This window comes from Nycticebus coucang, unplaced genomic scaffold, assembly GCF_027406575.1.
Source record: "Nycticebus coucang isolate mNycCou1 unplaced genomic scaffold, mNycCou1.pri scaffold_43, whole genome shotgun sequence".
In the NCBI taxonomy this organism is placed as follows: domain Eukaryota; kingdom Metazoa; phylum Chordata; class Mammalia; order Primates; family Lorisidae; genus Nycticebus; species Nycticebus coucang.
Genome location: NW_026515577.1, coordinates 1,283,270 through 1,355,358, shown reverse-complemented (window position 1 = coordinate 1,355,358; position 72,089 = coordinate 1,283,270). Strand labels below are relative to the sequence as shown.

The 72,089-nt window shown below is 39.3% G+C and overlaps 1 pseudogene; it reads right to left on the bottom strand.

Moving 5' to 3' along the window:
- Nucleotides 1–44,152: 44,152 nt before the first annotated feature.
- On the bottom strand, nucleotides 44,153–44,260 carry LOC128579287 (uncharacterized; annotated as a pseudogene).
- Nucleotides 44,261–72,089: the final 27,829 nt, after the last annotated feature.

Sequence of the window (72,089 nt, the reverse complement as noted above, 5' to 3'; positions counted from 1 at the left end):
TCTTCCTCCTGTAAAACTACAGCACCACCTGATGTTTCAGCAATATATTGCAACACAAATATTTTCATTCTAAACTCGCACCCTCCCACCATATATATATACACACACACATATATACATATATATATATGCTTTCATGTACATAGGTAGATAGATAGATATAGATAGATAGATAGATATAGATATAATTAGTTTTTTATTTTGTTTATATGTTTTTTTCTTTTTTGTTTCTTTGTTTTTTTTTTCAATTTTATTTGTTACTGAGGTTGCTTATTTAGGGTTCTTTAAAGCTTTATGATATTTTGTATCAATGTGTTTTGTTTCTTGCTTGTTTGCATGGTTGGTTCTTTTCTTAATTTCTATTTTTACTTTTATGAAGAGCAAGGGCTCCTGTATATTTTGGTTACAGTATTTTAGCCTCATTTATTCTCTTTCCATGTTTCACTCAAGTACATTCTCTCTTTAGATGGTGACTTTTTTCTTTTTTCTTTTTTTTTTTTTTTTTGGCAGTTTTTGCCCAGGTCTGGGTTTGAACACACCACCTCTGAGATATGGGGCCGGCTCCCTACTCCTTTGAGCCACAGGTGCCGACCTGGACAGTGACTCTTATACCTTTCTCATTTCTCCCACAATAATTGGCTCTGCAACAGCTAAGATATACCCTTCCCCTTTCATTCCTTATTCCACTTCCCTCTTTCTCCTCTATTAGATACAATAGTATTTTTAATTTCCTTTATCTATTCTTATGTTAATATTATTTATTTTTTATTTTTTTTTCTTTCTAAGAGCTGGGGGGACACAGCTGTGGTCTGGAAGGTAGGCAACAGCAGTGAGCTGGCTCAATGGGGCCAATAGACCTTTCTACCTCTAGCCCTGGGAAGATAGTATTGGCAAGACCATGCTGCAGAATTTTTCTATTTCATTTTCATTCTTCCTTAATTTTTCCTTAGTGTTTATTGTTTTTTTCTCTTTTCCTTCCCTTCCTAATCTTGCCAGAGTAAGAGTCCCACTCAGGCAGGTAAGGACTACCTGGTTTCGAGGTACCCTCCTCCCAAGGGTCTTGTCCTCCCAAGGCCCTTGAGTTACAAGCATGGCCTTAGCACGATGCTGATCCATATCATTTCTTAGATCACTCTCAGCCTGTCTTCCTGTCTTCCTTCTCTCCTGTTCCCTAATATTTATTTTCTTTTCATTCTTCTGTTATTCCTTATTCCCTTTTTTCTTTTCTTCTTTATTTACTTATTTATTAAATCATAACTGTGTACATTAATGCATTTATGGGGGGTAATGTGCTGATTTTATATAAAATTTGGAATGCTTACATCAAACATAATGTTCACCTCACTTATTTATTGTGTGAAGGCATTTATACTCTCCTCTTAATAGTTTTGACATATACCCTTTCACTGTGCACAAGAGGTGATTCTTTCATTCATTTTTACTCTTCCTTTCTTTTTTCCCTGCTACTCCCTGCCTGCTTCTTACCTTTCACCTCAGTTTGGCCTCACACCAAGAGGTCACTTCATCACATAAACTATGAGACAAGGTAATTTAAAGCAAATGAGGAACTGAGAAGGAAAAAAGATGTGCAAAAAGGTTAACAAGAAGAAAATACACATGAGGAGGAACCAAAGGAAAATTTCAGGCACCATGAAAAAACAAAATAGAGCAACTCCTCCAAGGGAACATGAAGCAGCGTTTTACAGAAGACTCATCCTATAAGGAATTAATTGATCTGACAGAAAGGGAATTTGAAATATGGATGTTAAGGAAATAAAGGGAATGAATTTGAAAATAGAACTAAAAGTTGAACAAGAGATATGTATAATGTAGAAAATAAATGGATGAGCTTAAGGAAATGAAGGAGACAATTTCAAGGAATGTAAAGAAGCAGTATAAAGTATCAGAAATAGATTAGATCACAGACAAGAGAGAACATCAGAATTAGGTATTCTAACAGGTAGTTAGAAGAGAGAGAATGCAGAGCAGGCGCTTAGAGAACTATGAGACGCCATGAAGCATTCAAACATACAGATAATAGAAATCCCTGAAGGGAAAGAAGATTGTCCCAAAGGTATGGAAGCTCTACTAGAGATTATCAGAAATGAAAACTTTCCAAGTTTTACTAAAGATCCTGACACACTCCTTTCAGATGGATATTGAATCCTTGGTCAACTCAACTCTAACAGAGCCTCTTTAAGACACATTGTAACAAGCCTGTCCAAAGTCAAGATGAAGGAGAAAATACTGCAGGCAGCTAGGAGTAAGCACCAACTAACCTACAAGGGAAGAGCCATTAGGATGACAGCAGTATTTTCAACTGAAACTTTCTAAGTCAGAATAGCATGGTCATCTACCTTCAACATCCTTAAACAAAATGTTCAGCCCACTGTTCTCTATTTTGATAAATTTAGCTTAAAAATGGCTGGAGAAATCAAATTGTTTGTGTATATGAAAGCCCTAAGGAAATTCACCACAACAAGACCAGCTCTACAGGAAATACTTAGACCTATTCTCAATCCTGAACACCACAATAAACCACCACCAAAGCAAATACCTAGAAGCCAAAGGCCAGAGCTTAGCATCCACAATGGCACAAAGGATACATCTACACAACCAACTATTTCATAAGATGAATAGCATTGCACCACACCTATCAATACTCTCAATAAATGTCAATGGATTGAATTCCATACTGAAGAGGCACGGTCTGACTGATTAGATTTATATATATAATATAAAATAATATATATTATTATATATATATTATATATTAACAATGTATATATACTGTCTCCAGGAGACACACCTACTCCTGAAGGACAAATAAAGACTCAGGGTTAATGATGGAAACAGTGTTTCAAGGAAATGGAAATAAGAAGAAAGGAGGGCTTGCAATCTTATTCTCAGATACAAGCAGATTCAAAGAAACTTTAGTTAAGAAAGACTAAGATGGGCCCTTCATACTGGTCAAAGGAACAATATACCAAGAAGACATCTCAATTTTAAACATTTATGTATCTAATTTAAATGCTCCCAGATTAATGAAACAGACCTTGAGCGGTCTGAGCAATATGATATTCCATCATATGTTACTAGTTGTGGACTTCAACAACCCTCTGACAGAACTGGACAGATCCTCTAAACAGAAAGCAAACAAAGACACAAAGGACTTAAACATCATCGTAGATCAAATGGAATTAATAGATATATGCAGAAAACACCATCCCAAAGCAAAAGAATATACTTTTTTCTCTTGAGTTCATGGCACATACTCTAAAATAAATCAAATCCTAGGATACAAATCAAACATCAGAAAATTAAAGAATACAAATGATACCATGTCTCTTCTTAAACTATAAAGCTATAAAGGTGAAGCTCAATTCCAACAAAAATGTACATCCACACACAAAGTCTTGGAAACTAAACAACCCAACCTTCTAGTTGAGTTCAGGAAGAGATAAAAGAAGAATTTGTTAATTTCCTCAAACATAACAACAATGAAGACACAAGTTACCAAAACATGTGGGATATAGCAAAAGCAGTCCTGAGAGGAAAATTCATTGCTTTAGATGCCTACCATCTAAAAACAGACAGTGAGTGCATCAGCAGACTCAGAAAGCATCTTATGGATTTGAAAAAAGAAGAAAAATCTAAGCCCTAAGCCCACCAGAAGTAAAGAAATAGCCAAAATTGTATCACAGATTAATAAAATTGAAAAGAAAAAAACATACAAACAGTTAATAAAAAAAGGGTGGGTTTTTTGAAAAATAAATGAAATAGATAAATCTTTTGGCCAGACTAACTAGAAACAGAAAAGGAAAAACTCTAGTAACCTCAATCAGAAATGATAAAGGGGAAATAACAAGAGATGCCATCGAGGTACAAGAAAGCATCTATGAAAACTATAAGAAACTCTATGCCCAGAAATTTGACAATGTGAAGGAAATGGAGAAATACTTGGCATCACACACTCTCCCTAGACTCAGCCAGGAAGAAATAGATCTCCTGAACATACCGATTTCAACCACTGAGATAAAAGAAACAATAAAAAATATCCCAACAATGGGTGGTGCCTGTGGCTCAGTGAGTAGGGCGCCAGCCCCATATGCTGAGGGTGGCAGGTTCAAACCCAGCCCTGGCCAAACTGCAACAAAAAAATAACCAGGCGTTGTGGCGGGCACCTGAAGTCCCAGCTGCTCGGGAGGCTGAGGCAAGAGAATCGCGTAAGCCCAAGAGTTAGAGGTTGCTGTGAGACATATGACGCCACAGCACTCTACCCGAGGGTGGTACAGTGAGACTCTGTCTCTACAAAAAAATATATATATATATATGTATGTATATATATATATATATATATATATATATATATATCCCAATAAAAAAATGCCCTGGTCCGGGTGGCTTCACACCAGAATTCTATCAAACCATCAAAGAAGAGCCAATTCCCATACTGCAGAAATTATTCCAAAAAATTGATGAGGAAGGAATCTTCTCCAACATGTTCTATGAAGCAAACATCACCCTGATACCAAAACAGGGAAAGACCCAACTACAAAGGAAAACTTCAGACCAATTTTTGTAATGAATATAGATGCAAAAATTCTCAATGAAATCCTAGCCAATTCACTTCACCTTCTCATCAAAAAACTCATAATATCATGATCAATAGGCTTCATCCCAAGATGTAAAGTTTGTTTAACATATGCAAGTCCATAGAAGTAATTCACCCTATCAACAGAACCAAAAACAATGGTCACATGATCCACTTGATAGATGCAGAAAAAGTATTCAATAAAATCCAGCATCCTTTTCCAATTAGAACACTGAAGAATATAGGCATTGGCGGCACATTACTTAAGCTGATTGAAGCCATCTACGACAAACCCACAACTAATATTTTACTGAATGGAGTAAAACTGAAAGCTTTTCCACTTAGAACTGTAACCAGACAAGTTGTCCTCTATCATCCCTACTATTCAACTTAGGGCTAGAATTTCTAGCCAATAAAATCAGGCAAGAGAAGGAAATAAAGGGCTTCCAAATGGGAGAAGAGGAGGTCAAACTCTCCCTCTTTGCTGATGATATGATCTTATACTTAGAGAACCCCAAAGACTCAACCACAATACTTCTGGAAGTGATAAAAAAAAAAAAATACAGTCATGGCTTGGTGCCTGCAGCACAGTGCTTACAGCACCAGCCATGTACACTGAGGCTGGTGGGTTAAAATCCAGCCAGGGCCAGCCAAACAATCATGACATCAACAATAAAAAATAGCTGGGCATTGTTGTGGGTGCCTGTAGTCCCAGCTACTTGGGAGGCTAAGGCAAGAGAATTGGTTAAGCCCAAAGAGTTTCTGTGAGCTGTGATGCCATGACACTGTACCGACATAGTGACACTCTGTCTCAAAACAAAAACAAAAACAAAAAAAATGCAGTAATGTCTGAGGGTATAAAATCAACATCCACAAGTCAGTAGCCTTTGTATACACCAATGACAGCCAAGATGAGAAACTAATCAAGGACACAATGCCCTTCTCTGTAGCTCCAAAGGAAAATGAAATACCTAGGAATACATCTCACAAAAGACGTGAAGGACCTTGATGATGAAAACTATGAATCACGGGCGGCACCTGGGCCTCAAGGAGTAGGGCACTGGTCCCATATGCCGGAGGTGGCGGGTTCAAACCCAGCCCCGGCCAAAAACAAAACAAAAAAAAAAACTATGAATCACTAAGAAAAAGAAATAGCAAAAGATATTAACAAGTGGAAGAACATACCATGCGCAAGGCTGAGAAGAATCAACATTATCAAAATGTTTATATTTCCCAAATCAATCTACAGATTCAATGCTATCCCTACTATTTTTTCCCGGCTACTTTTATTTATTTTTTTTTCACCATTCACTGGATTTATACACCATTTGACAAATTTTCATCATACTGGTTAACATTGCCTTCCTAGCTTTTTCTTAGTTAATGTGTTAAGACATTTATATTCTACATTTAGTAAGTTTCACATGTACCCTTGTATGCACCATAGATGTGGTCCCACAAATTACTCTCACTCTGCCAATCCTCCCCCCTCCCCTCCACTCCCTTTCCCTTTTCCCCATATTCTTAGGCTGTAGTTGGGTTATAGCTTTCATATGAAAGCTATAAATTAGTTTCATAGTAGGGCTGAGTACATTGGATACTTTTTATTCCATTCTTGAGAATGGCTATCCCTATTAAAATATCAACATCATACTTTCAAGACTTGGAAAAAATAATTTTTCATTTTGTATGGAACCAGAAAAAAAACCTGTGTAGCCAAGGCAATTCTTAATAATAAAAACAAAGCTGGGGGCATCAGCTTACCAGACTTTAGGCTGTACTACAAGGCCATAGTGATCAAAACAGCATAGTATTGGCACAAAAAAACATAGACATTTGGAACCAAATAGAAAAACAGGAAATGAAACTAACATCTTACAGCCACCTAATCTTTGATAAACCACACAAGAACATACACTGGCGGAAAGAATCCCTATTTAATAAATGGTACTGGGAGAACTGGATATTCACATGTAAAAGACTGAAACATGGCCACACCTTTTTCCATTCACTAAAATTGATTCAAGATGGATAATAGACCTAGATTTAATGCACAAAATGATAAAAATCCACAAAGAAAGCACAGGGAAAATACTTGAAGATATCAGCCTGGGGAAAGACTTTATGAATAATTCTGTGGCAATTGCAACAACACCATAAATAAACAAATGGGACTTAGTTAAACTGAAAAACTTCTGTACAGTTGAGGAGACAAGAACCAAAGCAAATAAACAACCTAGACAATGGGAAATGATATTTGCATATTTTGTATCAGACAAAAGCTTGATAACGAGAATCTACAGAGAACTCAAATTAATCCACATAAAAGAGCCAACAATCCCTTATATTACTGGGCAAGAAAGATGAATAGAACCTTCTCTAAAGAAGGCAGATGAATGCCTAACAAACAGATAAAAAAATGCTCATTGTTCCTAATTTTTAGAAAAATGCAGATCAAAACCACTCGGAGATATCATCTAACCCCCTTGAGAATGGCCCACATCACAAAATCTCAAAACTGCGGATGCTGGCATGGACGTGGAGAGAAAGGAACACTTTTACCCTGCTGAAGGGACTGCAAACTAGTACACGTTTTTGGAAGGAAGTGTGGAGAATCCTCAAACAAGTCAAACTAGACCTCCCATTTGACCCTGCAGTCCCATTACTGGGTATCCACCCAGAAGAATCCTATTACCATAAGGACACTCACACTAGACTGTTTATTGCAGCTCAATTTACGATCGCCAAAATGTGAAAAGAAACTAAATGCCCAGCAACCCAGGAATGGATTAACAAACTGTGGTATATGCATACCATGGAATTTTATTCAGCCATTAAAAAAATATGGAGACTTCACATCTTTTGAATTAACCTGGATTGAAGTGGAACACATTGTTCTTAGTGAAGCATCACAAGAATGGAGAAGCAAGAATCCTCTGTACTCAATTCTGATATGAGGACAATTAATGACCTAGTACACTTTGTGGGGTGAGGAATGGGGAGAGCAGGGACAGGGAAGAAGGGAGAGGGTGGGGGGTCACAGTGTGTGACCCTCCTTTTGGGGTAGGACACAGTTATAAGGGGGAATTTGCCTAACAAATGGAATCAATGTAATCAACCTGGTTCTTTATAACCTCAATGAATCCCCAACAATAAAAAAAATTAAATAATAAAAAAAGAGCTGTTATGATACATGGAAATGAGGAAGTGAGAAGATGTAAGGTGGGATCCTCTCCCTTGGTGGTTTGAAACTGTGAGCCATGTCTTGTTGAAGACCTCTGACTCCGCAGAGCCCAGGGAGAGTCTGAGAACCCAGAGGAAAGGGCACAGTGACCGTGTGTGATCTGGCTGACCTCACCTGGAGCAGGAGGGATAGGAGAGTCGTTCCCTTGGGTAACCTGCTGGCTCCTGTTTGTGTCTCTGCAGAGTGAACATATGATATCAAGTACCCCTCCAGTGACGAGGAGGAAGACCCTGCAGGTAGGGACAACGTCTAAGCCAGGTCCCCAGGAGAAAGGGGTCCTGGGACGGGCTGGGTCACTCCTGATGCTTTGGACACTGAGGCAGGTGCATGAAATCCTAAGGGAAAATTATGTGACCTTTTTACATTGTAATGACGGGGAAATAAGAGCTAGTGTGTGTATTGGCACGGAGCATGCTGATTGTAGCTTCTTTTCTTGCTTTATCGGTGAATGGTGATCTTTCCTATCAGACTTGCTTTTTCTCATCTGCCTCTTCCAAACTTGACAGCCTTCAGCTTTCATTCGTTTGCAGCACTTGGGAAGTGTGCACGAGAGATTATGGTTCGAATGTTTGATATTGAACCTCACTGGAAAATACCTCCCAAGAAGCACCACCCTCCCCAGCACCAGCTGAGCCTGGAGCCAGGGATGGAGGGAAACAGGAAAGGTGAAGTGCCAGGCACAGGGGACCAGGGACTGTGGGGACAGTGGCTGCTCTGGAGGGACAGGATGGCACAGGTGTCCCCTCCTGGTTATACTTATAGAATTTTAACTGCTTAAGGGGCCCTGGAGATCCATAGGTCATTTCTCACTGCAGAGGTGAAGTTATGAGTCTCTGAGACAAGTCTGCAGAGACAGGAAGACTTGACTTCTGTCATTGGCTATAAAATACCAGCAGTAGCAGAGTCCACTTCTTAACGTGAAAGCTAACTCTATTTTTTCTTTTTCCAAGGCCACCAGATCATAGTTATTGCCCTGGTCCATGCCGAGGCAGGGTGCTCAGATGAAGAGGAGGAGAGCAACCTGAAAAGTAATCTAGTTCCTGTTTGCATCTCTTTTGTATTCTATTTCCCACACACCAGCTCCTCCTGGTGGCTCTTCCCCACTCCCTCTTTCCCTTTCTGACTCCCTGAAGGAACTGATCTCAAGAAAGTGCAGCTGTACAAGTGAATTAGAGACTTCTATTGTTGGTTCCAGGAAAATGAGTCACAGAGATCTAGCGATGGGGCAGTGAAGCATAGGACGTGCAGTGACATTCAGTTTAACTTTATCTTTGCCTGGATAGAAAACTTGAGGTTATTTTCTTTAAATTAATTAATCAGTTAATATCGCTGCACACAATAGTTTTAAAATATTCATGGATTGCTTAGTGATGTTTGGATAAATTTATCATTCAGGGATCCGATTGGCATAATTATCATATCCATCATCTCAAAGTTGTATCCTTTCTTTGTGTTTGGAACATTCACTAATCTCTTTCTAGCTGTTTGAAATTAACATTTGCTTTTAACTCCACTTATCTTATAGTGCTATAGAACACTGTTGATTCCTTTTATCCTACTGTAACTTTGTATCCTACAATAAATCTCACCCTATCCCCTCCCTCTCCCTACCTTTGGGAGCCTCTAGCTTCCTCTGTTCTACTTTTAACTTCTATGTGATCAGCTTTTTCTAGCTTCTTACATATGAATGAGAATATGCCGTGTCTGTCAGTTCCTAGCTTATTTCACTTTGCATCGTGTCATCGCTTCCATCCATGTTGCTGGAAAATCACATTTTTCTTCTTTTTGGATGGCTGAATACTCTTCCATTGTTTATATATCATCTTTTTTTTTAACTTGTAAAATGTATTTATTTTCTTTCATCTGATGACTCATTGTGGTTACACTCAATATTATAGTTTTTTGCTAATTACCTTTTGTTTTTAATTATAATGGGTATATAAAATTTCTACATATGTGATGCTTTGATACAGGCATGGAATCTGGATTCATCAAATCAGGTAACTGGTGTATTCATCACCTCAGGCATTTACTATTTCTTCCTGTCATTAACATTTCAATTTTACTTTTTATTGATTTTTAAGTATGCCCTACCTCATTGTTGAAGGTAGTGACTGTGTTGTGCTATCAAATACTGTTCATTTTACCTAAATACCTAACTGTATTTTTGCACCCATTAATCATTAGCACTTTGTCCCTCCACCTTCCTGGTACCCTTCCCAGCTTCTGGTAACTATAGTTCTAATCTCTGTCTTCTTTTTACTTTAGACAACTATTTTAAATTGCATGTAGAATTTATGAACACCCTGTATTTAGTTTGCACATCTGAGTGAAAACATGTGAGGTTTGTCTTTCTGTGCTTGGTTTATTTCCCTTAGTGAACTGGCCTCCTGTTTCATGCATGTTTCTACAAATGGCAGGATTTCCTGAAGGATATTCCACTGTAGATATGAACCACTATTTCCTTATCCATTCATGCATCCAACAGTATTTAATATGGTTCCAAATCTTGGCTATAGTGAGTAGTGATGCAATAAACATAGGAGTGCAGGAATCTTTTTGATATACTTGATTCCTCTCCTTTGTATATATGCCCATCAGTGGGATTGCTGAGTCAAACTTTAGTTCTATGTTTAGTATTTTGAAAATGGCCATTTTGTTCTCTATAGCTGTTGTCCTAATTTACATCCTCACCAACAGCGTATGAGTGTTCTTTCTCTTCATCCTCACTAGCAATCATTATTGCCAATCTTTTTGATAATGCAAATCAAATCTTCAACTACCTATCTCACCAAAGGCATTTTAACTTTTGTGAGATATGTAGTTGTAGATTTGATCTGCATTTCCCTGATGACTCATCATTTTGAGTGTTTGATCATATTCCTATTGACCATTTGTACCTCTTCTTTTGTGAAATGTCTATTCAGATCTTTTGCCCATTTTTATGTTTTAATGTTGGGAAATCAGTGAGAGTACGAACAGCCAGGGTTCAATTGCTTGCATCCCTCTAACAATAATGTACCACCCCCAAGGGTTGTGTCAAACACTTGGGCCCCACATCCCCCTCCCTACCTCCCTCTGCCCCCCCCATTCCCCTTCGCACATCATATACTAGCATTTATTGTCCTCATATCAGAATTGAGTGCATTGGATTCTTATCAACGCGTATCCATTCTTATGATGTTTTACTAAGAAGAATGTATTTCACCTCCACCCAAATTAATACAATAGATGTAAAGTCACCATGTTTTTTAGAGGCTGAATAGAATTCTATGGTATACATATACCACAGCTTGTTAATCAATTCCTGGATTGCTGGGAATTTCTTTTGTTTCCACATTTTGACAATTGTAAATTAAGCTGTAATAAACAGTCTAGTGCCAATGTCCTTATGAAAAAAAAATGTTTGTTTGTTTGTTTGTTTGTTTTTTTCCTTTTGGGTATATGCTTAGTAATGGGATTGCAGGATCAAAAGGGAGGTCTAGTTTGAGTTCTTTGAGGATTCTCCATACTTCCTTCCAAAAGTGTTGTATTAGTTTGCAGTCTCACCAGCAGTGTAAAAGCATTCCCTTCTCTCCACATCCACACCAGCATCTGCAGATTTGAGTCTTGGTGATGTGGGCCATTCTCATTGGGGTTAGGTCATATCTCAGGTTAGGTCACATCTTAGGTCATATCTTGATTTGCATTTCTCTGATAATTAGGGATGATGAACATATTAGCCATTCGTCTGCCTTCTTTGTAGAAGGCTCTATTCATCTCACTTGCCCATTGGCATAAAGGTTTGTTGTCTCTTTCTTTGTGGCTTAATTGGAGTTCTCTATAGCATCTAGTTATCAAGCTCATGTCCAATAGATAGTATGCAAATATCTTTTCCCATTCTGATGGTTATCTATTTGCTTTCATTGTCTCCTTACCTGTATAGAATCTATTCCATTTAATTAAGTCCCATTTGTTTATTTTTGTTGTTGCAATTGCCATGGAAGTCTTCTTCATTTTAAAGTCTTTCCCTAGGCTGCTATCTTCAAGTGTTTTCCCCACGTTTTCTTTGAGTAGTTTTACTGATGCATACCTTAGATTTAAATATTTTATCCATTTTAAATCAATTTTAATGAGTGGAGAATGGTTTGGGTCCAGTTTCAGTCTTTTACATGTGGTTATCCAGTTCTCTTAGCATTTTTTGAATAGGATTCTTTTCCCCAATGAATGTTCTTATTTGGTTTATCAAAGATCAGGTGGTTATAAGATGTTAGTTTCATCTCTTGGTTTTCTATTTGGTTCCAGATGTGTATGTCTCTATTTTTTGTGTCACCACCATGCTGTTTTGATCACCATTGCCTTGTAGTACAGCCTAAACTCTGGTAGGCTAATATCCCCAGCCTTGTTTTTATTATTCCGTGTGTCACACACAAACAGCTGCTGGGCGACTCTGACCCTCTGTGGGACATTTGGCACACACCTGCCACAGTGCACCCTGTGTGGCACCACTGATTGAATCAAGGCCATGTTGGGGTCAGCGTCCTTTGTTTCAATGAATAACAGTTTTCCACCAACAAGACTGAGCTTGAAATTCACGGTCAACACTTACCAACAGGGAAAATCTGAGATGGTGAACTAAACTTCCGGAACCTCTGTCGTCCTCCCTGGTGCACCTCACACACTTCTGAGATGATGAAACGTCACATCGCACATGTCAGGAAAATGCTACATGTCACAGTGTTTGTCAGGTTTTATTAAAGCCTCAGGTCAGGGCACAATTTACATGTCTTCGCTCTGAGTGGGAGTCTACTGCGTAATCGTCTCAAGGTTTAACAACCTGCCAAAGTGTAACGGAGAATCTAATAAGATTTTAATTCTGTCTTCTCATGTCATGAACTATTCTACTGATCCCTTCGGACTCCTCAGCCACAGCAGCTGTGTTAGCGCCACTTTGCCCCCTCTACCCAGTGAATGTAAGTGCTCATGGGTGTGGACTCTTTCACGGCCATGGTTGTAAATGACTCAAATTATGAAGTGTCAGGAAGGGGTCATTTTTTCCCAGTAAGTGTCAAAGTTTAATTACCTTTATTATGTCAACATAACCAACAGTAATTGTGCTTCTGTTCCTGAGAGCCAGGGCTACGTCACCATCTCAGACACAGATCAGGCTTCACAGACACTGGTGGAATAAGTGAATGATGAATGAATCAAGTCAGCAGTTTTCTGATTAAGTTTCATCATCAGCTGTGCTCTCATCTGAACTCCACAGGAGGTCCAAGATCCACTGGGCTGAGCCCCGTGCTTTGTTCTGAGGAAGATGAAACCTAAGTGGAGGGAGTTACCAGCCCCAATCACAAAATTACCAAGTGTCTAGGAACCGTGTCCGGCAGCTCCTTAGGCAGTGCGCCTCACCACCCCCCTCAACTCCACACACTCCCCTGTTAATCCTGGAATCTTGGGAAATTTAGCTGAAGTGAAATAGTGAGAAAAGAGACCTTGTTTCTAAAACAACTGGAAGTAGTGATGACTGTGCATTCTGAGCGCTGCACTCAGGTGCTGGGAGAAGTCCTGGTCTCACAGGGTGAAAGCTGAGCTCACTGGAGTACTGTGCACAGTCCTGGTCTAACAGAGTGAGTGCTGAGGTCCCTGGGGCACTGCTCACAGCTCTGGTCTTACAGGGTGAGCCTGAGCTCACTGGAGTACTGTGCATAGTCCTGATCTCACAGCCTGAGTGGGGAGCTCACTGGGGTGGTGTACATAGTCCTGGTGTCACAAGATGAGTGAGGAGCTTTCTGGGGTTTTGTTGCTGAGCTGAGTCACTCAGACCCAATGTTGGTATAGTTTACCCAGAGCCCTTCAAATCCCCAGACAGAGGATTCTACTCCAGAGCATTCTCTAAACACCTCCATTTAAACACATTTAATGACCTCACCTGATCATGTTTCTGTCCCAGACATTTCCAGAGGATTCTCAAAGGCAAGGAACATGCCTCAGCCTATCACCTACTGCAAATAGGTGTTCAATACATGTTTGTTACATTGTTTTTATTTTTTTTTATTTTAATAACTCTGACTCTGTTAAGAAACTACCTGTGCATATTTGCTATAGGCCAATGTTCTTACATTATCGTAGAGTAACATTTAATCATGTTTCAGTCCTGAGAGGGCCTGACTGAGATGGAGAATTTGCTTTCTTGGAGACTGACTCATGCAGCTGGAAAATCAATGCTGACAGGAAGTCTTAGTTCCTCTTCACTGAAGACTTGCCACAGTACTGCTTGAGTGGCCTCACATCATGGCAGTTAAGTTCCTCCAGGGTAAGTGGTTAAAACGTCCAAAGCAGAAGCTATAGTCCCTTTTATGACCTAGCCTTAAAAGTCATACACTGTCATTTGTATTGTGTTCTCCAGTGTCAGTTTAGCCCTGATTCCACTTGTGAGTAGCCCACATAGGACATAAACTCTAGAATGTAATTATGATTGGAGGCCATCATGGAGCTGGTTATCACATTTGACCCTCTGGTCTTTAAGGCTTCATAACCCTCTGTATGCAAAATATGCTCATCACCCTCCAAGTTCCCCAAAGTCTCATGCCATTACAGCATCAGCTTGAAATACAGAATCTCAGAACCTGAATCTGGTTCAAGTGTGGCTGAGGCTCTCCAACGGTTGTTTCTTGAGTAAGGTCCTTGAGCAGCACACACCTCTTCACCTGCAGACATGTCAACTAAAGAGAATACTTGCCTTTACCTCCCTACCCCCACCACTCACCTGCATCCTATGGTAGAGAAACTATAGGATAACTGCTAGAGACTCTCCCATTCAAACGTTGCCAAAATGGGAGGCAGACATGGCTCACCAATAATAATATAAAGAGTCTTAAATCCAACAGGATAATTGAGGGATTCATTCGGAATTTAAAAATTGAGAACTAGCTTCGAAAAGCACACTTTTTTAATTACCACCATGTCATTTCTTAATGGTCTACCTAGCTTTGCAAATTCTACGGGAGTTCTCAACCTTGAAATCCTTTGCAGCTACTTATTACTATTGCTTTTTCCTATATTACCATCCCTGGCATATTTTACAGTGGCTTCTGTTATTTGCAGACACTGGCTTCAGATTTACCTGTGTTGCATTTTAATTGTCTAGGAAGATTGTTTCAGGAAACATCTAGCATATGAGATGAGCCAAGAGAACTGGCTATAAGCCAACTCAAAAAGTGTTTGGAGAACATTCATGTGATCTCTTGATTAGCCACAGATAGCAGCTATTGCTTGATGAAATCATAGAAGTGAAACCACTTTTCATGCATTCTGCTGCTGAAGCATTTGCTTCTTTTTGCACGTTCTCTTCAGAATTCTTTATGCAACATTAATGAGGATAGTTGTTACGAAATATCTGAAGGAGGAGGTATTAGACTTGTTCTGTCTGACTGAATTAAATGGACTTATGAACAGTTGATCAGAAGTAAACATGATGGATTTTATGTAATAATTTTTCAGCAGAGTTCTCTAAGGATGGAATAAATTATCTAAGGAGGTAGATAATATCTATTTACTGGGTTTAAGCATAAGCTGGATGACAATTTGGTATGGATTGACTGATTAATTAAACAAATATTTACTAAGTGCTTTCTGCATGCCAGGCACTGTTCTCAGCACTGAGATTCAGCAGTAAACTGACTGAAATCCAGCTTAGGGGCTAAATTCTGCTGGAGAAAATATAAATTCTAGTTAGGAGAGACTAAATATAAAAAATAATATTATATATGTATAGAAGTAAGTGCAAAGCAAAGAAGCAAAGTAAAATAAGGGTGACAGAGAGAATGAGAAATATAGGAATCACTGTTTTATATCATGTGGAGAAGACATTACCCAATGAGGGAACCACTGAGCACCTGAAGAAAATGAGGCTTCAGATCAAGCAATCTGAGCAGTGGCCCCAGAGTACAAAGGCTTACAGGGCAGAGTGTGCCTGCACGCTTATCATTTCCAGCAAGAGTGAGGAGGTCAGTGTGCCTGGAGCAGAGCAAACCCAGGGAGGATGATAGCAGGTGAGAGCAAAGAGGAGGGGGGAACCTCACTGTGTGTGGCTCTGGAGGTCGTTGTGATGATTTTGGTTTTGACTTTGAGTAAGATGTGGAGCTTTGGGAGGAATTGGGAAAAAGCTTTCCATGATATGACTTCCTCATGAAGAGGATCACTCCAGCTACTGAGTTGAGTGAGAATAGCATTCAAGGGACAAAGGTAGCAGAAGACAGGTTCTGAAGCTACTACTGTGATCCAGAAAGAGAGATAGTTGGAGCTTGTAGGATGGGTGGGCATCTTGGCTTCCTAATTACAAACCCAGAGTATTTCTGATGGGTTGCCCATGGGTGTGAGAGAGAACAGTCATGGATTATACTAACGTTGATCAACTGAAAGGATAGAGTTGTCTTTTACTGAGATAGGAAGAAATTCAGGAGAAACTATTTTTTTGAGTGTGTGGTTAAATCAGGGGCTCTCTATGGAACTTGTTAAGTTTGTGAGATTTTAATTAGACCTATCAGTGAAGGTGTCTAGAAGATAGTGAGATTTACAGTCTGAGATTTTGTGGACAGACCCTTAAAATGAAACTTATAAGTCATCAGAATATTGATGGTAGTTCAGCCTGTGAGTGCCTGAGATCCCCATGAGCATGAGTGTGGAAAGAAAAGGTAAGAGGCCCAAGAGAAGCCCTGGGGATTTCAGCAGTTAGAAGTTGAGAAGGAGAGCTTTTTGAGTAAGAAGCAACAGCAGTCATACAAGTAGGAGGGTATCCTGGAAGATAAGGGAAGATGCGTTTTTTGAGAAAGAATGAGTGATAATTAAACGAAGAGTAATTAAATAAAGGAAGCTTTCATGGTGACTACTACATTTAGCAACATGGAGTTCACTGGTGATCTTGAAAGAGCAGGTTAGATGGAGCACAGGTGGCATCTAATTTAAATGGGTTCAGAACAGCAGGAAAGAAGACTAGAGACAGTGAGGAGTTTGCTTTGCAGTTGGAAGCAGGTCTTCAGCTGAGACACAGGGTGGGAAAGGAAGAGAAATTCTAGGAAAAGGGAGAGAAAAGAGTAAATAGGCAAGTGGAAGATGGAGATTGCAGAGCAGTCAGATTGCTGTTCATGGTTTTGCCCAGCCACGTTCTGCTAAGCCAGTGCAGAGTTGTGTCTTTCAGTACATGTTGTTGTTTTTCCTTGGAGGAAGCAAAAGCAGAGAAAGCTAGGAGGTGTGTAAAGACATTGATTAAAGTGAAAGCGCACAGAATATAGGATAAATAACAACAGCTCTCAGGGCACGAGACCGCTGCTGTCGCAGAGTGAAGAGATGCGTCAAATAGACTTGAGGTCAGGCAAGAATGAAGGCAAAGAATTTTTGGAATGGGAATAGAAGGGAATAAGGTAGAAATGTAGGAAGGTGGTTGTTAGACATGAACATTCCCAAAATTGTGATTAGGAAGTTTGTCAATAATTGATAATAAGATCAAGAGTTTGACTATGCAAGTGATGAGTTGAGTTAGTTTGGAGCAGAAGATTACTGGAGAAAGGGAGATTGAAAAAAACCTAAGAACAGTGTGTATTAAAGATCATTTTTCTAGACATTAATGAGTTATGGCAGGAGAAGTGTTGGGGAAAGTGATATTGAGCCAGGAGTTAAAACCTCAGGAAAGACAAGTTAGCCTAGGGGTTGGTAGAAGATAGTAACAGGACGGAGTTTTACATCGTGTATTCAGATATATGAGATTCAAAGTTAGGGGACACGATCTGGAAGCAGTAATGAGCAATGGAGAATGTGAAACCACTACCTTAAATCTAAGCCCACAGGTATGATACGGTCATACAGAGGTGGGCAGAGTGTTCTTGTATAGGGTCTGTCCCCCCTCTGGAATCTAATGGAAATGTTTGAAGAGAGGATTATATCACTCTTTGGATTATAAACAGACCTATAAACTAAGTTATTCATTCAAATGTGCACACGTATAAACACCCACCCATAACCTGCATACAGAGAGAGAAAAAATAAATAGTATAATCCCATTTTTTTCTTAGTTAAGGGAAGTTTCACTTGTATGAGAATTTGCATTTAATCACAATGTGTAGGCTTCTATACATTTACTCTGAATTCCTCACAGTAGATGATCAATAATTACTTGTTAATTGGTTGACATATGGGAAATCTAAAATCAAGGAGATAATTTAATGCTGTGGACTATCATGGGAAAAATGAGGCTAAATATGATTTTGAGAGAAAATTGCAGATTCACAGTATTGTACTCCTGGAATGGAACAAAAAATTTGCAGATCTTCTTAACATTTGGAACTTTTATACAAAGAAAATGGATCATCTTATGTGATTGGGAGTGTTTTTCTTTTCAATTGACATGGGGTGATCATTTCATTAAGAACACTGGAAGAAGGCTCCAGGCAAGGAATGGCCCTGAACAATTAGCTGCCATGGAAGAATTAATCATGATCAATATTTCCAGGACCATGGCTGTTCCATTGCAGAATTCCAAGTGACCCTGGGGTCAGTGGGAGGCAAAGTGTGTGAGAGGGAGTTCTGTGCTTCTGTGATTTTCTCTGGAGTCCACCGCCATATCTGCAGCCCCCCATGCACTACCACATACCGCTCCTCCCTGGACCATCCCCTAGCTTGGCTGGCATACACTGTAGTAAGGAGCACATCAGCCAGCGTTCTGTGAGTCTGAGATTCACTCCTAATTGGCCAGGATTTCCCAAATCCCACAGTGTCTCTTGAGATTGGCCCAGTCCTCCCAGATTACCACCCAGAATGAGGAGCCTTCTCCTGGTGGAGACTTGTCCACTACATCCCCTCATCCATAGCCCCTCCCCCTGTATCTGGAAAGGCCTTTGCCTCTTAGGCATCGTCCCCACACCTCCCCCACAACTGTGCTCTAGTCAGTGAGTTGTCCAGGTGAGCTAAGCCCAGGTGTTCTGACCCAAGATGACCAGCCACAAACTACTCCCCCCAGCCCTATTCAGTACCTTTAGAACCTGTATACACAAAGTTATCTCCTTGGATAGCAGAGAAATCCTCTGATTGATAGAGCCCAGGTTTTTCTGAATTCCTGGAGGTAATTTGGGGAACTTTTTACATCCCATGGTGTATATATTTCCACATACTAATAATATTGAGATCATTTTTTTGATGTGTAACCAGAGTAAAAACGAAACCAATCAAAAACATTTTCTTGGAATGATTGTGTTTGAGTGTGTCAAGGAGTTTGAGAGAGATTTTGATATTTCTTTATTTTCTGAGAAGTTCGGGGTCTATTGAAACTAACAGACAATAACAGAAACCTTATTCTTGTGATACTCATTTATAGACTTGTCACAATGTGTTGTGCAGCAGAGAGTGACAACATTGACAATGAAAAGATCTGTCTTTGTGTAAGCTGACATTGAGAAGATATTTATAAAAACTCAATGTCTTGAAATGTGGCATGGTGGACAATGACCACTTCTCTCTACCTTCCAATGTACATGGAAGACTAGAAATTAAAGAAATGAGTTATAGGAGAGGAAAGCACCCAAGAAAATCCAGTCAGAAAGTACACAATAATCTCGGTCCATTCTGATGACTTCTTTTGGTCAGTTTTCAAATAATTTCTCCACTTGGATTCTGTAAAAAGGCATCTGTATAGTGAAGTCCTGGTAGTAATAGTAAGTGCAGTCACCCAGCACTGTGACGTTATTCATTCCAGCTTGGGCCTGCTACATCACTGGGAGTTTGAACACAACATCCTTTCTCTCCTTGCTTCCTATTCTGTGCCATGAGAATGTTGGTTTAGAAATATAGGGCCGATCACCCGGGGAGAATCCAGGGTTATACCCTGGTTGCGTTGTAGAGGGAGGGTCTGATTCTCCTCTCCCAGTTATTGCCAGTGGCGGGCACGGTGTCTTAATTGCTTGTAAGGTGACCCATGTTTTAAAATTTTTAGCTGCCAAATCAAAAGAAAAAAAAAGAAATAGGTGAAATGATTTTAATAATATATTTTATTCAGTTCAATATATCGAGATAGTCTCATTAATAAGCAATAATATAAAAATGGCTATTAAGCAGATGTTTTCTTTTCCTTTATTTGTACTCAATCTTGAAAATCTGGCATGTGTCCATACTTACAGGGCCTCTCACTTCAAATCATCCACGTTTTAAGCACTCAGCGATGACATGGGCTAGTAGCCAATTGTAATGGACATCGGTAGACAGTGTCCAGAGTGCTTTCTGGTCTGATATTGCAGGTATCTAAGTCACTGCTTTTGGAGAGACTGCTTTGGTTTATCTTCTAAAGTATCTTCTTGCAAATAAACTATCAAGAGCTGTAATGTATGTGGAAAAGTAATGACAGTGGTGAACTGGTCTTAGTTATCTGCCAAATGTTGTTTTCAGTATTTAGGTACATTAGTCCATTCAACCACTGAAGGTGGATACTCCTTACTGTGATATCTTAAGATGGCAAACTGAGGAACAGAGATGTTAAGTAAATTGCTCAAGGTCACAACTAGAGGTGACAAGCAAAGATTTCAACCTCAGGGTGGCTCCAGAGCCTGTGCGGGGCCTTCTGAAATTCTGGATTCTGTCACATAGGATAGGGTGGGGGTGGGTATTATGCATAAGAAAGTGGCCAGACTTGTATCCCATAGTAGGAGGATCCTTGGTCATGTCACTCCTGATGGGAAAATGTGCTCTCAGCTGAGCTGACGTGACAGGGTCCCCAGGGGCTGCGTGGATGGCAGAGACTGGAAGCCACTTGGGTGCCTCTCCCCTGCTATATCCTAAGTCTCTTCACAATGAGGCAACCTGTGAGGACATAATTTCCTAGATACCCCCCTCCTTATTTGGACATTCTACTCTCCACTGAAACCAAAGTTGTAGCTTGTGGGGCCTCCCCACTCATTTTCCCTTTGTAAAAATTAAACAGCTCTACCTAGTGGAGAGGCAAAGCTTATCAGTTTAAACTTTGTGATTTGAGGGTCAATCATGATGTCTTGATGAACCTGCATCCCAGGGAATGCAGATTTTCTGTTAGGGTCACAGCCCTGCACCAGAACAGTAATATTTCCCAAAGGGAAACGTGCACACAAACTAGAAAACTGAGAGGAAATGGATAAGAGTTTGTAAACACACAACCATTCAAGCATGAAGCAGGGAGAAATGGAAATCCCAAGCACACCAATCAAAAGTCGCCAGATTGAGAGACTAAGTAAACAAATAAATAAATAATTCCCAACAACAACAACAACCGTCTCTGGACTAGATGCCTTCACAGCCACATTCCCTGAGAACTACAAGAATGAATTGACACCTATTCTACTGATACTGGCTTTTATTATTGAGAAGGAAGGAATCCTCCCCAATGAAGATAGTTTCACCTTCATATCAAAGCCAGGAAAGGACACACACAAAAGAAAACTACAGATCAATATCCCTTAGGAACACAGATGCAAAAGTCCTCAACAAATTACTAGCAAACTAAATTCAACAGCACATCAAAAAGGTAATAGACCATGACCAAGTGGGTCTTATTCCAGGGATGCAAGAATGCTTCAACATATGAAGATCAATAAATGTGATTAATTACATACATAGAATTCAGGACAAAAATGATATGATTATCTCAATACACGCAGAAAAAAACTTGATAAAATTCAGCATTCCTTCCTGATAAAAATACTCAACAAACTTTGCATAGGAAATGCATGTGTGTATACTTATTTTTAGAAATAAATAAAAGAAGTGGATCAAACATAAAAAAAACTGAGAAAAAGGGCGGCACCTGTGGCTCAGTCGGTAAGGTGCCGGCCCCATACACCGAGGGTGGCGGGTTCAAACCCGGCCCCGGCCAAACTGCAACCAAAAAATAGCAGGTGTTGTGGCAGGCGCCTGTAGTCCCAGCTACTTGGGAGGCTGAGGCAAGAGAATCGCTTAAGCCCAGGAGTTGGAGGTTGCTGTGAGCTGTGTGATGCCATGGCACTCTACCTAGGGCCATAAAGTGAAACTCTGTCTCTACAATAAAAAATAAAAAAACCTAATAAAAACTATATATGACAAGCGTACAGCCAATATGGTCATGATTAGGAAAAGTTGAAAGTATTTCTTCTTAGAACAGGAACAAGAAAAGGAAACCCACGATTTCCACTTCTATTCAAAATAGTATTTGAAGTCATAGCCAGAGTAGGCAGTCAAGAGAAATAAATAAAGGGTATCCAAATTGGGAAAGAGAAGCTCACACTATCCCTGTTTGGGATATGAAATTGTATTTAGAAAACACAAGAGAATCCACCAAAATTTCCTAGAATTAATAAATAAATTCAGTAAAATTGCAGGTTACAAAATCAATGTACATGAATTAGTAGCATGAGTAGCATTTAACTAATAACATTCAAGGTAAGAGTCAAATCGAGGACTCAATGTCATTTAAAATAGCTCCAAAGAACATAAATTACTTAGGAACATACCTTCTCCAGGAGGTGAAAGATCCCCGCAAGAACCACAAAATACTGATGACAGAAGTCATAGATGACACAAATAAATGGAGCAATCATCCCATGCTTACGGGCTGAAAGACTCAACATTGTTAAAGTGTTGGTACTGCTCAAAGTGATTTGCAGATTCAATGCAATTCCCGTTAAAATACCAATGTCATTTTTCACAGATCTAGAAAAAGTAATCCTAAACTTCATAAGGAACAAAGAGAGCCCAAATAGCCCAAACAATTTTAAGTAATCATATTACTTGACTTCAAAAGAGTCTACAAAGCTGGAGTAACAAAAACAAGTATAATGATGGAGACACAGACCAATGAAACAGAATAGAGAACTTAGAAATAAAACCACATAGCTGTGATCAAGTGATTTTTGACAAGACAGACACAAATATACACTGGACAGAGGACATCGTATTGTATTTATTATGTAAATTAAAGTCACAATGAGATTTCACCAGTACTAACAAATTGAAACTAACCAGTGGCACACAAGTGCACAGATGGAAGTAAATGTCATTGTAGGTTAAGTCGGAGGGAGGATAGGGGAGGGGAGGGGCCAAAACCTACCTGATGTGTATAATGAACCCTGTTTGGGTGATGGGCATACTTATATCCCTGACTCAAGCCATGCAAGAAAAACATTTGTACCCCTTAATATTAATATGTTGAAATTAAATAAAAATTAAAAAGTACAACTATTCTAATATTATTTAAACAAACACAGTGAGATAACACACTATCAGAATGGCCATTAATAAAAAAATCAAAAAACAAAGATGGCAGTGTGGATGCAGTGAAAAAGGAATGCTTATATACTGCTGGTGGGACTAAGTATAACCTGTATGAAAACGGTACGAAAACTTCTCAAAGAACTAAGAGTAGACATGCTTTTCGATCTAGCAACCTCACTACTGTCTGTCTACCCAAAGTTAAGGAAGTCATTATATAAAAAAGACACTTGAGGGCGGCGCCTGTGGCTCAGTCAGTGGGGCACCAGCCCCATATACCGAGGGTGGTGGGTTCAAACCTGGCCCCGGCCAAACTGCAACCAAAAAATAGCCGGGCGTTGTGGCGGGCGCCTGTAGTCCCAGCTACTCCGGAGGCTGAGGCAAGAGAATCGCTTAAACCCTGGAGTTGGAGGTTGCCGTGAGCTGTGTGAGGCCACAGCACTCTACCGAGGGCCATAAAGTGAGACTCTGTCTCTACAAAAAAAAAAAAAAAAGACACTTGACTCAAATGTTTATCACAGTACAATTCACCTTGGCAAAGGTAGGGAATTGACTTCAGTGTCGATCGACTGATGAGTGGATAAAGAAAACGTGGGACATACATGCCGTGGAGTGTTACTCAGCCACGCAGAAGAATGAAGCAATGTCTTTTGCAGCAACTTGGATGGAACTGGAGGCCATTATCCTAAGTGAAGTAGTTCAGGAAAGGAGAAACAAACAGCACATGTTCTCACTAAAAAGTGGGAGCTAAATAATGAGTACCCATGATCATAAAGTGGTATAAAGGACACACAGAGGGAGGGGGCTGAGGGATAAAAACTTACCTGCTGGGTACAATGTCCACTGTTCTGGTGATAGGCAAACTAAAAGCCTTGAGTTCAGCGTTATATGATTAATTCATCCATGTAAGGAAAACACTTGTACTTCCCTTAATATTTGAAAGTAAAAATAAATGCTTTCTTTTTAAATTCAGTCATCAATTTATTACACATACTTTGCATTATTCCTTAGCTGACCCTACCTTATGCATAGAGATCATTTTAGAAACTTTTTTATCTCTATAGTACTTGATTGGTGCCTCGTACTCAAAGTATTTATTAATTATATGCTGAATATTAATATTAATATTTATTCCATATTAAAAAGCATGTGAAAGTTCTATAGTAATATTATATTTATTATAATAATGCATTTTAACTAGAATTATATAGGGTTTAGTTTTAGATGTTCCCAAATAGATCGTATCAAGATGTTGCTGATGAGTTATTTTTGCAATGTCCCCATGTGACTTTTGAAGGGGGGATGTGGATGTCTTGATTTGGTGCAGAGTATTCTAGATTACTTTCCCTGTTTCAAATGATAATTTGTGAAGATATTCTTATCATGAACCTAGATGGATAATTTTGTGCAGTACTATATCATTTTACATACAAATTTTAATGAGCGGATGCTGTTATCATAACTGTTTCTATTTTATCAGAGTCCTCTTTTAAATAATGTTGTTACTAAGAAAATTTGCATCAACAAAATATAAAGATAGCTGAATGTATAAAAAGTTCTCAGATAGAAATACCCATCAATTAAAGGGAGCTAACCTGCTTCTTCAGTTTAGTATTGTAACTTAATTTTTATGATACATTCCCCAAAGAAGGCTCCACAATAGAATGAAAATCTCACCAAATGTCTTATATTGTGGTAAATATTTGTGCTCTTCATTCCAGAATTGCAAGGATTTTGACAGTTCTATATTTTACCTTTTCTATTGGGTTAATAAATGACGATTCTTAAATCTCATTCTCAAGTCCAAGTAAAATGTCATATTGATTCAATTTCCTATTTCTTCCTATTTTAATGTGACAATAAGTTATTTGGAATGTTGGTTCGTGGAAGCAAAACCAATTAAAGATTATACATTTTATTTGTTTCCTAAATAAGGGTTCCCATTGAGGACTCTGAGTAGATACCAATATATTTCAATTATCCTCTCTATAGCCTGTCATACTCCAACAAAAATAATTAATATAATGTATAAGAAAATAATTTGTAATCTTGTAAAAATGCCTTAGTGATAACCCTGATAAACTTTCCTAAAACTTCTGCTTCATTTTTATAAGATACATTTAAGACTGAATTTTGATGAATATTTTAGTTATCTACTACTGTGATTGGCACTGCAAGTTATATGCACATTTCTAGCTTTTAATTATTTACCAAAAATATATTTTTGTACTATTACATCCAAGACCATTACAAGTGAGCCAGTCTAATTCAACATGAGGTATCGTGAGCATTCTATCTTGACCCATGCATTTTCCCTATTGTCCTGTAGAGTGTGGGCATCAGGCAGGCAGGTGTCTTTGTTGGTTTCTTCTCTGATAAGTCCCAGGTTCCTTGATGAGGCCTGGGGTCATGACAGCCCTCAGTAGACGTTTATCAAATCAATGAATGAAGGGTGGGAGAGGCACCTGGGTGTAGCAGCCCGTATAGCTTATGGCAAGGAGGAGCGAGAGTTACTAGAAACACCCGTATAGCTAGATAATGGAACACCTTGGTGAAAAGGGCTTGGGAAAGGATTTGGCTCTCTTAACCAACAAGAGAGCTCCTGAGAGGAGAGTATGTGTGATTGGCAGTCTCTACACATGTGGTGTTAAGAGCCCCGGGATTGCGTCTATATTAGGCTGGAGGAGCAGACAGTGGGAGGTGAACTTGTCATTCTTTCACGGGCCTGCTCACTCTGACTCTGTCGCTTCTCCTGCCTGCTGAACGCCTGCACGGTGTCTCACTGCTAAAGACTGGTAAGACTTATTCTTCTAAAACTACTTCTTTCCCTCAAAGACTGTTGATCTCTCTCTCTCCCTTCTGCTAAAGCAAATAGCCCTCAGGCACCTAAAAGCAACTGTTCCTGAGATAGATAGCAAAGCAGTTCCGCCTCAGGAACCTAGATAAGCCTGGGCCAGAGACCTGGCTGGTCCCAGGCCCGACCAGTGGCAAGCAGACGTGGGCTCTCAGGGTGCACTTGTTTCCTTCTCCCTCCATATCACCCTGAATCCGAGCCATAATCCTTAAAATTTCAAATCATCCTCTCTCACCTTCTCACGAAAAATCAGATTAATATCATGTTCCTATTCTCATTTATAATGACATGTCATCCACAAAGCTGAAATAAGTGGTTATCCACCAAATCAAAATTCCACTGTTTTCATTAGTATTACACAAAAATTATTCCATTATTACTATATGAGTTCTGACAATTAAGTTGACAAACCCCTCCTAGAAAAAGTGCTACATACCTTATTGCTAACTATCACTACAGTCACCTTCAAAGTCGTCCCCTAGGGAGCTCTGAACCAATGCCATCATCAAGCCCACTTTTAAAGCACTTTTTCTAGGGTAAGTTTGTCAGCTTAATTGTCAGACCTTCTTACTATTTCTAATTTTATCAACAAATATCTGTGAAATTTGTTTCTTTTTCTCTTCTTATATAAATACCTAAATAATTTTCTTGATTTTTCCTCTTGGCCTGAAAAGCCTAAAATATCTGCCTCTTTACAGAAAATTTTTATATTTCTGGTGTAAACAACATGTCAACATCTGTGAAATGCAGGTAAAGCAAGCCTTAGAGGAGTGTTATCACTTTAAACACTTATATTAGAAAGAAACGTTCTAGAAAAATGAATTCATCTTAAAAAGTTCAAAAAAGAAGATAAAAGTATGACCATTAATAGCAAAATGATGGAAGTGTCAGAATTTAGGATCAAATGCAGTGGTCAAAACTAGGGGTGAAATAAAAAATTTATGCCCACACAATGTGGATAATGGAGCTGTAATGCATACTCTAATTACTAAGGGCCAATTCCTAAGAATGCAGAAGCAATATATGAAAAAAATAACTTAGAATTGAAATTCTAGGTGATTTAAAAAATTTGACATGTAATTTTACATGTTATATTTCAATATACACATCCAATATGTAATGATCAAATTAAGGATACCTGTCACCTCACACATTTATTATTTATTTATGATGGGAATATTTAAAATCCTCACCTACTAGCTATTTTGAAATATTTACTGAATTGTTAACTGTGGTTGCTAGTGCTATCAAGTGCTGAAACATAGTCCTTCCACATAACCATAACTTAGTATCTGTTACCAACCTCCCCGCCTCCCCAGCCTGTGCTGACCATTGTCCTTTTCTCCACTTCTATGAAATCATTCATTTTAGCTTCCACATATAAGTGAGACATGCAGGAATTGTCTTTCTGTGTCTGTTTAATTTCACTTAACGTACCATCTTCCAGGTTTATCCATGTTCCTACAAATGACAGAATCCCATTCTTTTTTATGGCTGAATAATACATTGTCGGGTCTATGTGTCACACTGTATTATATAGTCATCTATTGATGGACACTTACTGTTAGAAAAAACAGACGGCAAATGCTCCAGGAGATTTTTTTAAACACATGAGAAATAAAGAGAAGAAATGAATGGATATTAATGTGATATAGTTGTCTTATACAAGTTAGAGAGATTTCATACAGGGTTGAATGCTTGATGTTAAATAAAAAGTATATTTAAATTATTTTGCTCAATATTTGAGTCAAATAGAAGATTAGAACAAGGCTTAATATTAATTTTCACAATACATTTGAAGAGGATAAATTTATTTCTAGTTTTGGACAAAATAAAAATGTAGCTAAAAGCCATTTACAAGGACACAGGCCAAAAACAAAGTGATGGCACAATACACGCTGAGTATGTTGAGAACCAGACTAATCTTTTTACATGGACCACTTCATTTAATCCTCAAAATGACATTATGAGCTGAGCACGATTACTGACCCACGAGTTTGACTGCAGAGACTGTACTTGTAATAGCTATATTGTGTCAAAGAGAAAGTAAATGCATGGTATAAAAATCTATCAGAAATAGGTTAATAAAAAGATAGCCTAGCAGTTGTAAAATCAGAATTTTCAGCTGAAAAGCATTACATGGGATGAATGAAGACAAAAATTATAGTCCATGAAGAGCATGGATAATTCATTCTACCACTACTAATAGTTTCTCAATATACAAAACAAAAATTATGTGACATACAAGGAGACATTTATAATCCAATTTGAATATTATCACACTCACCTTCTAGAATCCAAAGATATAATTTGAAAAACCTACCCCACAAAAATGTAAGTACAAGAATAGTTTTGATATAAAGGGCACACGGTTATTTAGCACAATGAAAGATTAATATCAATAGTGTATGATTAACTCCTTGTATTCAATAAAGATGACAAATCACTGAATCACTGCATAGAAAAGTGTGCAAAACAGATGTAAGGACATTAACAAAATGTTTACATCTGTAAGACAATGGCTTATCTCATAGTAAGTAGGGAAACAAACTATACAATCGATATAAATATGTATATGATATAAATCCACCACATTGGTAAAATAAATAGATTGATGTTATAAAGATAAAGCAGAAATGGTTCATTTGTGAATAGATGGCTTTCCACAGACCATTCGAAGAACAATTCAGTAGTGCCTATCGAATATGAGGTCGCAAATCCTGTGACCAGCGCCTCTGTCTTTATGGCATCTATCATGCCATGTACCATAAGGCATATATGTACAAAAAGCCCTTTGCGACCTTGTTTGTTATAATCACAAATTGGAGACAACCTGAATGTCTGCCCATGAGAGGGTGCTGAAAAGTTCAAGTCCATCATTTTTTGTCTTATACTCCACAGATGTGAAAGGGCACGAGAGGAAGCTGAACACACTAGTACATACAATGAAGACTACAAAGTGATTTTAATAAGTTAAAAAAGAAAAAAGGCATCCATCTCTTTTTCCATATATATACTAATATATAGTTTCTATTTATATACACTAATTAGTATGGAGAGATACACCCTAACTATTAAGGGTGGTTGATATGGGGGACGAGTTTACAATCCCTGGCCTGGAGGAAGGAGAAATTTCTGCTCCCACTTCAGTCCTGGGTGGTTCTACTGTTTAACCAAGTGCGTGACATTACATATTACTTTTGTAAGTTAAATAAAACACGGATGTCTTCCAAAGCCCATAAAATATTACTTGAGTAGGCTAATAATGTTTTATGTCGACCTTTAATTTTGCATTTTTCAAGAAATTATATTTTTAATATGAATCTGTAAAGACTTCAACGATGTTAGGAATTTTAAAATCTATTTCAATGCTGAATTAGCTTGTGCGGTTACATTTTTAGTTGTTACGGATATCAGATTGTTATTGACTTTGTACTCTTGAGGATTTATTTTCAATTTTACTAGATAAAGTCAGTCTCCTATTTTTTTTTTTTTTTTTTTTATCACATGTCTGGCAACAAATACCTGGAGTGAGTTGTAGTGGTAACAAGATAGCTTCTGACAGGGGGGCAGTGGGAGTTAGAGCTGTTGGTGTTTTGTTGCTGATACAAAGCACAGAATTGGCCCCTGAATACAAAGCGGCTCTTCCGCAGGTGCCTGGCCCGGGTCTGTCTTATCCGGAGCACGTTCACACCGGCAAGAGGCAGGGACTGACCTGCATTACAAGGGACCCTCGGATGGTGCCGACCACACCCCAAAGCAGAGATGGTCACCCCTTAGTAAACTCCCCCGGATTCCTTTGCACATTTGCCTGAGGTCACCACCCCGGGTGCCCGGACAGGGAGTTTCAGCCTCATCAGCTTCACACACAGGCCCCGCCAGGGCCTTGTCCGGGAGGGACCCTGAATAGCGTCGGGGCCCCTGACACACCAAAGGGTGTGGTGACATCATTTGTTATTCCTGCTTCGGCTCGTTTCTTCTCTCGCTGGACACACCCCTGGTGGGTACCCACCTGTGACGGATAGGCTCTGGGTCGAGGAACAGGCTACGGGTCTGGTCGGTCACCTGCTGGTCACCTGCTGGTTTACTTCTCCGTGTGTGTGGGGGGGTTGTCTCTCACTCGGGGTTCACTCGTTACAGTCACGTGGGCAGGAAGGAGAAGAGGCCCCTGGAGCCCCGCGCCCACCCTGGGTGCAGAGATGGAGACGGTGCATGGAGCTCGGGGTGCAGGGACATCGCCTTGTCCTTCCTGTCACTGGACCTAACTCGGGCCTCCAGCTTTGCTTTTTGTTCCTAAACTGTGGGCTCGTCAGGGTCTGTGAGTCCCTCCGGGGACCCGGGGACCTCAGGCTTCCAGACCTCGCAGGTTCCTCGCTCCTTCCGCTGCAAGGGGCAGACTCTGGGGTCTAATTTGAGTCACTGGTGGTGCCCATGTCTCCTGCTATTTCCCTACCTTTATTTCCAGTGCTGACCGAGAGTCATTGTGTTTTACATAATTAGTTCCTCAGAGGCATCTTTTCAGTTCTCTCGTCTGCATTTATTTATTTCACGGCTCATTATCCCTCTGAGCTGATGGTCGGGACACAAGGCAAAGCGCACTCCCGGGTTGGGACCACGGTGTGGACTCGCTGGAGGGTTTTCCGCTGAAAAGGAAAACCAAGGAGCAGCAGAGGGAGCTCCGGCCCTGGAGCAGTGAGGGAGGGAAGGAGAGAGTGTGGGTCCCAGTGTCCTAGGGGCTGGCAGGTGAGGCTGAGGAGGGGTCAGACTTAGATGGCCGGGTCCTGGGTATCCATCCCTCCACAGGGCTGTTGTACTGCGAGTTGATGCAAAGCTACTGTCTGGCTTCTCATACAGAAGGCAGTGGGCAGACAGAATACAGTGCTGTGGTAATAAGAGTGATCATCTTAAGCCACTTAAAGGGAGGGTAATGGTTGACTTGGGATTGTTGAAGGCAGAAAGGTCACAGGGTAGTCACAGCATGGGACATAAGCTGAGGGAGCTGGCTGTGCAAGTAACAGGGGGCAGCCTGGCTCAGGCAGCGCAGTGGGCAGTCCTGGCAGAGAGGCTTGTAGAAGAGCTGGAAGCAGGACAGCCGCCCCAGGGGTGTCCAAGCTTGTTCCGCCAAAAGCAGCTTGTCCATTTCTGTGGCCACCCCTGGCAGAATGCTGACCCACATCTCCCTGGCCACCTCTGGCAGGATGCTGACCCACACCTCTGCTTTTTCCTGTGGTTGAAGTGGCATCTGGGCAGATGACTCAGGATGTGTGTTTGCAGGAAAATGTAAGGGAGGGGCTACACCCAAGCCCTGTAAGCACCCCGTTCCTTCCCTCAGCCCAGGAAAGCCCAAGGGGTAGCTCTGTTCTTAGATGCATGTATTGCTTGAGCTTTTAACTTTTTAAAAAAGTTTTGCCTTTCATAACTTATGATGCTTTTCTTTTTTCTGCATCTGCTGAAAGGTTAAAAGAAAATGATAAGAAAAATAGTTTATCCAAATACTATTTTATAATGAATCAAAATAAAAATAGCATCCCTCTCCTCTTTCATTAGAAATTAAGTCCTGTTTGTTAAAAACTGTCTCTTCTTCAATCCTGTTTACTGAACTACACTTGTTTTGAACCTACCTGGAAATAATGGTGATAATGACTAAAACTTGTTAGGAAAGTCTAGCTGCCTTGAATCCCTTATTGTATGTTTCAAAAACATCCTGCCTGTAGTCTTTGAATATAAAACAACAGGTCTGCAACATGGAGAGATGACCAGCTCCCCCAGGCTTCAGGGAGCACTCACAGGTTCCTGCTCTGAAACCTGCTGTTTTTCTGGCCCATCTCCATGGGGTCTGCCTCCTACATCCAACCCCCTGGGTCTTCCCAGATATCCAGCAAGCACTGGAGACATTCCCATTCTAAAAGCTCCACAAGTTTGATCTCTTCTGACCCTATACAGATACCCTTGATCACATTTTCTTGTCTAATTGCAATAGCTAAGACTTTCATTACAATGTTAAAAAACAGTGGAGACAGGTGATGTCTGTGGCTCAAAGGAGTAGGGTGCCCGCCCCATATGCCGGACGTGGTGGGTTCAAACCCAGCCCCGGCCAAAAACTGCAAAAGAAAAAAAAGGAAAAAAAACAGTGAAGAGAATGGGTAACCTTGCCTGGTTCCTGATCTGAGTGGAAATTATTTCAATTTAACTCCATTCAATATGATATTGGCTGTGGGTTTGTTGTAGATGGTCTCTATCAGTTTAAAAAATGTCTCTTCTATACCAAATTTCTTAAGTGTTCTGATCATGAAAGGATGCTGGATATTCCAGGGAAAACACTTGAAGAAATCAGCCTGGGTGAATATTTTGTGAGGAGGACACCCTGGGCAATTAAAACAACACCAAAAATACACTACTGGGACCTGATCAAACTAAAAAGCTTCTGCACAGCCAAGAACACAGTAAGTGAAGCAAGCAGACAGCCCCCAGAATGGGAGAAGATATTTGCAGGTTATGTCTCCGAAAAAGGTTTAATAACCAGAATCCATAGGGAACTCAAACATATTAGCAAGAAAAGAACAAGCGATCCCATCTCAGGGTGAGCAAGGGACTTGAAGAGAAACTTCTCTGAAGAAGACAGGCACACGGCCTACAGATGTATGAAAAAATGGTCATCATCCTTAATCATCAGAGAAATGCAAATTAAAACTACTTTGAGATATCATCTAACTCCAGTAAGATTAGCCCATATCACAAAATCCCAAGACCAGAGATGTTGACGTGGATGTGGAGAAAAGGGAACACTTCTACACTGTTGGTGGGAATGCAAACTAACATGTTCCTTTTGGAAAGATGTTTGGAGAACACTTAGGGATCTAAAAATAGACCTACCATTCGATCCTACAATTCCTCTACTAGGTATATACCCAGAAGACCAAAAATCACATCATAACAAAGATATTTGTACCAGAATGTTTGGTGTAGCCCAATTCATAATTGCTAAGTCATGGAAGAAGCCCAAGTACCCATCGACCCATGAATGAATTAATAAATTGTGGTATATGTACACCATGGAATATTATGCAGCCTTAAAGAAAGATGGAGACTTTACCTCTTTCATGTTTACATGGATGGAGCTGGAACATATTCTTCTTAGCAAAGTATCTCAAGTATGGAAGAAAAAGTATCCAATGTACTCAGCCCTACTATGAATCAAATTTATAGCTTTCTTATGAACACAGTAAGTAAAGCAAGCAGACAACACTCAGAATGGGAGAAGAAAACAGTAAGTAAAGCAAGCAGACATTCTTATGAAAGCTATAACCCAATTATAGCCCAAGAAGAAGGGGAAAAGGGGAGAAAGAGGGGAGGGGAGGAGGAAGGATGGGTGGAGGGAGGTAATCTGTGGGACCACACCTACGGTGCATCTTACAAGGGTACACATGAAATTTACTAAATGTCTTAACACAATAACTAAGAAAATGCTGCGAAGGCTATGTCAACTAATTCGATGAAAATATTTCAAATTGTGTATAAAACCAGCACATTGTACCCCATGATTGCATTAATGTACACAGCTATTATTTAATAAAAAAATAAATAATAGCTCCACAACTGTGCTTCTTTTGACTGAGTCCTCATTTCTGTATTCAGATGCACAATCTGCCAAAGTACAATCTACCCGCTACCCACCCACTCCTTCCTCCATCCAGTTAGTGTCACCACCTGCTTCTGCTGCCCCCAAATGGTTTTCCAGGTTTACCTTTGCTCTTCTTGGTCCCCACAGGTACCTTGTTGGCTCTCTGTCTGGGGGTACTGCTATCTCCTTCCCCCCACCCCACTCTGTCCCATATTGCAGCTAGATCACCATTGGAGAGCGGCATCTGTGGCCCCCACCATGTGGCTTCCTGCCTTAATCCCACCCACAACCATGCTTTGGCAACATCCAGACTTCTTAACAAGCAATGTGTTTCATACTGATGCGATGCCTGAATTTCTTGTGTTCTCACATGTGTGTGCGTGGGAGTGCGCTTTACAGTTCTGTGGCAGACACAGAAAGTGTGCAAAGTGAAGAAGTCTGGGCAATACATTTAAAAGACTAAAATAATGTATCTCAACATACAACTGGGTCTGCAATCTCTAATCAAATATTTTAATGAGTAGATTGAGAAATGGTATAAATAGATTGGCAAGAACAGTTATCTACCTACCCACCTCTCCCTAACGCCTAAGTCAGGGGTTACAGAAATATCTAGTCAACTGTCTGGACTCTGTAGGGATAGTCCATGGCGTGGCTGGTTTTCTCCATTGCTGCCACTAACTGTGCTATGTCAAGTCTCCCTTCCCCATTTTTTTGCTGATCCTGGAATGTCATTTTGACCATATCCACTAGCTTTTACATAGGCATTCAATTGAAACACTCAATCTTTTGTCCATCCCAAAGTTACTGTCTCACCCGTGGATGGTCAGGCCAGGCTGGTGGCTCCAGGGAGCTGCAGCAGTGAGGGGTCCGTATGCTGCCTTACTCCTCTTCCTTCCCCTTCAGCACTGGTGGGTGTAGGCTGTGGGGATGAAGCAGTGTCTGTATGTCTCTGCCCCTTCCCTGCGCAGACCCCGACACTCTGGTTGAAGGTTCAGGGTAGTATGGATGGGAAACGCCAAGCGCATCCTTATTTTGTTAACATTGTGCAGTTGAACCTGTCTCCACTGCCTCTGAGGACGGGGTGAATGGGTAAGTTATTTTGGAGTCCAAAAGGTGAATGTTTAGGATGAAGGTGAGTAGAAATCTCAATATCTCTGTTAGACACATTGGCAGAGGAGAGCAGTCCAGATTTTGCAAAGTATGACAGTAAGAAGGCAAGGTCTTGTTATCCATTGCCACATTCCATCAGAGTGAGCAGGTGGAAGCAGTGTAAGCGGATGGAGCGTTCCCTTCACTGAGGACATTCACGGTGACTGTGTCTAGTGGAAGCTGAATGATGAGATAATAAAGAAACCAGTCTCCAGCACACAGAGCTCACCCATGCATGGGTCTACTCTTTTAACTGACATCATAGCAAAAGCTTTCTGAGCTACCAGGACTGCGATGCAGAAGAGACACAAATCCACTGGAGCAAGAAGTGCACACGTGCTTTTAAGTGTAGAGAATATTTCTGGAAAGATGCACCTTTAGGTTAGTGGAAGAGATTCATTTTCACTATTTGCTCTTTTACTTCATTGAAATTTTGTACTGTCCGTGCATTACATTTTGAAAATTAGATACAATGGAGAGAGAGAGAAAGAGGGGGGAGAGAGATGTTATAAAGTCATTTATAATTTTTTATTTTTTTAAATTTCAGATTAATATAAGGGTATATGTGATTAGGTTACATTGTTTACATTTGTTAGGAAAAGTCCAAGTTGTATTTGAATCCTTCACCCAAGATGTGTACCATGTACCCTACAGTGTACCTTACTGAGCCCCTCTCCCAACCCTCCTTCCTTTTGAATTTAATGTTTTCCTCTCATGTGGGCCTGTAGTTATTCATCTATTAGTTTCAAATTAGTATTGAGTATAGGGAATGCTTGTTTTTCCATTCTTGAGATACTTTGCTAAGGAGAATGTTCTTCAGCTCCATCCAGGTAAATACAAAAGATATAAACCTCCATCATTTTTATGGTTGAGTAGTATTCCATACATATAGCATAGTTTATTAATCCATTCATGGTTGGATGGACACTTGGGTTGTTTCCACATCTTTTGATTGTGAATTGAGCTGCTATAAATATTTGAGTCCAAATGTCCTTATAGTAAAATGATTTTTTTCTTCTTAGTAGATACCTAGTAATGGGATTTCAGGATCAAATGGAAGGTCTACTTTTAGCTCTTTGATGATTCTCCACACTTTCCAAAAAGGCTGTGCTAGTTTGCAGTCCTGCCAGCAGAATGTAAGTGTCCCCTTCTCTCCACACTCACTCCAGCACCTGCAGCTTGGGGATTTTGTGCTGCGGGTTTTCTCACTGGGGTTAGCTGCTATCTCCAGGTGGTCTTTATCTGCATTTCTCTGATGCTTAGGGTGATGAGAATGGACAAGAAACACATGAAAAATGCTTATCGTCCCTAAAATTTAATTTTTTTCTTTGATTGAAGATTAAATAAAATCAGGCAGTAGGCTTCACTGGGTCCATGGGCCAGTTTGCCACCCTCTGCTGTGAGTGTAGGGCTCAAAGCTGGAATCTCTCTTGATAGAAATATATGCCTGGATCCCTTGAAAAAAATATCCAGTGTGGGAGTTGTATCAAATGAACTAAATTATGAATTAATTATTTTCTACACATACCATTATAGTTGGTACAAATACCACTATAATTTTCATTGTAGTTGCATTTATTTCATGACCCATTCTTTATATTCTATACCTCCATATTTCATGTCAGTATATTAGAGAATGTACTTTAAAAAAAATAATAAACAGTTTTTTAGAGCAGATTTATGTTTATAGACAGGGCAGAGAGCTCCCTTTTCATCTTCCCTCTCATTCCCTCCCCCTTTTCTTGTATTATTAATATTTTGCTGTGGTACCTTTGTTATAATTGATGAATGAACATTGATACATTGTTATTAATTCAAGGCCATAGTTTACACTTGGGTTCAATTTTCTGTTGGACAATTTGAAGAGGCCTGCAGAAGTGTCTGATGCTTTAGAGCAGGGCTCCATGCACTTTTCTTTAAAGCTCCAGTTAGTAAAAATTTTATACTTTATGGGTCACATTGTCTTTGCTGCAACTACTCAACTCTGCCTGCAGAGGGAAGGCAGCCATAGCCAATATACCTGTATAAACAAATGTCTTTATAAGGCTTTATAAAGCTTTACTTACAAAAGTGGGCCGTGTCCAAGGTATGCATTCCTCAGCAGCGGCCCCCCAATTTAGAATCTGGGAGGCTGTGCTAATACGATGTATTTTATTGTCACTGCAATGGGAAGCCCTGCAAGTGCCATCTTCTGACCTTGAGTTTTATTGGGTAACCATACTTCTGGCTTGTCTATGATGAAGACGTTACACAAGAAGAATGTGAGCAAGAAGAGAGAATGTTAGTGAATCCCAATGAGGGCTAATGATGGCTTAGGCCAGAGGCTGGTGAGCTATGGCCCACAGAACAAATCTAACCAAGTCCTGTTTTTCTTTGGCCAGAGACATAAAAATGGTTTTTACATTTTTCAAATGTTGTAAAAAAGAAAAACTAGGCAACAGAGACCACAGGTGACTATAAAAGTCTAAAATATTTACTTCTTGGCCCTTTAAAGAAAATGTTTATGTAATCCTGTCAATGCAGAAGACAGTTTGCAAATAGGGATGAAAAGTAGGGATACCCTGGATATGCAGGGATGAGAGAAAGGGTGAGTCAGCATGACTACTAGTTTTCTGGAGTTAGCACCTGTTTTAACAGAGCTCATGGCTTTTAATCCTTTTCTTACTCTGTAAATGCCTAAATGTCTTGCTCCATCTGGGAATTCAAGACTTCGATACTCACCTTCCTACTCATCATTTGCACCTGTATTTCAAATTTTAGATGTTCAAAATGGAAATTTTTGATATCCTTCTTTAAGTCATCCAAACCTCAATAAATGACATCTCCATCCATCTCTTTGCTCGGCCCCACTCTGCAAAATCTTTACTTGTCCACATCCCATCCATCAGCAAACGCTGTTGCTGTTTTTCCAAGGTGTTTCCAAAATCCATCCACTGCCAGTGTCTGCATCACTATACCCTGTCCAAGCTATCCTCTCTTATCTGCAGATGGTGCTTCTCACCAATATTCCTGTTCTTCAGTTGTTTCCTTTACTCCAATTCTATAATCAAGACATCTATATTGTCCTATTAAAACATAATTCAGATCAGGACCAGAAAAGGCAATTTTGGATAAGGACAAACAAGAGCTTAAATAGTCAAATATAATGATTTATTATGAAGCTATAGTAATTATGGCCAATACATCAATGGAATAGAATAGAAGGCTCAGAAGTAACTCACCCATATATGATCTTGTGATTTAAGACTCAGCTTTGCAGTTAGGGAAAGAAAGCATTTTGAAAAAAAATAGATTTGATATAATTGGCTGTCCATATGGAAATAAAAAGTGTTGACTACCTACATAAAATTATATACAAAAATCAACTTCAGATATAGCCTTAGGAAGTAGAAATAAAATAATAAAATTTTTCAGAAAAAAATAAGGAGAAATCTTCAAGACATTGAAGTCAGCAAAGATTTCTTTTTTTTTTTCTTTTCTTTTATTTTTCTTGCAGTTTTTTTTTTTTTTTTTCCGGCTGGGGCCGGGTTTGAACCTGCCACCTCTGGTATGTGGGGCCAGCACCCCACTCCTTTGAGCCATAGACATCTCCCAGTAAAGATTTCTTCAAAGAGAATAGACACAGATGAAAAACTATCCCTACAGGATGAAATAGCAATAAACCAGGCTGTGTTAAAATTATGAACTTATATTCATCAAAGACATTATTTACAGCATTTATACACATCACAAACTGTGAAAAGATATTTGCAATACATATATTTGAAAAAGGGCTCATACACACCGATTTACTTAAATAAAAGCAGAAGAGCTAATAAATCTGGCAAAAGATTTGAACAGATACTTCACAAAAGAGAACATTCATGGGGCCAAAAACATTAGAAAAGACGTTCATCAATGGGAACACCTGCCAGTATCAGTAAAACGAGAAAGAAAGGCAGTATCTGATGCTGGGAGGTGCAGCGTGAGTAGGGCTCGCAAACTAACTTCCTTCCTTTTTTCCTTCCTTCATTCCCATGAATATCTTGTGTATTGAATGTAGTTGAAATAGTTGAGGTTCTACAGATGAAGTCTGGATCGCTGGGGAAAGGACTCCAAGGAGGCTTAACCTTCACTGTGTCCTCACAGAGGGAAATACAATGTGTAGAAGAGCTCAGACTCCAGGGTGGACCATGATTTGGGTCCTGCCCTCTGTCACCTCCTAGCTGAGAGTTAGGGGAAAGCTGCAGAGTCTCAGAATCTCGGTTTCCTCAGTGGGCACAGACAGATAGTACAGCCCACGTCTAAAGACTGCAGTGAGGATTAAATGAGAAATCAGACTCAGAGGGTCTGTCACTTCTGGGACATGTGGTGACTAATATAATGCTAGTTTCCTCTCTCTCTGCGCAGCGAACCCATCTCCTGGTTACTCCAGATCACGAGGCCCAAGGCTTGCGGACATCTCCTCCCCTCTCTGGTATTGTCTTCACAAATACAGCACACAGGACCAGCATCTTTCCCCCTTTGGAAGGGAGGCTCATGGCTTTCATCAGAAACTTTGTGGTGCATGCACACCATGACAGTCAGCTTCGAGGTTGCACCCTGGGCCTTTCACAATTCTGGGGCGATGGAGTAGATGCTGTGGTAGAGACTGATCGCAGGTCACGTGAGCCTGGAGGCCACATCTGGCTGTTCAGCAGGTGCAGCACAGAAGCAACTGCAGCTATGTGTATGTCCTGCGGTGTCCTGTGTGAGGGTCATTGGCGCTTTAGCAGTCCAGGGCATTACCTTCCTATCATGAGCTCTATGAGGACCCAGCATGCACCTGGCCTGTCCCCTGGTATGGCAGGTGAATCTGTCCTTGCTCCCTCAGCAGACAGACAGGGCTCGCCTTATGGCCCCCGCTCATCATGATGGGATTAGAGTTCGTCTTTCGCGTTGTCTGTATCCAGGCTGCATTTCTAGGAATTCTGATTCCAATCAGGATGTGAAAGTTACCTTTAAAAAAATGGAATAAAGTGGAGCTTTAGAGCTCCTTCATATTTTTCTTGTTTTTATTTTTGACAATTTTTAGTGACAGAAACAGCAGCTTTCACACTGATTATTTGGATATTTTAATGTTTTTCATTATGTATGAATTATTCTTCGCTGTGGTGTGAAACCCTCTGCAAATTACGCTAAATAACACATCTGTCTCATGAAAATCATGGACTTCAGTATCAGTCACAACATTGACTAATGAAGTTTGGAGGCTCAGGAAGCAGTTATGGTTTGTGGCTCTCTCCCTTTGTCTTTCTCTCTCTCTACTTTGTTATCACACTAATGGTAGTTCGGGGAGCACCTGCTAAAAGAAAATTCTCTGGGCTTCTTTTGGGCTGGTGCAGAGGCAGGTCTGTTGTTCTCCCACTGGGGAGACTGTTGGGGGGGGTGAAGTGGGGACCAAGCAGCTCCTGAACAGATGTTCTGTGTCAGAGAATGATTGAGGTGAAAACCAGTGGTAGATTAGGGAAAGGAACTCACACTTCATAGCCTTCTGATTTTAATGTTCTGTGCAGACCCACTGCAGCATTTCCAGGCTAGACAAAAGGGGACCAACCCTAGCTCATGCCAACAAACGCTGAAGCAGCCTCTGTCCTCTAGACAGTTTCTGAGCAAGGTCCACAGGACGTGGCACATTACTTTGTGGGAAAAGGAATAGAGACCTTTCTTTCCACCTAAACCTTGATACTAAAAATCAGGATGGATTGGGGTGACTTTATTCTGTATTCTCAATGGATCACATTGCTTTTTACTGCTTATCACACCAGACTAGTCCAACAGAAAGAAAAGTTGGCTATGGGAAACTGGGAAGCTTTTACTCATATATAATGTTTCCCAGCACTAGCAATATAGGCAATAATTTTAAAGGAAAATGCAGTATGATTGGGGGAAAGGGATCTATCAAAAACTCAGGAAAGGACTTTTGGACCCTCCCTAAAGCAATAGCATGAAAGTGATTTAATAGTAACACAGACTAAATCCCCAAGGTCAATAATTTTATTTGCTATTATGTACAGAATTACCACCTGGGGGGTTCACAGAACATATTAAAAGCCCCCCAATGCATCACTAACAAAGCTTTTCTTGCCTACAAACTGGAGAAACATGAAATCTCCCATCCCTTCAGAAGCAATTCATCCAGTAATGATTTACTCCCACCCGTCCAAGATGACTTGATGACTTGACTCCCACTCAGTGTAATTTGCAGAAGCAAAACTTTGGCTGAACTCCATGGTTTGCTACTGTGTCCCCTCTTGCTGCTCCCAATCCACATGTTACCCCACAGGAGAAATAAGGTGCAAACGCTGTCTGCATGAATGGCTTCAGGATGTTCTGAGCGTGTGGGAATGAGAACTCAAACTTCATGACCTGGAGAGGAAACCTCCTCACGTCACCATCTGATCTCTAACAAAGCAAAAAAAAAAAAAAAAGCATACACTGGGGAAAGAAAACCCTATCCAATAAATGGTGCTGTGAGAAGTGGTGAGTCAGCTGTGAGGAATGCAACTGGGCCTGCATCTGTCACCACTTATAGAAATTAACTCACTGTGGATTAAAGATTTTAATCTAAGACACAAAAGTATAAAAACTGTGGATGAAAGTGGGAGAAAACTCTTAATCTTCTTGGTCTAAGGAAAGAATGGCTGGCAATCTCAGCCACAACACAAATAAAATAAATGGGACCTGATCAAGTTACAAAGCTTCTTTTATTTATTTATTTATATATTTATTTTTTATTAGTATTAGATCATAGCTGTGCACAGTAATGCGATCATGGGGCACCATACACTGGTTTTATAAACAGTTCGACACATTTTCATCACATTGGTTAACACAGCATTCCTGGCATTTTCTTAGTTATTGTGTTAAGACAATCATATTCTGCCTTCATTAAGTTACAGAGCTTCTTAACAGTTAAATACAACATCAACAATGCAAAGAGAGGAGCTGCAGAATGAAAGGAGCTATTTGCATGCTATGAATCCAAAAAAGGGCTAATAACCAGAGTCGACAAAGAACTCAAGCAGATCAACAGGAAAAGATTAGTTAAACCATCGCGTTAATGTACACAGCTATGATTTAATAATAATAATAAAAAAAGATTAGTTAACCCCATAAAAAAACCAGGCAAGATGTATGAATATAAACTTTTCTTATGAGGACAGATGAATGGCCAACAAATGCATGAAGAGATGCTTATCATCCCTAATCATCAGGGAAATGCAAATCGAAGCCGTTTTGAGACCTCACCTAGACTCCGAGAGAATGGCCCACATCACAAAATCAAAGCAACAGATGCTGGCCTGGGTACAGAGAGATGGGAACACTCCTGCACAGCCTCTGTGGAAAGGACTAGGGAGATTCCTCTAAGAACTAAAAGTAGAAGTTGCATTTGATCCTGAAATCCCATTATTAGATATTTACTCAAAACAAAAAAAGCAATTTTACCATAAGCACATTTGCACTTGAATGTCCACAGAAGCATTAGTCACAACTGTAAAGATGTGGAAACAACACAGGTGCCCTTCAACACATGAGTGGATTAACAAACTGTGGTATATGTATACCAGGGAATATCATGCAGCCACAAAAAGACAGAGATTTGTACCTTTGTAACACCCTGGATGGGTTTAGAGAACGTTCTCTTAAGAAAAGTATCCCAAGAATGGAGAAACAAGCACACACGTACTGGTACTTAATTAGAACCAGTAGATTAACAACTACATGCTCACGTAAGAGACGATCTCGATTAAATTCAAATAAGGGGTAGGGGTAAATTCTCACCAATGCATTCTTCCCATGGTGACACGCACACTTCCTGGGTGAAGGGCACAAACCTTACCTTTTGTGGTTTGGACTTTTACCTTACAAAAGAAAACTATGTAACCTAATTGCATGTGCTTCCATATTAACCTAAAATTTAAGAACAATTAACTTTAGAAAAAAAAAAAAAAAAGAATGCAAACTTCCCATTGCCTTCCTCTCCTCAATTCTCCTGACTCTCAGCCCTGGGCTAATCGGAGAGCTCAGACCTCATGCAGCAGCCCCATTGGGTGGGGACAGCCAGTCACAAGCGGTGCTTTGCTTTCTCCACTCCAAGTGAACAGCTACAATTGAAAATCAGAGAGAGTGGCCTTTCCACTCTTCATCTGCAGTATCGTACGCCTTGGTAGGGTGAGCTGTATTTGGCTTTCATGAAGCTGTATTTTCTGAGGATAATCCACCACAGAGGCAGCTTCAGAACTGATTTAAACAGAGCTGCAGAGCCTGCGCCTTGGGAGACAAACTGCATTGTTAAGGAGGTGGGCTCTGGAGAAGCCCAGACTTGGCGCTAAACTCAGTCCTGCTTGTTAGCTATTTAAATGACTTTGCATGGATTACCACAGTTCATTTCTCTGTCAAAAAATGAAATATATGGAAATTCATGGTTGTCTGAGAATTAAATATGATAATTCATATAAAACCTTTCTTTTTTTTTTTTTTTTTTTTTTGTAGAGACAGAGTCTCACTGTACCGCCCTCGGGTAGAGTGCCGTGGCGTGACGCAGCTCACAGCAACCTCCAACTCTTGGACTTACGCGATTCTCTTACCTCAGCCTCCCGAGCAGCTGGGACTACAGGCGCCCGCCACAATGCCCGGCTATTTTTTTTTGCAATTTGGCCGGGGCTGGGTTCGAACCCGCCACCCTCGGCATATGGGGCTGGCGCCCCACTCACTGAGCCACAGGCGCTGCCCCATATAAAACCTTTCAGGCAAAGCCTGGCCAACACTCAGCTGGTAAGTGCTATTAATTATACAGTCTGAAGAGTTCGTAATAGCAATTTTGGGAGAAAGGGACAATAGCAGGCATTATTATAAAATTAAACACTGTCACAGTTCTCTAAACACCCTGGAATCAGTATCAGGTGAAATATTTTAACTATAACAAGGACTCCTATTTTATCAATAGCCAGACTCTGGTTAAGGGGAATTTGACACTGTTTTCAGCCCAAGATAAATAGGACGCAGACCCAGGGGTTTTAGACCCCGCTGTAGGATCCACCCTCCCCCACAGTTCTCCTCTTTGGTGAAGTTGAAGATAATTCACAGGGTGTAAAAATCTTCCTTTAAATACAAAAATTTAAGATTGGAGGACATTTTAGAGATAAGTCGTTTCAGCTACTGTAGACAACTTGTCATCTGTAGACGTGTGGAATAAACTCAGGAAAGAGGGAAAGTGTGGTGAATGAACTTCGGTTATATAAAAGCTGTGGTGTCACAGGACAGTGACGAAGGTGGGGTGGGGGGAGACAGAGGGAGAATCAAGACAGTCTCAGGGGTTTCAGTGGGTTCAGTGGTGGCATTTCACTGGGGCAGATTTCAGAACAAATTGAGACTCCTTTACATTGAATAACTTTTCTTTTTAAAACTTTTTCCCCTTTTTTAATGAAACACTGGAGGAAAGTTGGGTGGCATTTGCAGGTACAGGGCCGACCTGGCCTGCCAGCCTCTCCAAGATGCTCTTGCAGGTGGTTGGAGATTCCATGTGAAATAATTATGTTTTAATAGACATATAATAATTCCACATATTTATGGGCAGAGTGTGATGTTACAATAGATGCATACATGGTGTAGTAATCAAATCAGGGTTTTGAGCATGCCCATCACCTCATACATTTACATTTATTTGTGGTAAGAACATTTGAAAGCCCCTCTTGTAGCCATTTGGGAATGTGCAGTACAATGGTGTTAAACGCGGTTACTCTTCTATGAGGTAAAACCCCAGAACTTACCTTCCCATCTACGTGGCCCTTTATACCCAATTGACCTATGTCTTCCCATCTGCCCTCCCCTCTACCCTCCCTGGGCTCTGGTAACCAGCTTTCTATGAGATCAATTCTTTAGACTTGATGTCAAAGAGGACATCATGGGCTAAGCCTCTAGCCCAGTGTTCTTCAACCTGTTTAATCTTGTAGCATGCTTGAACCTGTATTAAACTTCCATAGTACACTTAAATTATGTCAGTCAAAGAAAGAATAAAACAACAAATATACTTACCGTGTTTTAAACTTCTTTTGAAAACAATTTAATTAATGATTTTCAAAAATTTTGAGGCACACCTAAGATCCTCCTAGGACACAATATGATTGCAAGAGGGACTTTACCTAACAATTGCAATCAGTGTAACCTGGCTTATTGTACCCTCAATGAATCCCTAACAATAAAAAGTTAAAAAAAAAAAAATCATTGCTCTAGTAGGTATTTGACTGATAGTTCCTTAAAAAGACTTTTAGCATTAGTAAGAAAGTGTGGGTGATTATATATTGGTTTCATAATAGTACTGAGTACATTGGACACTTTTTCTTCATTCTTTTTTTTTAATTAACATAGCTTTCACTTAATTTGCTTAATCACAGTGTTAAGACATTTGTGTTCAATACTTGATAGATTTGACTTGTACCCTTGCAATATGCTCCACAGGTGTGGTTCCACCTTTAACCCTCCCTCTATTGAACCTCCCCCTCCCTTCCCCTCTCCCTCCCCTTCCCTTCTTCATCCTGGGCTACAGTTGTGATTCATCTCTCATATGAAAGTGTGAGTGATTATAAATTGATTTTATAGTAGTACTGAGTACATTCTTTTTTTTTTTTTCCATTCCTGAAATACTTTACTAAGAAGAATATTTTTATGGGTTTATAATGTGCTGATTTTATATACAATTTGGATGTTGGAACATATTCTTCTTATTAAAGTATCTCAAGAATGAGATACTTAACAAAGTAGCTCAAGAATGGGATACTTTAATTAGAAGAATATGTTCCAGCTCCATCCATGTAGACATAAAAGAGGTAAAGTCTCCATCTTTTTTTATGGCTGCGTAATATCCAAATTTGTATATAAAATCAGCACATCGTACACCATAAATGCATTAATGTACACAGTTATGATTTAATAAAAAAAGAAAAAAACTTAAAAAAATTATTATTTGGAAACCTTAAATAGTTTCAAATATTTAAAAAATGTCTCACCCAGTGGAGCGTTCAAATAAACCAGCAATTTTGGAGGATACGGACAGGTCAAAGGGAAAAGCGGAGGAGCTCTGCAACGGACACGGGCTGTTGAAAGGGAAAATAGGTACAGACTTGCTTTGGACTTTACTACATGTGCATGTTACAGAGAGCTAACGGGTAAAATGAGAATAATATTTCTTTCTATTGTTGTACGAATGTAAGTTGGAACATTGCATTTAGTTTCCACTTATTTATCTCAAAACCTGAGAATTGCTCCTGCCTTTTTCTCGGGGTTGCTGCTGCACACTCTTCCTGCAGGCCTTCCTCACCACTGCCTTCCTCACTCCTGTGAAAGCGGCAGCCGGTCGCAGAGACAGAGCTGTCTCTCATTCCATTCCTTTGGCAGCACTGCCTCTGGGGGACGCTCCTTCAGCAGGAGGAAGCTTCCCTCTGCCTCTGCTCCTGGGATGCCCTCACTATTCCTGCTTAATGTTTGTGTCTATTAATCCACTGGGCTTATAAAGTGTTAACAGTTTGATTCTATCATTTATTAGAGTGGTGTTGCTTCTGATCTCTGAGTTAGTTGTTCGGTGGTGCCATTCATATAAGAAAGGCAAGACGAATGCTTGTTATTCTTTATCTTATTCAGTATTTAAGATAATACATTGATTTATGCCATCCTCTTAGGATTATGTCCGCTTTGTATTGATAGTTTTTCCTTAGAGTCATGTTTTTGGAGGCATCACTTACAAATAGGAAACCTTATGCTTTTTAGGTGTTCAGGTTTATGAGTTCTGTCAAACATGTAGTCATGGAAACACCAGCACAGTCGAAACACAACATTTCTATCTAAGTAACAGTGTGGAGTGTCCTTTTTGTGCTTAAATTACCACCCGGATATGTTCTTTTGTAAAGTGTTTATTCAAATATTTCATCCATTTTATATTTGGGCTTTTTTCTTAATATTAATTTCTGAGAGTTTCTCATATGTTCTAGGCACAGGTATTTTCTAATTTAATGTGATTCTTCCATTTTCTCAGAAATGCAGAAATCAAAGACAAGACTTTTGAACTCACCCAATCATTCAAAGAGGCAGAAAAGAAGAGAAGAAAACCATTTTTTGTTAAGCTTCTAAGCTAAATGTGTTAAAATTGTTCAATATTGCTTTACTATATAGTTTGTAAGTCTTTACATTAGACTTAATTCTGGAAAAAAAGTGTTCTGACATAAACATAACTGGAATGGCCATAAAAGCACATCACAAGAAAAATACTGCAGCTGTGTTTTAGTTTTAAACACCAAATAGCTAAGACATTTGCATATCATTTTGGGGGGGGTCAATATAACAGTATCTAAGGTTAGGTTACATTCTTTCCATTTATTAGGTAGAGTTTGAGTTGTAGTTGAGTCCTTCACCCAGGAGGTGCCATATACCCTTACATTGTACCTGTTAGGTGGGAACTTACTGGCCCTTCCCCCTCCTCTTCTTGAATCTAATTGTGTTTGTCTCTTTCGGGGATTTTAGTTGTTCATCTACAAGTTTCAAATTAGTATTGAGTACATGGATGCTTGCTTTTCCATTCTTGAGATACTTTAATAAAGAGAATGCTCTTCAAATCCATACAGGTAAGTACAAAAGATATAAAGTCTCCATCTTTTTATGGCTGAATAGTATTCCTGGTATACATATTAATCTGTTGATGGCACTTGGGTTGTCGTCACATCTTTGTGATTGTGAATTGAGCTGCTATAAATATTTGGGTGCAAATGTCCTTGATTTTTAGACTTTCAATGTGCCTATTAATATGTTAAAATAATTTACAGTGTATAAAATTCACTCATAATCCAATTTTAGGACATTTCATTAATTGTATAATTTCTTGGAGTTTCTCTGACAAATTATCATAAGCTTGGCATCTTAAAACAGGAGAAATTTGTTTCCTCACAGTTCTGGAGGCCAAAAATCACATCAGTTTTCTTGGGCTCACTTCAAGGTATTGGCAGGCACAGTCTCTGGGACTTTCTTGGGGATGCTCCGTTTCCCGCCTTATCTGGGTTTGGTGGCTGCAGGCATTCCTTGGTTTATGGTGGCATCACTCCAGTATTCACAGCGAGAATCTAAAAATCTCTTTCTGCTCCATCTTCCCATCACCTTCTGTGTATCTGTGTGTGTGTGTGTGTGAAACCTCCCTTAGTCCACCTCTTATAGGAATATATGTAATGCATTCACAGCCCATCAGAATAACCCAGGATAACTTCCCCATTTCAAGGTCCTTAATTTAATCATATCTATTGCCATGTAAGGTGAAATTCACAGGCTCTGGAGATTTAGAAGTAGGTATGTTTTAGAGTGAGAGGCTTTCTTCAGCTCACTGCATCACCCTGCAAATAGATATCCTAACTGATGACAGTCACCCCTCCATTCCCATCCCCAGCCCTGGCAATCCCTGAACTACTGTCTGTGTCTGTACAGTAGTTAATATGTAATATGCAACAGACATTATGTTGACAATGTATCGGTCTCTGGGTTGCACTGTCCACATATTGTGTCTGAGAGCTTTTATATATTTAAATTGTTGGTTTGAGAGAAGCAACATTACTAGATTTTGAAATTACCATATGAAATACAGAATTATGACTTTTAATTGTGACTTCAGGCTCTTGTCTTCTATATGATTGCATGTAATTCTGTGTGTATATATATTTTTTGCATTTTCACTTAAAATGCCAATCTATAGCAATATCAAAGAAATTTCAACCACCGTGGAAGCTTAGTATCTTTAATCATGCAGGCAAAAGACTTCCAAATTTTCCCCACAAGACCAACAAACAACAAAAATCCTTCAGAAGCGTTCAAGACAAACAAATATATTACATACAGTGTTCCTTTATAATTTGTCCAGACTTATTCATTTCCAGTAAAATAATCCATTCCTAAGAGACATAATTTAGTGAATAATGCATAAATTCTTAGTGCTAATTAATGAGTAAAATCATCTTACACAATACTCCTTGCTATCATGTTTTTGTTGATTTTCATATGTACAATTTCGTCTTCCCAGAGTTTTGCTATCTAGGAACTAGAGGGCAGGATTTATATCTTATTGCTCATTTTCGGTAACTATGTATTTGTCCACAGTATACCAAGAAAAAACAGATATCTGAAAATATTTATGGAATTTCACATACTCTATATTGATGAAGGCATAGTGCTTGATTAAAATATGTTGATCATTGACAGAATGGTTATCAGGTAGAATTCAGAATTACAGACACACATCTGATTCTAACCATGTACATTTTTGTGTACTTAGTAAGCCCTGCTCATTTTAAAGTGCAGCCTTTTATTTAAAGGGGACCAGCTCCAGTTGAAGCGATCTCAATGTCCTGGGTTGCTAGGAGTGCAGAGTACCACAAACTACACCTGAAACAACAGAGATGGACGGCTCAAGTTCTGGAGCCAGACCTGGGGGAGCAAGGTGTCGTCAGGTCTGATGTTACTGAGGTTGAGAGAGAACCTGGCCACTCCCTCTGAGATTCTGGCAGTCCTCGCTGCTCACTGCCTTCTAGAAGCATCACCCCTTCTCTGCATTCCTGTCCACATGGTATCTCTTTGTGTACTGTGTCCAGATCATATCAGATCAGGGCCCACCCTACTCCAGTATAACTTCAGCTTAACTACTTATCTCTGTAAAGATAATAAGGTCATATTCGAAGTTGCTGGGTAATAGAGCTTCACCAGAAATTTTGGGAGATTCAGCACAATTCAACTCAGAGTAGCTGTGGACAAGGCAGTGCCTGCTTAGAAACTGACTTTGTGACTGTCAAATGCAATCGGTGGATCCTGAGGAATCAACTCTACCTGGCAGAGCATTCCTGAGGGGTGCCAGCACCACAGTGACAGGTACAGCATCTGACCCCCGGCCAGCACCACAGCGACAGGTGCAGCGTCAGAACCCTGGTCTGCACCACAGCGACAGGTGCAGCGTCAGAACCCTGGTCTGCACCACAGCGACAGGTGCAGCATCAGACCCCTGGTCTGCACTACAGTGACAGGTGCAGCATCAGACCCCTGGTCTGCACTACAGTGACAGGTGCAGCATCAGACCCCTGGTCTGCACTACAGTGACAGGTGCAGCATCAGACCCCTGGTCTGCACTACAGTGACAGGTGCAGTGTCAGACCCCCGGCCCACGCCACAGCTACAGGTGCAGCGTCAGACCCTCCTTACCAAGGTCTGTACATTCATTAAAAAGCCCTTGGAACTGCCACAGCTTACCACTCTGAGGAATTCACTTAGGTTCTATCACTTCACTCCAGGCTTCCTTCCTAGATACACAAAGTGCTAAGTGCAATAATACTCCCCAATTTCCTGTAAGCTCAGCTTGTGCTTGACACGACTATTGAGAAATTCTATAGGTGTCACTTCCATTTGGCATTTTGAATTGCATTTCACAATTACATGCTTGAAAACCCCAGGTACGAAAAGTTGCTTTGTGGAAATGAAATTATAATGCCATAGTAAATCTCTAATTATGGGAAAATGTGCTATTTTTATCACCATCTGGTTTTATGAACTTTTGAATACACTCTGTCTAAAATTTTATGGTAATGCCATTTGCATTGTGAGCCCTTTTGTGCCAACCTTATTGTAGAATGAAAAAAGTATGTGAAAATACATGATCTATAAAAAATCTTTGACATAGGTATAACTCTTAGCTCACACTACTGCTCCAATTCTGGCTAAAGAAACTCAAAACTTAAACACATGATAGTGATAATTCAACCAGCTACCCAGAGCTGAGTCTATTCAGGCAATAGCTCAATGAAAACAGAGGTTTTCAATAAAACTAATTAACCTTTAACCAGTAATGGCACTTTGGGGAAATAGTACATGAATCTCTGTAACATTTTTTTCCTGCTGTAAACTCCATGTGATTTTCAAACTTAATAAATTAAACTAATTTTATATGTGACTGGATAAAGATAAAGACGTGAATCTGGTTAGAATTTCAAGGGTTGTAAAGGGAGGGGAAAAAAACAATTATTCATTTAAGATCAGGTGCATAGGCCAGCATTCTCACAGTAAATATCTTTCTGGTTTTTCATTCATTTTCATTGAAATAAATGCACCAGACATTGCCAAGTGCAAGAAATAAAAATATCTGGCTTGGAGAATCCTAGGCCAAAGGCAGGAAAATAAACATTAATTCATTTAAACTTTAGTCTATCTCTTTCATATCATGTTTCTAGCCTAAGTCAACTCCTCAAAATCCCCAACTAGATTGCTGGCTGACCCAACTAGAAGCTGGCTCAGAAATGTACTTGTTTATTTTATCTTTCATAACTAAATACCCCTAGCATGGGGTAACTAAATAAGCCTTTAGCATGGGGTAACTATGAGCTCTGCCTAACAGTGATAGCCAAAACTTTTTCTTTAACAGGCAAAAATAAGAATGTAAGGTAAATATTATTTGTAGAAATTTAAATAAGTATTATGATGTGTGATGCAATGGAATTAAAAAGTATCTACTCTGCCTTCATATAGTAAGTGTGTTTCATCAGGACTTCAAAATCTTTCTATCACTTTTTATGCGGTCTGACTCTCCCAAACATCCAGAACTTAAGGCCATTCCTTGTTGACTGATAGCCACTGATGTGATCACATGCAGCCCAAGGCAGCTATGAAGCAGGTGTAACACCTACCTCTCCCACCTGCCATAGTCTAAGGAATGATGCCGAGGACCTGGGGCTCAAAGGAATAGTGGAGGCACAAGATGAAAACCATAACCCCCGTGTCACTGTGTGCGGTGAAGCCACACACCGCACAGCACCCCTAGGGAGTTTTCAGCCTGTCTTTGGTCCTCTCACCTGCACCCCTTTCCTGAGAGCTCCCCCTTGTTGTCAGCAAGGCCCAAAAGGCAGCACCCCAAATCCTTTTCCCCATATGTCTCCAGCCTAGAATTTGCCACAGATAGGAATTCAGTTATAGCTCTATTCCTGGAGAGACACCAGGGTGACAGCTTCCCCTGGTAGAGGGGTCACCCACTTTGCTGCCCTCGAGGGAGCAGTGGGAGCCGCCCAGGAAAAAATAAGTACTGAGGGGCATCCCGCATCAGAGCCTCGGGCTGAGATAGCCAGGGGAAGCTTCCCTAATGTTTATGGCAGATTTTCTGATCTTTAGCAATTACATAAGATCTAAATTCTTAATAAAATTCTTCATACCTGCAGTGCTTAGCGTGGGATCTGTTAGCCTTACTGAACACTGCAAATCATGAAGAAAGTTTTACGTGTCTAGTCACTGAAATGTGAGATGTATTGATATGTGCTCATTCTTACAAGACATGCTTTTGTCGCTGTGCTCTCTCTATTTCAAAAACACAGCCTTCATGAGAATGTTATTAGACTTTAGCTCTAAGCCTTGCTCTTGCCGTACTAATCTATATCATTTATGGAAAGTCTAAATTGCCATTTCACAGATACAATGTCAGTTCTGGAAACACACAGGTCCACTCATCATGCTTAGTTTATAATCTCTTTCCATTTTTGAATGCTAAGGAGATAAAACATTATCCTAATCCTTAGCACGTGTGTGGAATTGCTCTGTATATCAGTATAAACTAATTTAAGGGAATTGTCTATTTAATTTTCACAACATTCCTTTGTGGTAGGCAAGAATTAAGGAAGAAGATAGTTGTTGATGAATTTTTCTCAAATTTTAATTTCTCGTTTATGTAGCTGGAAATGAGCAGTAGCCGCATAAACCAATGCACTTATAAAAATAATAGTTTCTAGGAAACAAAGAAACCTATGTTTCAGATATGTTGGCAAATACACAAATACCTGGGTTTCAGGTTTGAGTATCTGAGAGAGACAGGGCTGCATAGCGACGCAATATAAGGGAATCGAGTCCAAACACTTTCAAAATCAATCACAGAATTATGTAAGCGGTTGAGCACAAAATTAATATAAGACTCAATAGCTTAAGTAAACAAAGCAACAGTTAGTAAAATATAACGGCATAAGATACACACTGATAAAATAATTCAATATAAATTGTACAAGGCCTGTATACGATGTAGAAGAATAAAACTTTAAAATGAGGGACATGGCGGAAGGTTAGTGGAAATGAGTGTCACACTGCTGGATTGAAAATTACAAACTTTATCAAGAACACTGTTAAGAAGTCAATTTTTACAGTGCGTTCTCTACACAGTATTCAATGGACATCCCACGATGTTCAGTAAATGTGTAAGCAACACTGTTTTTGCATCTACCAAGAGGATTATAGAATTCTTTGGAGAAATAAGCATGCAGGAAGATGTAGGATACGTGTAAAAAGGAAGATGGATGAAGTTGAACTAATTCTCCTATATTATCAAAGCCATAACAGAAAGTAATACTCATTTAAATCTGTGACCCTGAGGCCTGGGAGACTGAGCATCAGTGGAACAGGTCCAAGGGCAAGGCGGGCAAGGGGAAGCCTGCGGCGAGGTCTCCCTGCAGGAGCACTGCACTCAACACTACCCCCTCAAGCAAGCCCCTTCAGAATGACCAAAACTCAGGAGCGCGGTCACACTACCTGATTTAAGATGACGTCAAGGACAGAGGCACTGTCGAAGGCAGAAACGGTAATCCTAGGACATCCTCCCCTGCAACTGCATAGAGAGAAAAGTTGTGTGCTGGGGGTGGGAGGAAAAGATAGAAGTGACTGTGGGACTTTGCATAGAGACTCGGGGCTTTTCTGGGACAGGGAAACACAGCACAGGGTAGAATTCCTGTGGTGCCCATGGAGAGAGCATTTTGAACAGCTTGGCCACAGGGACATTCTCTATCCTGAATCTTAAATTCCAGATAGTCCCACCACAAGCACACAAATTGCAGCCTGAAGTTTGGACTAAGTTTGTGGGCAGTCAGGCCACAAAAGCCATAGTCCCTGGGAAATTCCTGAACTTGACTGGATCAGAGTCAGCGGATTTGGTGTGCACATGACCCCATGAGATACAAGCACTGGCAGCAAAGCCAGTGCCCGTGTCACCCGGTCCCCAATGCCAGGAAGGACAGTTCGGGGACAGTCTTCCTCCACCAGGTGAAAGGAAAGGAAAGAATTCAGAAGATATTGCTTTGGAGCTTGGGTACCAGCTCAAAAATAGTGAAAATAAAGTACGAAGCAATTCGTAAAGCTGCTGAGGCCAGGCCTTAGTTCCTGGATGGCATTTCTGGACCCACCATGGGTCAGAAGGAAACATTCTGTCCTGAAGGGAAGAAACTAGTCGTGGTAGGATTCACCACCTGCTGACTAAAGAGCTTTGGGCTTTGAATAAATATCAGAGGTTTCCAGGCAACAGAACCCATGGGCTTTGGATGGGAAAGGGTTGGCTGCAGGTGCGTCCTGGCACTGGTGGCTGTGAGGGAGGGAGGGCCCCACATCATTCCAGCAGTACAGCAAGGGGAGCAAGGGAAGAGAGAAAGAGATTTTTCTTCTTAACCCAGGAAGTTCTCTGGTATCTTATCCAGTTCCACCAGGAAGGAACCAGGAGGTAACCATTAGGAATCTGCAAGAATCCCAGCATGTCTGGGGCCAGGACATAAGTAGTGCTGATACAGCATCAGGCACCAAAGACTTAGATCACAACACTCAGTTCCCTTTGACTGCCCGGAAAGCCTTCTCATGAAGGATAGGTTCAGACAAGCCCGACTGTGAAGATTAAAATTAAATATTTGATTCTTTAATGCCCAGATATTGATGGGCACCCACAAACTTCCCGGTCATCCAGGAAAACGTGATATCAAACAAACTCAATAAGGCACCAATGACAGAACGTGGAGTGGTGGAGAAATGGGATATTTCAGAAAAAATTCAAAATAGCAGTCAGTCCTAAAGAAGCTCAATAGACTTCAAGATGCATAGAAGGAGTTTGGGAGCCTATCAGAGAAACTTTAACCAAGACATTGAAAGAAAAAAAATCAAGCCGTCATTCTAGAGCTGAGGATTCGATTGAGAAACTGAGAAGTGAATCCGTCTCTCAAGAGCAGAACTGATCATGCAGAAGAAAGAATTAGTGACCTTAAACACAGGCTGTTTGAAAATACCCCGTCAGAAGAAGAAGAAAAAAAAAAGAATAAAAAGGAATGGAGTACGCATGGAAGCTTTTAGAAAAGAATATGGTGCAATTAAAAATAATCTTGAAATGGGAAAAGGTTTTTAAATTTTTAATAAGAAGCCTTCTGGGAGAAGACAGATGGATTTCCCATGCTAAAACAATGCACACAAGAAACAAAAATAAAATGATAAAAAAGTCAAAAACAAGCAATTGAGGAAGTATGCCTGAATTCCAGGCAATGAGGGGGGAGTGATGTTTCATTAATTTATTTCATCCTTACAGAGACAAAGAAGCAAAAAGTGTCCAGGGCACAGAGCATGCGTGTGAAGATCTCAGGTTTGTAGCGTCGGGACCACAAATGTGACTGGAGGTCTTGACTGATGCACACAAGACCAAAAGGAGGTGGCAGGACTGGGGCGAGTGGTTCTGCACCAGCGGCTGAGAATTCCCCACCATAATCAGTGTTAAAGAAACTGCCAGTGGTAATTCTCCTGTTTAATTTATAATAAACCTATGTAACTTGTGGAAGGACAGCTGGAAACCTCTGCCCAGTGGCCAGCCCATCCCATGTGCGAATCCTTGTGTGGGACTTTATTGTGGCCTACACAGCACTTCTGAGAAGGTGGACTGGCGGGAGTGTCCCCTCTGTCACCCCCAGACCCTTGTCGACATCCCTCACTGACACATGTTCAGCCTGCCTTGCTTCAAGGTGACTGTTCCATTTCACTCTCTCCTGTTCCCCTTCCAGGTGGCAGTATCTGCAGCTTGTACCTAACAAGTAAATTCCGAGGCTCCTTCTATTCTTCCAGTCCCCCTGAAGGAACTTTGTCCTTGATGATCTCTGAAAAAACACTTTAAACTGTTTAGCTGTCATGTCAAGTATGATCAAGTCCGATGAAGTTTTGTTCATGAATGCAATTAAACTGTGCATTTCAAAAACATGATTGCACATGAAAAACCAACTTCTCACCAACTGAGAAAAAAAAGCCAAACGAAACACATGCTGCTAATCTCATTGTCCCCAAATAAAGCCACATCTTTGTCTTCACTTAAGGGTCTTCTAGTTGGCCCAGGTCATGCACGCCAACAGGTGGCATGGCGAGACGAGGAGCTCTGGATGCTGAGAAGTCCAGCCACTGCCGTTGCTCAGTTCCGAGGGATAATGGCATAATTTCATAATAATCGTTACTTGTTATTAATGTATTGCCCCACCAGGATTTTACCTCTATAATGTGTAATATAACTGTTAAAATGGCAGTATACCATCCTTCATTAGACTATAATAACTAAAGTGCTCTTACTACACTTCAGGGCTGATGTTCTGCATTAATAATGACTGGATATTAACACGGGAGCAGCATTATGGAGCCAGCGCTCCATCTGTCCAGAGTGGCAAGGAAGCTGCAGCTTCCTAATGAGGCGGGATGGTGACTGAATAGCAATTGTTTTGGCATCACATGGATCTTCTGTGCCCTCCACTTTCCCTCTAATCGTGACACAAATTCAGAGACACTGTACGAAAAAGTAAGGAAACAGAAAAACCATCAGCTCCGAGCAATGCGAGAAATGCGACTAGCTGCATTTTTGAGATAAACTAACATATTTTGATATGTTGATTAATGTGGCAATAATGATGGCCCTAAATAATATATGGAGATAGTCAGATGTGGTGTCAGTTCTCAGTGAAGAGCTGGGAACATTCTAGGGGAAATTTCTATCTGTAACCACCATGTTTTTTCAGCCAACAGGAAATGATTAGATCCTAGTGAATGATTAGGTAGTGTAAACATAATGATTGAGAAGATTATGTGGGCATCAAGAAGAAAAAGTCTATATCCAAAAATATGATATGGTTTTTACAGGATTGTATTTTGTTTTACTATTGGAAATTAAAAAAATTGATATTAATATGCATATAACAGCAAGCAATGTCCTAAATGATAAACTTTTAGAGATCTGAAAATGGGTCAGCAACTCCCTTGATGTTTTCCAATGATCTGTTAGAGTCCACCATAGTGGACCCTGGCACAGAGAGGTACCACAGGGGGTCAGCCACGCCAAACGCTCGCCTCGGCCTGTGTCTATCTTGACACACACCTATCCAGCCTGCTATGGGCCTGGTACAAGCGTAGCTAATTCTTAGGGTGTTGTGAAGGTGTGTCAAGCTTTCTGCGGAGTAGCATAAAAATGATCCTTTGGAAATTCAGAATTATTTTGGCGTTTATAAATTGCTCAAATTTGGAGAAAGTAAGTATTGGAAAATACCAAAACAAACAAACAAACGAATAAACAAACGAACAAAAAAAAAAAACCTGAGATAATTTTGGCTCAATTTAGCAACTGTCAAACAACATTCTTGGCAACTGAGTTTGGTTAGCTGCTTTTCCCTGAACAACACAGCTGGTGACTGGCCCAGACCTGAGTCTATAGGAACAAATCACTCGTGATTGTGCCAATGCCTTGCGCAGTTTTCAAGGTTGGCAAAGTCATGGACGTGTGAGAATGAGGACAATGGGAGGGCGTGGCTGGAGGAGCCTGTCTTGGCTGAACTAGAGGCCATCCATTAGCCCTGCCAAGGCCAGCCGGGGGAGAGCCAGGCACAAGAGCTACTAACAGATGTAAGTATGGAATTGCATCACCATTTAACAAGCCATCTGTTTTTTTATTTTTGTTTTTTTGGCCGGGGCTGGGTTTGAACCCACCACCTCTGGCATATGGGACCGGCGCCTTACTCCATGAATCACAGGCACCGCCCAAGCCATCCGTTTTGAATGCCTTCCTACTCTGTTGCCTACTGGGTGTGCATACAAGGTGAGCACTCAGCAGCATGCATAAAAATGTTGGTCCTGATTTGCATTTCTCTGATGATTAAAGATGATGAGCATTTTTTCATATGTCTGAAGGCCGCGCTCCTGTCTTCTTCAGAGAAGTTACTCTTCAAGTCCCTTGCCCAGCCTGCGAGAGAAATGCAAATCAAAACTACTTTGAGATATCATCTAACTCCAGTGAGAATAGCCTATTCCACAAAATCCCAAGACCAGAGATGTTGGCGTGGATGTGGAGAAAAGGGAACACTTTTGCACTGCTGGTGGGAATGCAAATTAATACATTCCTTTTGGAAAGATATATGGAGAACACTTAGAGATCTAAAAATAGACCTGCCATTCAATCCTGTAATTCCTCTACTGGGCATATACCCAGAAGACCAAAAATCAAATCATAATAAAGATATTTGTACCAGAATGCTTATTGCAGCCCTATTCATAATTGCTAAGTCATGGAATAAGCCAAGTGCCCATCGATCCACGAATGGATTAATAAATTGTGGTATATGTACACCATGGAATATTATGCAGCCTTAAAGAAAGATGGAGACTATACCTCTTTCATGTTTACATGGATGGAGCTGGAACATATTCTTCTTAGTAAAGTGTCTCAAGAATGGAAGAAAAAGTACCCAATGTATTCACCCTTATTATGAAACTAATGTAGGACCTTCACATGAAAGCTATAACCCAGTTACAACCTAAGAATAGGGAGAAGGGGGAAAGGGAGGGGAGGTAAGTGGAGGGAGGGGAATTAATGGGATTACACCTGCAGTGCATCTTACAAGGGTGTATGTGAATCTTAGTAAATGTGGAATGTAAAGGTCTTAGCAAAATAACTAAGAAAGTGCCAGGAAGGCTATATTAACTAGTGTGATGAAAATGTGTCAAACGGTCTATGAACCAAGTGTATGGTGCCCCATGATCGTACTAATGTACACAGCTATGATTTAATAAATAAGTAAATAAATAATAAAAAAAAAATGTTGGTCCTGGAGAATGTTCAGGAAACTAAACAACAAAACAGAGAGAACCAGGTACCATACCTGGGGCAGCCGTTGAGTCCCTGTGACACTCTAGATGGGGGCGATACATTCTTTTCAACTTCCACCCTCTCAGCCTATTCAGTGAATTAAAATTATCAAGAAGGGGCTGAGTATCCCAGCTAAATATTCTTCATTAATTCAATTTTGTATGAGAGAACTCCATTCTCAGTAGTGAAAGCGAGTCCCCAGGAGAAACAATTCTGACTTTTATTCTGCTTGAATAGATTATTTATTTACCCTAGACGAATATCTTTTGGGATAGAACATGAAATTAATAGGACATTCTAAGCATCATTCTTTTAGCAAAGTCAAAAGTACAAAGAAGATTTTACACATTTGGCCGCATATTGAATTTGATTAGGCATTGATGCCCTTGGTTGCTTATGCATAAATGTTCTCTAGGTCGAAATTATCACACTAAAGGTAAATCACCTAATTTGATTCCACTCAAAGGGGTATACTGTCTACTGTTATATTGACTAGGATTTGGTTTTACAAGGTGAAATAAAAGTAACATTCAGAGTTTTATTATTATCCTTCTTGGGTTTTATTGCACTGTACATTTATTTATTTTGTCTCCAAAATTACATCCAACAGGAACAAGACCTTGCTGAGCCGTAGCGAGATAAAATGCAGTGTTGCCACACAGAGTCCGTTATGCTGGATTCTTCTCGGTGGCTGACCCACTTTTCCAGGCTTAACTTTATTTTTAGTGTTGTTTATGTTTACAAAAAAATTACTAAGGAAATACAGAGAGTTTCCATATATCCTGATTTTAGTTCTCCTTATTACTTACCTCGGTATGGTATATTTGCTACAATTAATGGAATAATATTGGTACCTTGTTACAAACCCAAAGTCTATTCTTTACTTTGTCTTCCTCAGTTTTTACCTAATGTCCTTTTTTTGTTGTAGGATTTCACCTGGGATAACGTGTTACATTTGCTACTCAGGGTCCCCTTGGCTTTGACAGTTTCTCAGACCTCCCTTGTTTTTGATCAGTTTTGAGGAGTGCAGGTCAGGAGTTTTGTCTGATACTTTGCTCACAATTAGACAGAAGTAAGGTGCCAGTCTCTCACACCCTCTTAAGGGTGCAGACGATCAACACGACTGTCTGCTGTTGATATTCACAGTTGTTGGCCGCTGTGTGTCCACCCAGTTTCTTTGCTGTAAAGTTCACCCTTTTCCCCCTTTCCAAAGTGTGCTGTTATGAAGGAAGAAACCACAGGCAGCCCAATGTGAGCAATGGGGGTTATGTGTGACCTTGTTGACGGTAGAGTATCTACATAAATTATTTGAAATTCTTCTGCATGAAAAGACAAAAAGAAATATTCGTCTCTTCCCCCTTTAATTTTGTACAATTTTTTATATCAGTGGAGACATAGAGACATTTATTTTTTACTTGGGTTATAAGCCAACATTTTCCAGTTGCTGCATCTTTGCCTATAGAGAATTCTTTCAGTGCCTCCTCTGCCTAGGACTCACTCTCCACCATCACCAGAGTGATCAGTGAGATCCTGGACTCAGAGCTGAGGGTACAGGGAAAGACGTGGGGGAAGTAGCTCAGCCTCCCTGGGTTCCATCCCAGGTACAGGCCTTAGCCACATGGTCAGGCCCAGTTTTCCGTGGGATGGCACTGGGACTTTGGGCTTAGCTTAGTAGGATAGCACTTGTCCCCTTACCAGGCCCGTCTTTTTGTGAGTCCATAACTCTGTACACCCTCTCCAAGTTACCTTGAAGAGAAGACAATACAATTTAGGAATTGAAGAGCTCCCTGACCAGGCAGCATCTGATTCCCACCCACAAAGCATTCACTCCTCACAGGAAGTACAAAGGGCAAAGATTAACTCGAGGATAAAAGAGTTTAAAAATCCAAATTTAAAACAAATACTTAGAGATGTTCTTAGCAATTGTACCTTCACAGAGTCCACAATCCATTTTGAACGAACCAAATCATTCTGCTTATTAATTTTCAAGATGCCTAAAGGATTGGGTTTATGCATTCATTTTAGTTTTATGTTTTTTCCTTGCTTTCTCAAGCCTCTACTTCATCTGAGTAAAATTCAAACTAGGAGAAGAAACAGGTCAAACGCCAAACAACATTCCTGAGGATTGTCCAAAGACTTGAGGCTGAAACTAAGTTCTACTAATTTGCCTAAATAGATTTTGGATTCAGTTTCTTTCTTTATTTTTTCCATAAAACAAAAGTCAGTGAAATCTGACATAATATCAAAAACACATTGCTCTCTCAGCCCCTTTTTATGTCCTTGTGGTCATTCAATTTTTCTGATCTTTTCACAAGTTCACTTAGTGTATTATAGAATAAATTCAAAAATGGGAAGTCTGAGTTAAATAGCAGACACCAGAAAAGCTAAGTAGTGTTAAGATCAGTTACAATGAAATGGACTTGCTTCCAACCTCACCTGGTGTGTCCAGTACCCTATTCATCAGCTGTGATTCACTAGTTCAGAAATTGCTTTGCTTGTATTACTTTTGTATCTATTGGTTACAGCAGCGCTAATATAGCAAGCATGAGAAGAAGTGCTGGATCTTGACATTTTTTAAATTTATGGTGTACTTTATAACAGGAGTCTGAATTCTGATTTAATTAATTATGTGAATAATATGAATGTGAAAATAATTTCCTGTTCTTGATGTACTAAGCTCAGGAGACAAATCTTAGCAAGAGAAATACATGAAATTAGGTCCACATTACTATTTTTGTAAGGCTGATTTAATTTGATCCCTTTTGGCTCAGCCACTGGAACTGAGATGATATCTGGGAATTGGCATAGGTTGTTCCTGACACCACAGCATCACACACAGAGGAAACATCCTGTGGGGAAACATTCCCTATAGAAGAAAATCCTTCACAATGGATAAAGTGCTATGGATAAAGTGCTGGCTATTTTAATTTTACTTATAATTTAAAGTGTACCATTTAAAATACATAACATAATACCCATGTAATAATGTGTATTATTTTTGTTATAGTATATGTTTATAATTTTAAGCAAATTGTATATGTAATTTACACATATTCATGAATATAACATAAAATACACAATGACTTAGCATCTCATTAACCAAATGAAAATTAGTAGTAATGTTTCTAAAGATTATTTTAACTAAAAATGTAATCATAAATCCACAAATAATATTATAGCATTAAGTGATTGAAATAAGATGATTAAAGTAGAATTCACTTTATAAAACTTAACAGTTGCAAGGCAAAAAATTATAGAATTTGAATTAATGTAAAATAATTCAGGTTCAACTTCTGGTGTGGGAACCAGAATAAATAAATAAATAAACTATATATTATAAATTGATAAAATGCATATATATTGAATAAATTATGATTCATATTTTTGTACTAAAATGAAAATAATATTAAAAAATATATACTGTTTTATATAATATTAAACTATATAATCATGTAATATCTATCTGCAATTTGAATGTAATTGGCTATCTTACATTTTCTCTGGTGACCACATATGTGTAATGTGTTTTCAGAACTAAATGCCACTTGTGTAAGAGGGTTGTTATTAGCTCATGTGATTAAGTATTATAAGAAGGAGATGAAATTATAATAGAATTGACTAGTTTTCGAATAGAATTTGTTAGATGTTGAAAGGTAGAAAGGTGCTATAAGGAACCAGTCTGAGTAGAATTAATAGCAGAGAGTTTTCTTGTTTGTTTTTATTTCAGATTGATATGAAGGTACAAGTGTTTAGGTTACATGGTTTTTATTTCTAAGGTAAAGTTCAAGTTGCAGTTGAACCCTTCACTCAGGGGGTGTGCTTAGCAACCTCACATTGTAAACATTAGGTGAGATCCAGCCAAATGCCCTCCTTCCTTCCCCATCCTTCCCTCTTGCTGGATTACTTGTGTTTTTCTCTTGTGTGGACATGAATTTGTTTCTATATTGATTTCATATTAGTATTGAGTACATTGGATATGTCTTTTTTTATTCTTGTGATACTTTACTAAGAAGAATGTTTTTCAACTTCATTCAGGTAAACACAAAACATGTGAAGTCTCCATCTTTTCTTATGGATTAAAAGTACTCTGTGGTATACAGATACCACAATTTGTCAATCCATTCGTGGTATGGTGGGTACGTGGGTTGATTCCATGTCTTGGCAATTGTGAATTGAGTAAACGTTCTAGCGCAGTTGTTCTTATGGTAAAATGATTTTTTTTCTTCTGGGTATATGCTTAGTAATGGGATTGTGGGATCACATGGAGGTCCACTTTTAGTTTTTTAAGAATTCTCCATACTTCGTTCCACAGAGGTTGTATTGGTTTGCAGTCCCACCAGCAGTGCAGAAGTGCTCTCTTCTCTCTGCATCCATGCCAGCATCTGCAGATTTGGAATTTTGTGATGTGAGCTAATCTCACTGGAGTTAAGTGATATGTCAAAGTGGTTTTAATTTGTATTTCTCTGATGATTAGGGCCAATGATGATTTGTGTGTTTGTTGATTCATCTGTCATCTTCAGAGAAGTTTCTGTTCACCTAGAAAGCAGAAGGAGAGGAAGTCAAAAACCTAATGGACCCATTTCAAGCAACTGAAAAAGGCAGAACAGTCTAACACCAAAACTATCATTAAAAAAAAGAAATAACCAAAATCAGAGCAGAATTAAATGAAATCGAGAACACAAGAATCATTTGGAATATCAGTAAAACAAAGTTGGTTCTTCAGCAAGATTAATAATATCAATAAGATCTTGGCCAGACTAATCAGAAGCATAAAATAAGATCGCTAGTAACATCAGTCAGAAATGAAAAAGGGGAAATAACAACAGATACCACAGAAATACAAAATATCCTTGACAATTACTACAAAAAACTCTATGCTGAGAAATTTAAAAATGTAGAGGATACGAACCAACACCTAGAAACACACCACCTTCCTAACCTCAACCGGGGAGAATTAGGAAGTTTGAAAGTAAGATCTATATCAAGCACTGAAATTGCATCAATAATACAAAATATTCCAAAAAAATAAAAGCCCTGAAGACCAGATGTTTTCACAGCAGAATTCTATTAAGCCTTCAAAGAGAAACCAGTATGTATATTTCATAACCTATTCCAAAACATAGAGAAGGAAGGACTCTTCCTTAGCACATTCTACAAAGCAAATATTATCCTGATTCTAAACCAGAAAAGGACACAACAAAAAAGAAAGACTATAGGCCAATATCATTAATGAATATCAATGAAAAAATATTCAATAATATCCTAGCAAACGGTATATAGCAACACATTATGTATACCACACACAAAAGATGTAAAGTCTCCATCTTTTTTAATGGCTGAAGAGTATTCCATTTGGAACACATTTGTTTTAGTAAAGTATCACAAGAATGGAGAAGCAAGAATCCAATATACTCAATTCTAATAAGAAGCCAATAGATCATCTAATGCATACCCTCATAAGAGAAAAACTCAAATCAATTCAAGGTGGGTGGTAGGGGAACCAGGGAGACGTGAGAGGGAAGGAGGGAGGATGATGGGGTTATAGTGTATGGCACACCTCTTGGGGGCAGGACACAATTATAAGAAGGACTTTACCTAACAAATGCAATCAGTGTAACCTAATTCTTAGTACACTCAAAGAACCCCAAACAATAAAAAAATTAAAAGGAAAATTAAAAAACTTTATATCTCATGGTCAAATGGGTTTTATCCCAGGATGGAAAGTTGGTTCAATATACATAAATCCTTCAATGTAATTCACCACATAGATAAAATAAGAAAGAGATCACATATTGCCATCTTGTCTTTGATAAACCAAACAAAAGCATGCACTGGGGGAAAGAATTCCTATTTAATCAATGATGGTGGGAGAACTGTTAGCCACATATAGAAGACTGAAACTGGACCCACACTTCTCACCATTGACAAAAATTGATTCTTGCTGGATAAACTGTTTAAACATAAGACATGAAACAATAAAAATTCTAGAAGAATGTGTGGGGAAATTCTTAACAAAATTAGCATGGGAAAAGATTTTATAAAGAAGACCCTGTTGGAAATTGCAGCAACACCAAAAATAAATAAATGGTACACAACCAAGCTAAAAAGCTTCTGCACAGCTAAGGGTGCCACAACTAAAGTGAACAGACAGCCTTCCGAATGGGAGAAGATATTTGCATGCTATGAATCTGACACAGGGCTAATAACTAGAATCTACAGAGAACTCAACTTAAACAACAGGAAAAGAGCAAACACCCCATTTATAAGTGGGATGTGTAAGGTTTGAGGATTCTTGTCTCACAGGATTGAGAGGAAATATGGAGAGTGTAAGATTTGTTAACACAGGTAATGGAACTGGCCAGTAAATAGGTCTTGGGGAGAAAAGAAAAACATTAAGCTTGTGGTTAACATGCCTTTTCTTAAAAGTACTGATTAGATTAGTGCAGCTTCAGGGGAAGTTCTTTAAGTTGTGCAAAATGGTTCAGGAAAAAGGTAAAGATAGGCAGTTATATAACAATCATTCACAAAGTAATATCCTTTCATATTATTAAGATATGTTTAAAAGAAAAACAGAAAAAAATTAAAATTGATTAGAACCCAGAGTTTTTGTCATTCATTTTATTTACTCATATTTAAGTGTGAGATGGAAATACAACTTACATACAAGCTTGTTGTGAAGAGTTAGCTCTTCAATGACAAAGAGGAGATTGTTTCAAACATTTGATGACTCAGATGTGGTCACCAATTCTGAAGAGAAAGTTCTTAGAACTAGCATGGATTAAATGAGTAATAGTGTTTGTGTTAATAAATTTATCTTGTGAGAATTGTATACAATATTCCAGAAACTCCTTACTCTGACCATGATTCTGCTTTGTTCCTGGTAACAATCTTGATCAAAATGGTGTAGGAGTTGATTCTGAGATGATGTCTGTACATTCTTGCCTCCTGAATTTGTTACATCTACACTATAATCTACTAAATGTGTTATAGCATTATGTTTAAAAAACAGGTATATGGATTAATTAAAAAATAATTTATTGCCCAAAATGCTAATGATCATCTGAGCTTTCAGCAAGTTGTCACTTCTTTCTTGGCAAAGGATGTTGTCTGATGTCGATGGTGCTGTCCGATCGGGGCAGTGGCTGCCGAGGGTTAGGTTGGCTGTGGCAGTTTCTTTGACCACAGTGAAGTTTTTCATATCAATTTAACTTTCTTTTATGAAATTTTTTTCTGTAACAGTGTCACTTTGCTTTTTGATAACATTGAAGCCACAGGAGATCTTTCCAAATTAGAATAAATCTTCTTAAACCCTGCCGCTGCTTTAGCAACTAAATTTACATAATATTTAATGCCTCGTTGTCATTTCAACAGTGTTCACAGCGTCTTCACCATGATAGATGTCATCTCAAGAAGCCATTTTCTTTGCTCATCCATCAGAAGCAATTCCTCATCCATTCAAGCTTTATCCATGAGATTGTAGTAACTCAGTCACAACTTTTGGCTCCACTTTAATTCTAGTTCTCATCAGATTTCCACTATACCTGTACTTACTTCCTCCAACCTGTACTTACTTCCTCCAACCTGTACTTACTTCCTCCACTCAAGTTCTTGCAACCTTCAAAGTTATCCATGAAGGTTGGAATCAACTTCTTCCAAACTCCTATTAATGTTGATATTTTGATCCCCTTCTATAAATCACAAATGTTCCTGATGGTATCTAGAATGGTAAATCCTTCCCAGAAGGTCTTCAATTTACTTTGCGCAGATTCATCACATGAAACATTATCTATGACAGCTATCATTTTATGAAATATTTCTCTTAAATTATAAGACTCAAAATCAAGATGACTTCTTGATCCATGGGTGGAGAATGAATATTATGTCATCAGTCATGAAAACATTTCTATCCTTCTATATCCCCATCAGAGCTCCTTGTCAATGAGAAGCACTATTTTGAAAAGTTTTTTTTCTCAGTTGCTTTTAACAGTGGGCTTAACTATTAAACTATGTTGTAAACAGATGTTCTGTCATCCAGACTTTGTTGTTACATTTCTAGAATATAGGCAGAACAGATTTAGCATAATTCCTAAGAGCCCTGGGATTTTCAGAATTGTGAATGAGCATTGGCTTCCATTTAAAGTCACCAGCTGCTTTAGTCCTTAATAGAAGAGCCAGCCTATTCTGTTATCTCTTGCTATGAAAGTCTCAATTGGCTGTTTTGTCTACATTAAACATCTCTTGTTTAGTGTGGCCGACTTCATAAATTATTTTAGCTAGATCTGGATAACTTTCTGCAGTTTCTATAAGCAGCAACTTCTTTCCGTAAACCTCATGAACCACCCTCTGCTAGCTTCTAACTTTTCTTCAGAGATGTCTCACCTCTCAGCCCTCATAGAATTAAAGAGAATTAGGGCCTTACTATGGGTTAGGGTTTAACATAAGGAAATGTTGAAGCTGTTTTCATCTTTTATCCAGACCATTAAACTTTATCCTTATTAGCAATATGGCTGTCATGTTTTTGTATCAAATTGTGTGTTCACTGACCTCACACTTTTAATTTCCTTTGAGGAAATTTCCTTTGCATTCACAAATTGGCTTACTGGCATAAGAGGCCCCGCTTCAGGCGTGGGTTGACTTTTAACATGCCTACCCTACTAAGCTTAATCATTTTTAGCTCTTGCTTTAAGTGAGAAACTTGAATGTGTCCCTTCCTTTTACTTGAATACTTAAAAACATTTGTAAGGTTATCAACTAGCATAATTTGAATATTGTTGTATCTGAGGGAATAGAGACCCCCAAGGAGAAGGAGAAAGATGGGGGAACAGCTGTTCCATAGTTGGGGAACAGTTAGAATACACATGACATTTATATACATATTAAGTGTCTTATAGGCCTCCCAAATAATTAAAATAGTAAAATCAAAGATACTGAGTAGAGATCACTCTAACAGATATGGTAATAATAAAGAAAATATTTAAAATATTGTAAGAATTCCCAAATGTGACACAGAGACCTAAAATAAGCACATGCTATTGGAAAATAGCACCAATGGACTTGCTTGATGCCACAAAACTGCAGGTTGTAAAAAACACAATATTTGTGAAACACGATAAAAAGAAAGTGCACTAAAATGAAGTGTGCCTGTTTTTAAGTTCAATAAACATTGATTTAGTGTCAAAACTTTAGCTAAGGAGTAAATGAATAAACACATGTATGCACAATTATTTCCTAATTAATCAGTGGTTAAATGTACATGGCTGATACATAGGACCACTGATTTTATAGGCTAGATTTTTAGGAGCAAGATAATCTGTAGTAACATGATACAGTTAATAGTAAAACAAGAAAGTGAATTCTGACAAAAATACTGAGTAAAAAGAGATCGTATAATCCTTTACAACTTTTAGAAGTTTCTAAGGCTAAAGACTTTAGAAAAGTGATATTCTAAAAATAAATTTTTATATCAATTTAACAAGGGCATATGTATCAATTTCAGAAAAGTGAGGAGGCCATATTTATTGTGGTTGACATATTGCTAAGGTGGCCTCTCATCTTCCACACCTCCTTATCCTGTGCACTTTTCCTTCCTGGAGTTGGGTGGGACTTATTTGAAACCAATAGGACATGGGAAAGATTCTGGGAACTTTTTACATGTTACATACATGTTTATGTAACATAAGGTTGTGACACTTGTTTTCTTAAAGAACTCTCTCTTGCTGAATCTGAAGAGGAGGGCCACTCTGTTGCCAGCTGCCCATGGGAGTGCTCCATGAAGAGTAACGGAGGTGGCCTCCTGCTGAGACCCCACAAGGAACTGAATGTCATCAATGACCATGTGAGCAAGGAAACAGACCTTTCCCCAGATGAACATTCAGATGAGCACACAAACCATCAGACATGTGAGTATAGCCTTGTGAGAAAATTAAGAGACAATAAATATGTGTCCTTAGTAGCATTCTTTCTTTTTCTCTTTCTCTCTCAATTAACTGACTTATATGAACATGGAGACTGGCAAATCTAAACCTGTAGAGCAGGTTGTTAACGAGCTGGAAGCTCTTAGGCAGGAGCTCATGCAATTTCTTCTTTCTCAGGGAAGCATCAGCTTTGTGTGTAAAGCCTTCAGTTAATTGGATAAAGCACATTCATAGTATTAAGGATAATCTCCTTCATGTTCAGTTAACTAGTTATAGATATTAAATTTTCTACACCTGTTGTGCTATTTACAGCAACATCTACACTTAGGTTTTATTACAGAACTGGGTAGAATGTCCTGGACATGTACGTGACCCATAAAACTATCATCATACTGACCATCACTGGTTTTCTCTGACTACAATTAGATGTGAGAAGCCCACAAAATGTGTGGTGTGTGTGTGTGTGTGTGTGTGTTCTTTGGGAAGGGATGGAAAGACAATCTTTAAAATTATCTTGAAAAGCTTAAAAACCGATAAAAATTTCCAGCACCAATCCAGTGTGATTGTAAAATCCCCCAAAATATTGCAGAGCCAAAGCAAATTTTGTTATTTTGGAGGCCACAATGTTTTAGGATGTAAGACACATCTCATAATGGTGATAATTATAAGTATTAATGCAGATTTGTAACAGTAACAATGAGATCAAACAACAGATTTATATCATCTGAACTGAAGAAGGAAAAATGGCAATGTCCTTAGAAATAATAAATTTTAAGGACAATTAGATCTTCCAGTAATGTATTTGTGATGGGGCAGGGAGGCAGGGTGCTGCACGTACTTAGTTCCCCCTTTTCCATCAGGCGACACTAATTTATTTGAGGTTTGAGGGATACTCATTCAAAAAGATAATTTTTCAATCAAGAGTTTCAATTTGGCCACAAACTCACTGACTCATTTATTAGTCATTGACTTGTTACTTATCACTTATATATATAAAAGATCCTTTTATTGTATTAGTCATGGTACAATAAACTCTAAGGAAGGAGGACAAAATTAGATACAGTCCCACTTCCAGGGACACCCTATCTTGAGATTGAACAGTCCAATGGGAGAGAGGGGGAAGGCCACACATGGAAAAAGCCACATGAGATCAGGGTGATGCAGAGCCAAGTTGGTGCCTGTGGGCTGAGCAAATTACTTCACTTCCACTGGGAACCTACCACAGTGAGCAGGATGAGGTAGCACATTTACCCGTGTATCTCTGTGTACCAGACCTGCACTCTCTGGATCTTGACAGTGGGGACTTCAATGGAAAGTTTGAAGAGAGACTCAGGAATGCCCAATTTGAATGATCATCAGTAGGAAGATGCTACCTGTTTTTACATACACACGTATTGCACGAATTCCCAGCCCTATGATTATATATCTTGGTCACCAAATGGAGTGAAGGTTCTCTGAGTTCATAGGTCTTCAAGATGTAACATGAATCCCAATTTCTCACTGATCTGAGTGACCACGAAGTGATCATGGGCTTCCTCCTGCCATGTCAGCTCTGAGTGGTGCTGTCCAAGGTAATAAATGACTCTGTGCTTGTTTTGTCAGTTCTGAACAGTGCTGTCCAAGTTACCATTTCAATAAATGACCCAGTGCTAGTTTTCACTCTGATTGCCACGTCTACAGTTACCTAAAAATAGTACTCATTTTTTACGTGTTATAACAATGCAAATAAGAAATTCAGGCTTTAAACAAAGGTGTCATGTAAGAAATATCTCATGTGGAAAATGTCTTAGATCTCTGTGTAGATTCCTAATGATTCCTCAGTTTTGCCAATATACCTACCGTCCAATACGTTTACAAATAAAAACGATCTGTGTATGCCCTTGATTGTGTTTACATTGCATGCCCTATTTCAAGTTAAAAGGACTGCAATGGTTCAAAAAGGTTTTCTAAGATAGAGAAAAAGAACATGAAATGCATATTGGCCATCAACAGGTAATGCCATATGTTTCAACCACCTCTCCATGCTTCTTTCTTCAGCCTCTTTTCTATTTATCTTAATCAGTTTTTATTCTTCCTGAAAGTAATGAAAGTGAAAACCATATGTTTTTTTATTTTATTTTGTAATAAGCAAGAATTCTACTTAGCAATTATCCATGACAATAGTTTCAAAATTTTTCTTTCTCATTAAGATTAAAAAGAATTCAGTATATTCCATTTAGAATGCAGGTATCTACACACATTCTTCCCTATGGTTTTATTTTGTATGATGTAGTAAAAAAAACCATAGTTTACTTTTCTGTACAACTTAAAGTTCTATTAGAAAGCTTTAATGTATCTTCATGAATATTTATATCTACCTTGGAGGAACAGAGAGTTGTTTTCCAAAATTGATGATATGGAAAAGAAAATTATCTGCAGGTTAAGTTATGAAAAGATGGAAAGAAAGATTTTCAATCTGGATGGAAAACAATTTGTAAAATTGTCTCACAGGCAAGAATTGTAAGACTAGATTATCTGTAGCTGAATGAAGGAATTGAGGAATCTAAATATAAAATGTGTTTGTTAGAAAGGGATTCTCTAAGAGAATGCTGGGCCACTTGATGCCCTCTTAGTTGGTGTCCTTCTGGGCTGCTCTCAGTGGTGACAAGAGCACAAATGGCTCGACTGTGGTCAGTATTTGATCCTGTTGTTGTCACCGATTCTGTCTGAGCAGATATTCTATCCTCTGCTCTCCACTTGCTCTGCAGTGAAGTATGGATACAAAAGACAATTGGAAATAACCATGTCATTTGATCAATTTCTGAATATTGACTATTTCAGTGCATAACTATGGTAAACCCAGTGTTGGGGGTGATCCATGGCTTAAGCTCAGTGATGAACCAGGGCATTCTTTATCCCTTCCCCTCACATCTGACTTTTGGAAGGGTACCCTTCTCTGATGGCCACATAGAATTGGGGAAGGGAGCTTTGGGTTAGTTGGTGTTTCCAGTGGTCTCTCATTTCACTTATTGCCCAGAGACAGAAAAGTAAATGAGACCCAGGTATATCCTTTTAATGCTCAGAGACATCTTCACCAGAAACTGTGTCTTAATACAATTTGGAATCAAATTAATCAGATTTTAGATACTATCTCAAGATAATATATCAAGATTATGTATGCCATCTGCTTTCTGTAAAAATTTTATCTATATGGCTGTATAAAATAAACACAAACATAATATGTCATATGTAATTCTTATTTATATGGAAAACTCCTGAAATATAAGAATAAAATCTAGACTGTCATGATTTGTGATGAGGACTCTCCATTTCTACTTTATCATCTTTGTATCATTTGAATACTTTAAGATGCACATTTATTAATTTACACAGATATCTAATTTCCAAAACTCAATTGTTCATCCTCAGAGTCTACAACGATGAAAGTATTTACTAGATTTATTCATTCATTTATTCTTTTTTTTATTAAATCATAACTGTATACATTGATATGATCATGGGG